The sequence below is a fragment of the Tinamus guttatus genome, unplaced genomic scaffold (assembly GCF_059628265.1).
Source record: "Tinamus guttatus ecotype Peru unplaced genomic scaffold, ASM5962826v1 Tinamus_guttatus_pri_ptg000419l, whole genome shotgun sequence".
Classification (NCBI taxonomy): Eukaryota; Metazoa; Chordata; class Aves; order Tinamiformes; family Tinamidae; genus Tinamus; species Tinamus guttatus.
Genome location: NW_028288953.1, coordinates 527,270 through 599,084, shown reverse-complemented (window position 1 = coordinate 599,084; position 71,815 = coordinate 527,270). Strand labels below are relative to the sequence as shown.

The window sequence follows — 71,815 nt, the reverse complement described above, 5'->3', positions numbered from 1 at the left end:
AAGCTATTGTGCTAGTGTTCATTCCCCTTCTCTAAATTTTTTCTTTTTTTTTTTTTTCTTTTTTCTTTATATTCTCCTCAGCTCCTCTTGACAGGCTTTCCTTATAGGTCTTGTATTTTAGATCTTTTTATTTTGTTGTTATAGCCCGAACTCTCTATTGTTCTCACTTGGCTATGTGTGGAATACAGTACTCAGCTGAGACACCTTGGCATAATCCTTCCACTCTACTAGGCAACCATGTCTGTTCCAAGCAAAACTCCTGTTGAGAAATGTCCTTGTAATGTTGCACCGTTTCAAAAAGAGCAAATGCTGTTGATTTTAAAGTTGGTCTTGACCAATGCATCTGCAGCGATGTTCTGAGGGTCTCATCGGTGAGTTCCTTCAGAGCTTTTACCTCGTTTATGAAATTTCATTCTGTGTTTGGGCAGATGATACTTTTGCCTGAGTGCTTCTACTTGATCTTGGGACTACTATCCTGTTTTTATTATTTTGATTTATTTTTAACAACTTATTTGGCCTCTTTAAGATCTCATAACACTCATTCTGTATCTCAGTGTTCTTCAGTACATGCATTATTGCCCTTTCCTTTCCTATGTGTCATAGAAAATATACTGATCACTTTTTACACTGCAAATACTGAACAAAGATGATCTTTGCTCAAATACACATTTTTTTCTTGTACTAAAAAGTTGATAGCTGCTTCCCACATATGTGTTGCAGCCAATTTTGTGTTTTCCTGAAGGTCTCATCAAGGTCTGATGAGATTCCATATTATGTTGAGAATTTCATGGGAGGCAAGGTCAAGAGCCATCTCTGAAGTTGATATCTAAATTGTTGATTCTGTGTTGTCAGAGCAGCTGTTGCTTTTTTTTTTTTTTTTTGAAAGAAGTCAGCCTGCCTTTGATAAAACAGTCTTTCACTAAAGTGTTTTGATTTTTTTTTCTTTTTTTTTTTCCTTTCCCCTCTGGGTACTGCAAATAGCTTTTATTTCCTTTTTAACAAGTATTCTCAGAATTCAAGTCTCAGATACTTGGCCTAAAGCTGCCTGATTTCTTCCTCTGTAGGATGACAAACTGAAGGGTTTGGAATGTACTCAGTTGTTTTTGTTTTGTTTTGCTTAGCATTTTTTCCCCTCCTCCCCCCTTAGAAATAGCTGCATCTTTCAACAGTTCAACATCTTTCATCTTTTTACTTAACATAGGAAATTAAGTATACTTAAACCAAAACTAAAGATCTCCTACTGTTCTGTTCAATGCTGTGATTCTACCTGTCTTGTACTTGGTGTCTCAGGATAATGATACAGTGTTGACTGTCAGGTAAGAAGATAACTCTGTGCAAGATCAATCAGAGAATAAGCCAGCCCTTGGCCTGGTTCTAAATGTACAAAGGATTTGCAGTAAATGAGTCTGTCCTGCTTATACAGCTTCAAAGACAAAATGTGCAGTTCAGTGCGTGATCGCTACATCTTTCCATGATGGAAACTTATTTACACAGGAAATTTGTGGATTTACACTGGAAAAAAAAATTACTCCTAATCAGGATTTGCGCTGGATAAGTCCTAATCAGGATTTGGTAGAAGAAGACTTGGGTTCTGATCCTGCCAGGGAAGTATTCTGGGGGAAAAACTGTGTTAGTGAAGTATTTAGCCATCTTCATCTATTGCTGCTATGGGGTGAAGGAAAGAAGAAATTTTCTTAAGTATCTGTGACTAATCACTGCAAGGCTTCCTGTAGTTCCTGATAACTGTTTTGGTTCTGTAACAAGAAACAAATGTGATGATGAAATGAGCTGCCCCTGTTTGTTAGGGAAAAGTTTTCTGCTTGTTAGGGAAAAGCTTTCTGCGAGCTCCCTAGAAAGGGAGCCCTGCAGCTGCTGGCCCTATCAAGATAGTGATGGTCAGCACCAGAGCGCACAGAGGTCAGAGTACAAAGAGTAGCCATGTGGTGAGGGGCAAAGGAGGAGAAAGATTTTTTTTTTTTTGTCTTATTCCATGTATCTCTGAAAACAGATACACAGATCTGGTTATACAGCCTTTTCTATAGTTCAAAGATAAACGTCGCAGTCTCTGACATGCCCCTCATATTTCGCTAGATCATGTTAGAATTATTGCACTTTGTGTGGCCAACCTGAGCTTGGACCAGGGTTAATATGTCTGGTTTTGGCAGGTGATAAATCTTGCCTCCTTGCACTCTACTGCATCTAACAGAAGACATAGAAAAAATCTTGTGAAATTCACAAAGGGCATAATAATGATCTAGAAGTTTCCAAATAAGGCTGGCCCTTTCCAAAGGGATGGAAGCTGTACTGAAACATGACTGTCTCATATTGTTATTGTGCAGTCAATAGAGCATTGCAATTGGGATGTTTTAACCAGCTTGGTAATACATATGTATGTATGCGTGATTTTTATAACTGTGGCTGTATTTGGTAGGAGTAGATTCACAAATGAAACACTAGGGTTGAGAATATGCCAGATCAAAAGACAGACTGTCAAGGATTCAGAGTGCTCGAACTTACAGTTTGATACTTACAGTATCGTTTCTTTAGCGACTAGTGTTCTTGTTCATCCAGGCATGTTGCAAGCTAATGGTTTTTACTTTACAACTATAAACCTTTAGAGTTGCTGAAGGGGAGCCAATGGAAGAAGTAGTTCAAGAAATGACCTTAGATGAGTGGAAAAATCTTCAGCAACAGAGTCGACCAAAGCCTGAATTCAACATCCGGAAGCCAGAATCCACTGTTCCTTCCAAAGCAGTGGTGATTCACAAGTCAAAATATAGCGATGATGTAAGCATTGCCTCAGGAATTCTGTAAGCTCTGCTTTATACCCAGGGTTAGGAAACTGTCTCTATTCCTTTTTCTACTAGTTCTAGCATAATCTGAACAGACTAGAAATCCATATTCAAGCTTTGTTACTGTAATCGTATATGTGCCCTCAAAGTTGCCTTAAGCTTATTATCCATTCATTTTTCTTATCTTAAATCATCACCTCTATGTCATATAATGTATCAAATAATACCTATCTCAAAAATTGTTCTACCTTATAGTTCAGGTTTAGTGATACAAAATTTGTGTCCTTGCTGCTGCCACCTATGTAGATGTCTGGTAACATCACTATAGAAACTTAGTTTACTAAACACTTCTTGTATCCTAACTTGGAAACATGTTTAGAATACTTGTCATATATACTTGCATGTATATATTAAATTCTGGTTTTGGCATCTGCTAGCCAAACAGATGCCTGAGTGTCCTGTTTCTCATCTCTGTTGGATTGCAGCTTTCAGTGTGCACTTGGACTATATGAAGATTTTTTTTTTCAGCTTTAGGGTCCTACTGCTTAAAAATAACTCTGAAGAGTGTGTTCTGTATTTATTGTGCTTTTTCCACTCCTCTCCCAAGCGCTTTCCACTATAGTACTCATATTGACTCTTTCAGGGAGGAATTGTACTTTATATGATTGGTAGGTTTTGGGGAAAGGGGGAAGGATCACAGATTTTTCATCTCTGTGTTTGTATACAGTCATGGCCTATCATGATGGAGTTTTGATTCTTGGTTAAGGTCTGTGTGCATGTGTGCAATATACATTTTATCCTTTGTGTAGCTCTAATACTAACATTCCAACTTACAACTTTTTTTTAGAAGCCTTAATCATTTTTGACTATTGAGCACTTCTAGGGACAGCCTCTAATAGTGGAGTTGCTTGTGTCCTTTTTAGCACAGTCATAATTGCCCTCATTCCTACCTTGCTTTTTCCCCACCAAAAAAAAGAAAAAAAAAAGATCAATATTTCTCTCAGGCCCTGTGGGATGTATGCAAGTGTCTGAAGAATGCATGCAAGCTTATTCTTTTTGCCCCTAAACTTTCTTAGCTGGCAGTATCAAGGGACCTGACTGAAATTAACTTAGAACAGGAGGTACAGGAATTGCATAATATGGACAAGTCAAATCACTATTTCAGACATTGTGTAAAACAGTATCTCATCAAATAATACTTCATCAATGCATGGGATGTGTTTACATATATTTTGACGTATTCCCTCCATGCAATGATGAGCAATAGTCTTAGATCCACTGGCACCTGCGGACACACAGATATAAGGCAGGAATAATCTCATAGCTATAGATAAATAGAATAATAGATCAATTAGAAGCTAAATGCAGCTATTGTGATTTTAGTATGGCTTTCTAACCCTTACCTCGAGATAGATAGCAGTAAGAAGCTTAAGCTGTTTTTCTAGTCTTCCTAGAAAACCTGTAGATTGCATTGCTGAAAACTTCTCCATTATTATGGAGCTGATATAGAAGATTTTGTCCTTTGGACTATTTTAGTCAACGAAGTAGCAGCTCAGGCATCTAGGAAACTGTGATTGTCTTGCTTCTGTTCACACCCTGTGCAAGCTGAGATCTGTCTCCTATTTTGGATGTCATCTTGACTAATCTGCTGCTTAGTTTGCAACAAGTTTGTTTGAAACAAGTTTGCATTAGGCACTGGGGAGGGAGAAAGTTTTTCTGTGAAGTTCCAGGCTCTAACCAGATGCTCTTTTTAGTTTCAAAAAGAAGACTTTGAAGAAGATTCTCATGTTTTTCGAAGACCAGTGAATGATATAACGTCTCAGCTGGATATTAATTTTGGGAATCTCCCTCGCCCTGGCCGTGGATCAAGAGGAGCACGAGGTGGTCGTGGTCGTGGCAGGCGAGTTGAGGAGCCAGGACCTCAGCCAGAAGCTGTGGTAATTTTTATTTGTTTGTTTTCTGCTGCTTTTACTTTGTATGACACATTTCATCAGTTACAGCAGAATTATTTCTGATTCCTCCCTCACGATATGTTAGTCTGGTTATTTTGAGTTCCTGACCCCTATCAAGTTACTTAAAATTAAATTCCAGTTCAGCTTAGATAACTAACACACAGCTTTCAAAGGTCATATTACTATTTGCTCTAATGGTAGCTAGAGGAAGGGATGCAATGAAGACTTGTTTTTGAGTTTTGATATAAATGGGAAAGTAATTAAAATGATTAAAGGCTTATACATTGCACAAGAATTGTCAGTTAGTATTTCCAGTAGTATCTGATAGTGCTTATCTGAGAGTGAAAGCAGTGAATCTGGGGCCCAGTAGATGGAGACATGGAAGGTTACAATTATTTACAAAGCAGACTGATGCCATGAAAATAGTTCAACTTCGGCAAACAAACTTCCACTGTCCTTTTCCTCTTGAAAAGGACAAGATCTGAATGCATTTGGCTTTTTAAAAATAACAGTCTTTTTCTACGTAATAATGAAATGTCCCAGTTTATTTTTTTTTCTGAGTAAAATACTTGGCTTTAGTTAAAATTTGGAGGTTGAAGGGTGATATGGAAGTGATTTGATGCAGTTTGCTTCTTCTGAATCATAGGCTCTTTTAAGGTGTCAGAGTACAGATCTTACAACTGCAATCCAGATATGTGCAGCAGCATTAGAATGTCAAAAGCTAGTAATGCCCACTACTGAAAAAAAGGGTTATGAATGAGACTGGAAGACTGACATGCTTTATATTTTCCGCTTCAGTGTTGCAGATAATTTGGTCCTGCCCAGGGGGATTTCCAGCATTATAAACATGTTCACACCATAACAATAATGGTATTCATAAGTGATAAATGTTTAGCAATTCTGTGAAAGTGAGTGCAATATACATCTTTAGTTTGGATGACTAGAAGAATGAAACTTTTTAATGGAAAAAAAAATGCCGAGTGCTTTTGAAATGCATGCATTTTTTATAAACTTCTTTTTTTCTTTACTTTATAGGTGCAAATTGTTGCCCCAAATCCTGACGACCCTGAGGACTTTCCTGCTTTAGCTTGAAGGAACTATCGTGAATGACGGTGTCGCAAGATAGCTTTGGCATAGCTGTGAAGAGACCAATGTTATGTTGCTGTGGAAAAAAGAAAGCCTGAGTCTACATGAAAAACTGATTTGTTGATTTTTTTTTTCCTCTGGTGTGATTGCACCCCTTTGTTATTGGAAGGAGTTTCTGTAGATACCAATGGACTTTAATTCTGTCACAGGTTGTTGCGTCTGCCTGTCTTGATAGAAGCTGTGTGAAGGCATATGATACTTTACTACAAGGCCTGAAGTACAGGCCTGAAGTTCAAGTACGGTGTTCAGAATGTGTGAGGTGATTATACCACGTTTTCCAGGATGGCACAGTGAAGTGTAAGCTGTGCAACACTTACAGTCTGGGACTCTAATGTAGTCTTCCCTTTTCTCTGAGTGAGCTGAACCCCTGCACACCTTATCCAGTGACAGGTCACCGTCCTTTGGAGGCGGGCAAATAAAGGAAAGTGCTCATTGGATTGGGTGCGAGGTGTTATTTTCACAAGTCAGAGTAACAGAGTGAAGCTTCTGCTGTTTGACTATAGTCCAAAAACCACAAACAGCAAATGTTACGCAGAACAGTGATCATCTCTCCGGATAGGAGTGATCCTAAAATTAAGACAGCACAGGCACTTTTAACTGATAGCTGACTATAGAAAGCCTTGTTTCAGTAGCAAACTATAATTGCAACTATTCTGAAGATGATGAAGGTGATATAAAATAGTAATTTAGCTTTAACGATGGATTAGTTAAGGGACGTCTCTTATTTTTAGCAACTACAGGAGCACCTACATGCTAAAATGTCTCTTGCCTTATCAAGAAGTTTGTGGAACATTGAGGATAAAATGGGATGGTCCTTTCCTTGCAGCTTTAACATGACTTCTAATGTGAGGTGGATTCCCTAACCCCTTCTCTGTCAAAGGGAATATTCGGAGCCATTCTCAGGGATCTGAGAGAAATGAGCGGGGACAGAACAGAGAGAACTATGCTGGACAGACTCGAAAGGACAGCTGCAAGGAGGGCTTCAGATTCCTGCTCAACTTGGACTCTGCCAGTGTGCTGGGACAGCAGGAGGATTATAGACTTTTCTGTTTTCCTGTTCTTTGCCTCACTTTGTTTTATACTATTTCTAAGCAATCTCCTTTGAGAGCAAATGGCAGATGACACTTGGGATAGGGGGAAACCTTTTACTTGGCTTTGGACTAAGCTCTAATAAGAGTGATAAACGTGTTTAGAAACTTAAAATAACTCTTATCTCAGTCATAAGGCTTGATGCAACTGGGATATAATCCTAGGGAAACCACTGATTATTTGCCTCTTTTCCTCCTTTTTTAATTTTCTTTAACAGAGTGTTTGCCCAAATGGTGCCGCTTCTCATGATGCTGAATTTTAATTTTAAATTTATTTTTTTAAGTGAGATTTTATTCCAGACAAAACTCATTCTAATGGCATAATAATAATCTGATAAAATTATAGGAGAAAGAGTGTGCAAAAGTTACACAAGTGCAAAGTTACTGGTGTTATGGGAACCAATGCTGCTGTTTCATACATAACTGAGCTGGATGGAATAATGTAAAAGACTGTTCCACCTTGTAGGAGCAAGCTACTATTTGAAAGCTTTGCTATTTAAGATATACCTGTTGTTGCTCTTCTAATAAGTGTCTGGGTGATTTTCTGGAAGAGGGAAATTTTCGTGATTATGAAGTGTAAGTGATCCTCCCTATGGAGCTCTTGGATTTTCTTGCTTGTTTTTTCCTCTCGGTGCCCCCTACTTCCTGAGAGTCAGGGAAAAGAAAACGGACTTTTTTTCCCCTCCTCACTTGAGTGCCTGGAGAGCTTCTTTGGAGGACTCACTTTTATTTTTGATGAAGTTTTCAAGGTGTGTCTTTTCAGCTGCCTCTTGCTAACTTTTATTTTTGCTAAGTAATGAAGTACTTAAAAGCAACATTTTTTTTTTCCCTACTGAAAGTTGATCCAGTTCTGTCCATTCTCTGGGAAGGTGTGAAAGGATCATCTGGATGTTCCAAAGTTGTACCTGCTACTGCAGACCGGCTGTTTACTGCTCAAATGCTGATCTGTGCTTTTTTGTTGTTGTTGTTTTTTTATATATATTGTCATATATTGTCATATAAACAATGACAATTGGGTTCTCTGGAGAATGCTTTAAAGCAACAGTTTGTCGAAGCATATTTGTAAAATAAGCATTTTGGTCAGCATTGTTTAAAAACTCCTGCCAAAGAAAAAAAGGTGGGCTGGTTTTGAGATTTTCTGTTTAACCTGCGAACATGGAAAAAATCTTCTTGGAGTCTTGTTGGGAATGAGGTTTTGGGTAGTTGGTTGCTGCTCATTAAATCCAGTGTGTCTCCGAATAGCCACATGTGGGGTTTTGTTTCCTCTCCCAAGATGGTCCTAACTGAACATGTTCTGAGCTTCCCCAGTTGCAATTCTCTGAACATAGAGGAGAAATTATTAACGGCTACGTGGTAGCAATGCCCTCACCGCTCTGCCTAACACTGAAAAATGAGCACCTTGTTAAACTGCAAGGCCCTGTCCTGTCCAGGGATCCAAAACCAAAGTAACTGTATCTGTTCTGCACACGTCTGCTACCAGCAATGACTCCGGGTTAGCTTTGCCTCTCCTTAGGGGAGAGGTGTGTGTGTAAATGTGTTTTTGCAATGCTGGAGGAATGCAGCATAGCTCTTGAGGAGCGAGCAGCGCTGCCTCAGCCATGCTGCTGTTCACTGCACGCTGCGAGCGGCTCTGCTGTCATGTCCGCGCAGCCATCCCAGGCACGCTGCTGTGCTCCAGGCACTTCTTTCAGCTAATGTGCATTTCCCAAAGCTGTCAGGGACAGGACAGTTCCTGGGGACACTGCAAACACCCTCAGCTACAATGGGCAGGATGCGGAGCCCATGCAAGGTGTGGTGAGGGGACGGGTGCCCCTGAGGCAGGGGAACTGCTGTCTGCATGCACTGCATGTAGGTAAAAAGGCTCGGTGGCAATACGCCCCCCGAGAAAGATACAGAGGATAAATAGGGATATTAAGCTACCAGGGCCAGGTGCCTTTCAGCCACTGCTGTATTCATGTGCAGAAAGTGCCAGGGGTCAAGCATGGTCTTTGGGCTTAAAAGAACAGAATCCATAGGCTTCAAGTGCTTCTGCCACTAAGACGTAGCGTCAAAGCCATTCTGTGCCTTTCCCCTAGCATTTTCATAGAGACAGGGCACACACAGACTCACTTGTATGCATTTACACTATGTAAAGTTTATATATGACCTACTGTCACCAGACCTAAAGCTGAACTTGCTCATCTTTGTAGAAAAAAAAAAAATACCTTTTTGTCACGGTGCATTTCTTTTCCGGTGATGCGTGTGGGGAACATTACTGAGTTGAGCAGAAGAGGAGCTGAGCATTGGAGCGGGGGGTGAAACCTTCAGTGTTTAGAAGAAGCACCAATTATGCACAGACTCTTTTATCTGAAATATAACTTGAGACATGTTAAATCTTGTGCTGGGGCTTCTTTGTTCCTTCCTGAGGATGTGATACAACGAATGCTACAGCTGGCTGAGTGTTGCTGCAGCCGTGCTCCCTGCTTGTACAGGGACCAGTGCAAATACCCATGTTCTCCTTTTCACAGAATCACAGATGGTTGAGGTTGGAAAGGACCTCTAGATATCACCTAGTCCAACCCCCCTGCTCCAGCAGGGACACTCAGAGTACGGGGCACAGGGTGGCATCCAGGCAGGTTTGGAAGATCTCCGGCGAAGGAGACTCCACAACCTCTCTGGGCAGCCTGTTCCAGAGCTCTGTCATCTTCACAGGAAAGAAGTTCTTCCTCACATGGAGATGGAACTGCCTGTGTTTCAGTTTGTACCCATTACCCCTTATCCTGTCGGCCACCACAGAGAAGAGCCTGGCCCCATCCTCCCTACAATCACCCCTCAGGTACTTGTACATGTTGATCAGATCTCCTCTTAATATTCTCTTCTCCAGGCTAAACTGGCCCAGCTCGCTTACTTAGTTTTTCCTCACACAATAGACGCTCCAATTCCTTAATCATCCTTGTAGCCCTGCACTGGACTCTCTCCAGCAGCTCCACATCCCTCTTGTACTGGGGAGCCCAGAACTGCACCCAATACTCCAGGTGTGGCCTCACCAGAGCTGAGGAGAGGGGCAGGATCCCCTCCCTCCACCTGCTGGCAACGCTCCTCCTCATGCAGGCCAGGATCTCATTGGCCTTCTTGGCCACGAGGGCACATTGCTCCCTCATGGTTAACTTGTTGTCAACCAGGACTCCCAAATCCCTCTCCATGGAGCTGCTTTCCAGCAGGTCAGCCCCTAATCTGCACTGGTGCCTGAGGTTATTCCTCCCCAGGGGCAGGACCCTGCACTTGTCCCTGTTGAACCTCATGAGGTTCCTCTCTGCCCAACTCTCCATCCTGCCCAGGTCTCTCTGAACGGCAGCACAGCCCCCAGGGGTGTCGGCCACTCCTCCCAGTTTGGTGTCATCTGCAAACTTGCTCAGGGTGCACTCTGTGCCCTTGTCAAGTCATTGATGAACAAGTTGAACAGCACTGGGCCCAGTACTGACCCTTGGGGGACACCCCTGGCCTCAGGCCTCCAAACAGACTCGACCTCGTTTAGCACCACCCTCTGGGCTCTGCCATCCTGCCAATCTGCAATCCACCTCACTGTCCAGTCCACACTTCCAGAGCTTTCCTTTTATTTTCTGTACAACGTTCTAGCTAGTAAGAGGGAACGAAGGCTGCTGTTGCTGTCTGTTGGCAAAGGCAGCCCCTCAGCCCAGGTGTCTACAGTAGTTACCGCTTTAGCAAAAGATATTAGAGTTTTGCATAATGTGGGGCAGTCTTGCTGGAAGATAAACATAACACAAACTAGGTATAGATTTACTCTGGTCTCTTTTAGTGAGGAAAAGGAATAGAATTTCATGATTTTTGATGTAATCCAGGAATTCTGAACTTGTTAGTACAAGCTTTTTTTCTTTTTAGTGTACACACATATATATATGGATTATATATATATATATATACATTCATATATATACAAATTGAATGCTGTTTTCAGAGATGTTGGTATTTCTGAGTGATGCAGCGTTTCTCCCAGGGCCTGGGGTTTTCCTTGGCTCTTGTTCAGGCTCCGGGACATGGAAAGTCTGGCAGCTCAGCGAGAAGAGGTCAAACTTACTTAGCAGCCTTCTCAGTGAGGCTTCCCCTCACTGGACAAAGAGCCTGGGCTGGAAAATGCCTCATCACTGGGGTAGGGAATTGCTCCAGTAAGGAAAAATAAGTAGCAGCAGTTCATTTGAAAACAAAGAAGCTGCTGTGCAGGCAGAAGGGATGGGCAAAGGGGGTGCCTGCAGGAGCAGCGGTGGCTGCTGCCACCTCGGGCCTGTCCCCATCCACAGCGGGGATGGCGGGTGAAGAGCCACCCCCAAGAGGGGGGAACTGCAGGGGCTCTGCCAGGGCGCCCAGCCACGCATGGCTGGCCAGGCAGAGCCCGTCTGGCGCTGGCTGTGGGGGCCCGGCCATGGTGCGGCTCTGCAGCGGCCCTGGGGTCCCTCCACGGCCCCGTCGTGCTGCACAGGAGCGGCCACGGGTGGCACATCCGCCGCTGGCCTCTGCGCGTGGCGTGAGGAGGGAGGCGGGGAGGGAAGCGGGCGGCGCTGCGCGGCCTTGGGCTCCTCTGCCTGGCTGCAGCCCCTGGCCTGGGCCTGGGCCTCCTGCTGAGGTGGCAGCCGGAGCTGAGCACGGAGGTGCCGCGCACAGGGCGCTGGCCCGCGGTGGTGGGGACCGCTCCGTGACATGGAGCTGGGGCGATGCGGGCAGCACGGCCTTGTCCTCCTCGTGGGTTCTGAACGCCCGTGGGGCCGGGAGGACCTCAGCTTTGCCGCTGTGGTGGGCTCGGGGAGCATGAGGAGGCTGATCCTCGTTTTCACCCTGAGAAAGCTGTTGGAAAAAACACACCTTCTCCATGAACAAACTCTTCACCACTTCGTTTTAGAGAAGATAGTTTCTTCTGATTTAAGTGGTGTCACAGCACTTCTGCTGCGGTACTTGCTCTGCTCCCAGAAACTGTAATACTGAAGAGGCTAAATAAAGCCAAATCACACCATAACCCATTCTGGAAGGAGTGCAGCCAAATCACCATGACAGGGCTGTAACACCCTGGTTTTGACCTGGGCCCCTGTGCAAACATCTTCCCCAGCAGTGACTTTCAGGCTGGGGCTTTGCTTTGCTTTGTTCTGCGTGGTTTTTGTTTTCCTTCCATGGGGCCAGTACTGTTGCCATCGCTAACCACAGCTTAACTGTGTTTTGCTCTAGCTAAGAAATGTGCACTGATATTTTCCCACAGTCTTTCCCTTTCATGGCAAATATCAGAGTATGCAGAATTTAACAACTCCCAAATTTCCAAAGATGACCACTACAAGATGCAAAGGGTAAAAGGCACAAGGACCTTTTGTTTTAGCTGGCCCTATGGTGTGTTTCCCTGGGTTTATTTTACTGATTAATAGTATCCCAGTAATTCATATACAATTACCCTTTTTCTTAAGGCAGTTCCTTGAAGTGTGGAGCAAGAAGTTACTTATTTTTGAAATTAGAAAAAGTGTTATCTGTTAGGGATTTGCATTTCAATTAAAGATTCTCAGGCAGGTAAGTTTTTTTTTTTTTTTTTCCTCTAAGAGAGCATGTTAAGTTAAATTGTCCCAGAAATTACCAATACAAATATTATATCCCAGTGGTTGTGTTTTCTGTTGTTTCATTTTTTTTTCATTGAATGATGGAAATAAAAGTGAGAAAACAAGTTTCTGCTTATTATCTTTAATTTTACATAATTCAGGTTTACAATTTTTACTATTCAATATTTGGTATAAAACCCGATACAATATGCAGTATTTTCAAATGAGAGACAAATGCATATTGAACTACTTAATATTACAAGATAATATGAAGCTTTATCTTAAAAATACCTTCAGCAAAATAAACTCCCATTCTGTCACTCAATCCAAGTTAAAAAAATATGATTAGAAATATACAATTTAAAAATAATCAGGATGAACAGTACTGATTAGTCAGATTTTAGAACTTGATAGTCTGTACATGAGTTTACACAAGACGAACAGTCTGCAAACCATTAATACAAAAACTGCAGCGCAACAATCCTATCACTTTTTTTTTTTTTTCCATTTAATGCATGAGCCTACAAATCTCATTTTTGTTTTTTAACAGCAGCACTTCCTCTATCATCTAACTGGAGCACAAAGACACTGTTTGGGCTTAACTTCAGTGCAAGTTACTAATGCTGTGAAAGAATCCAGCAATTTGACCCAAGATGCTACAGCATTTGAGTACGTCACATATTTTTGTGTAGGAGATCAAGGGAGAATCTCTCTCTCCTACAAAACCGCATAGGAAGAGGAGGAATTAAAAGTTTAACCAAAAACTACTAACTGCTGACAGCAGAAATAACTTCCTTCAGAAATAACTTCCTTCCTTCAGGAACTCCACTCAGTACCTCGAAAGCCGCTGCTGTGCGCACGTTCCCTTTGGCACATGGTATTTTACAACTCAAGAAAGACTCAGAATATAAGGACGTCCTCACCCACACCCACTTTTTATAATTGTACTTAAGACACCTTTGGTGCAGTGTAATAAAAATGCAAGGCAAAAGTATTAAAACTCAAAGTGCAAATTAAGCAATACAACTAGGTGGGACACAATGAGTAATGGATTAGTTCTCCATATAAGGCTGTTTGAAGAATTCAGATGCAAAGTGTCATTTGACGTTCATGTGTTTCTGCTAAGAAACAGTGGTGGAAACACATTCATGCCAAAGACGCAGTTTTAGTTTAGTTACATTTGCTACTGTTGTTAGCATTTCTTGTGCATTTTTTAATGCAAATTTATTTCTGATGTTCTGATTAACCTGCATGTACTAGTGGTTCTGTTGATTACTTAAAATGTGATCTTGGTTTCTCTTTTCCTCCTCCCAATATTCATTTTTGGGCATAGGTGTGTGGAAGGGGTATGGAATAATCTGTATTTTACTTGCAAATAATCAGATACTCAGACCTAGTTTCAGAACAAGAAAAGCATACTTATTGCAGAAATTATTTTTAACTCATTTGACAAATATGACATTTGTTACTTCTGTATCCAATATTTGCAAATATCATACTATTATAAATCCCTTTCAGCAGAATTTCTACATATCAAAGGAGTAGCAGAGAAAGCCAAGACTATAAATATACCTAAATCTTTCTTCATTTGACTCTCATCTTCCAACCTTACTGATTTTACCCTTCTCTTCTGCCTATTGAGATTCGTCAGTAAGTTGACTGACAAACTCCAAGATAAACATTTTTAAACAACAAATTCACAGATTTCCTTTTACACAACATACTTACTGTTTTGGTCACCTACACCAGCTTTTGAGGCAAATGATGCCCTCACTTAAAACAAAAACAAACAAACAAATGAACCAAGACATCAAATCCTGCCCAAGATGCTTTAACCCAATAGCATGGTGCAGTCCGTTCTTGTTTTTTTAGGTGCTTCCTGTCAAGATTAACAGGAAGACAAGAACCATTTTGATCCCAAGCCTCATGGTTCCTTTTGTGTTTTCTTTGCATTCGTATTTGCAAAGTTACAGAAAATCTATATTTAAAGACTTTACCTGTACCACCCCATGCATCCCACACACAGGGTCCTGCCTCTTCAAGGAGATGTGTTACAGCCAGTGGGCACTTCTCATATGGTATTCAAAAACCACCAGCCTCCTAATTTAGCTTTTTTTTTTTAAACTATATATTGAGATTACTTTTTGAACTTGCATACTCACTTACATTCATAGAAAGAAAAATTCCCCCCTTACCAAAGACATTTATGTCTATATCTACCTCTAAAAACTTAAGATAGTAGTCTATTGCTAAAACATTTCAGATCTCTCCTTTCTGCTCCTGTCACCAAATCACTAGTTGGTGCATTCTACGTTAAGACTATGTGGTAACACGTAGCCTAGTCTGAGGGACATGCAGGTATGAAGCCTCAAGTTGGCAGAGAAGATTCCATCATCAAGGAGTAAACCTGCAGCCTTCACAAAGCGAAAAAAGGTAGGGGAAAAATATTGCCTGTGCTTGATAGCCTTGTAAGGGGAGAAAATTTAAGTCTCAGCAGATTGCTCTAAAAACTAGACTGCTTTTTAACAGAAGTAAGCCGTAGCTTTTGAAGGGTTAATCAGATGTTAAGCATTGTTTTTTGGAAATTGTTTGTAGAAAAATGGTATGCCTGCCCCTGAGCTCCACTGCAAATCTCAGTGGTTCTACAATCCTGTTTTCCCTTTTTTGTGAGTTGCACTCACTATGTCTCAAAGGAAGCTAACAATGACCACCAACATTATCAAACATACCAATAAAACTTGGGAAAAATATCTTACCTTTTTGTTACAGTAAAGAGTTTCAGGAAAGGAAAGAGTAATGACATTTCAACATGATAGCACTGCTGTAAGTGGTAAACTGTTTTTTCTCCCCATTACAGTTACACCAGATTTAAAGCAAACAGAACCAGTTAAAACAGCCATCGTTTTTGAATAGCTAAAAACCTTTTACTACTAAAAACAACTTAATTGCTTTCAGTTAGGTTTAAAAAAAGAAAACACACAATCCTTGAAAATAAAGCACTCTTTGGTGGAAGAAAATTACTTATATACTCAACATGACAGCTTCACAGGAAAAAAAAAACATACAGAGTAAGAAAGGACAGCCAATTAACACAGGAGAGGACCACAGTATGGGAATAAAGGCTTTTCAGCTGAGTTTCACTCTCTGCTGGAGACTTCAGCCCAAGCCCAATCTGAATGGACAACACAGCTTTAAATATTTTAAAAGCTCCCACCCTCTTTTCACTTCTGGTGGTCAGCAACTAAGTGATTGCCATCACAGTTATACACATGCATCATATGTACTAGCAAGCCCTCTTTATAATAGAGAGCTTATGTATTTACACTTGAGTCTAAATTTACAGTTAGATTTCATTGATTTTGCTTGAGGAAGTGTTTAGCATACTAGGAAGCTGTCTATTAAGCATGTCGACAGTTCATTTTATTCTACAAATTGGACAACATTTTCTGTTTAATCTTTGCTGAAATATGGAGACAAAGAATCTTCTTTTTTGAATTGCATTAAGTCCTTTCTAGTGATATCCCTTTCACTCCTGAATATTCTCTTCAAGACTGGTTGCTTATTTGAAATTTAACGCAACACTGTTCTAGTCCTTGGGACGGATTGGCTGCTGAAATGATAAAACATATATTTGAAGAAAAAAAAGTTAAATATATTCTCAAAAGCCAGCATCTCAAGCAAACATTTCTGGCAACGTAAAATAAGTCAACAATATTTCAAAGAAAGAAACAGAATACAAACTTCACTGCATTCAAGAACAAAGCAGTATCAGTTGTAAAGAAAACACAGATTGGTCTGATTACAGACAATATGAGAAAAGGTTCCGTTTCATACAGAAAAGCAACAGATTCAAAGTACCATAATTTCATTAAGCGCATTTGCTGTAAAGCATTCCTTTTCCTTCTCTCCCTCTGAGGTATCAGACTGTAGGAAAAGTAGAAAGAATAGTAAAGAAATATTAATTTTTTTAAAGCTGGATTTAGATTACACATAGACAAAGCTCTGAAATGCTGCAGGCAATTTTCAGTTAAACAAGGGAGCAGAAGGTTGCTTTATAATTCCCAGCAATGCAAAAGCATATTAGATTATCAAGGCATATTCCTCCTTGTTAGTTTTTGTGATACACCTTTCTGGCTTCATAGATTTTTTTCTCTTTCTCCCAGAGTAATAATAAATTCTTCTTTTCCCCTCTCCCTCCCTGTAAAAGAACTAACCTTCATTTCACTGAGTTCTACCACCTACCAAAATCCATCACCAAAGTGTCATTCCCCATAAATTACTCGTTACAGACACAATCCTAATTCTGCAGTGTGCAACAGCACAGGAACAACATTTCATTTGAGCTGTATTTTGGCTCAGCTGGTTTGGAGATTTTCTGGGTGTCTGAGGGAGCACAAACACCTTGTTGTGCGGGACACACCGGTTTCCTCTCCCAGCACAGAGCGGGGCTTGCTCTGCATCTGCTGTAAAAGGAGGATGCCACACCAGCCCTCCAAGCGTTTTAGGACAGAGCAGAACAAGAACGCTTGATTATGTTAAGAGTTAAAATTTTGGGATACTACTTCGATCCTACTCACTTCCCAGATGAAAAAGTACATTGATGAATGCACTAAAAGTGCTTAAACATCAAAAACAAGTAGAGGAAAAAAAAAAAAGTAGAGGAAAGCAATACATGTGTTTTTAGAGTGATCTGGTACGTGTATATGGATATAATACAAACTTTTCCTCCTTTGTAAGTTGCGTATTTAAAAGGCACACATCGAACTGGCCAAACAAGCCTTAGGCAAAGGGCATCCACAGGAGAAGACTGTGGAGAATGCTCTGGCAATGTGACTTTCTGCACTTCAATGGTGGTACTGTTCCAGCCACAAAACACTATCTATTATGTCCACACGTGCTATCCTTCTTAGATGGCAGCTGACATCTAAATATATTCTAGAAAGGAAATTCAGTGAACATTATGAATGGGACTGAAACTCCCAAGATCCCTTTGAAAAGCCAGAAGAGAGTATTTTAGCTGTAAACAGCTGTTTGGCTGAGGATAAGAATCGTTCTGGATACACTCTGTCTTGGGGATGAAATGGCAAACGAAAGCCGGATTACATTGCACTAGGAAGAATCAAAGATGTGCTGCAGCTACAGAAAGACACGACTAAAATGAGCTACAGCATCAACAATTCATGATTCATGTAAGAATATTGAAAGATGACTCCACTGGAACACATCAGACAAAAAAAATAAAAGAATGAAGACAGATGGCAATGTCAGAAATTTGGAGAAGGCAATAGGGTCCTGAGGAGAGTGAGAAGTTAGGTTAGGACAGGATCTTAACTTTCTAATATCAAATATAGGTGTTTTCTTCTACCTTGCACTACATTTGAATGGGAATAAATCAGTTTGAGCACTGTAAAACTGTACAGACTGAATACACTTCAGGAATTTTGAATAAATCTCAGGTAATAAGGAGACAAAAAATGGTAGGCTTAAAAATGGAGTGAGGTTTTGTCAAATGCCAGGGAAAATGAAAGAACACAAATAAGATAATAGGAAGGTACTGCTTTTTTATTCGATGAAACTGTATAAGCATATTCAAAATACTCTTAAAAAGCACATGCAACCAACTGGCCCCCTCAGATGAGAAGATACTAAGAACTCCTGGCCTGTGACAAAACTATTTAAGACAACCTTGATGACATGATCCAAACAGAAACTGACTTCAAATATTTTATCTCAAAAGTTGGGGAGAACAAAAACAAACAAAAAGAAAAACAGTGTATGGAGTAAGTATTGGGTAGAAGCTTTAGAAAGTAGATTAAAATATCACATACTTTATGAAGCTTGAGATCATTTAAAACCTGATCCCTATTCCTCAGTCATAAAGGTGGCAATACAACTTAGGAGTTACTTTTAAAATACTTGAAATCTTCCATGAAATTAATTGCAGAGATCTTCCTAAGAATAGATTTCTCATCTCTCACAACAAAAACACCTACTCCAAAGTGTATTTTCCAGGAAGTAATCTTGTCTATGCATATGGAAACCCTAGTTGCAAGGAACTTAAAATCTGGGAGAGGCAAGAAGAGTAGTAAGAACCACGGCAGTTTGTCTGGACTAAAACTGACATGTTAAAAACAAGGCCAATAGGAGACAGATCAAGAAATGCTCATAAATACTCAAGACTCTGGTAAAACATGTGTTTCAGCGAAAAAACAAATAGAGGCAATTTTTACAAATCGTTATGTGAATCAAAAGGCATTCTAATATAGCTGCTATATTAAAATAGACTAGCTGCTACAGCTGCTAGTCAAAATCTTTGACTAGCATATCCCTACAGGCTGCGATTAAACACAGTGTTGCCACTGCCCACTGGAAAGGGCTTCTCATAACTCCTGTTATCTTCAAAAGAGGATGAAGACAGAGGACAGAAAAGCTGTAAGGGAGGGGGAAAAAAATGTTTATTTGCCACCTTTTAATCTTCTCGGTAAGAAAGTTTCTCTTCAGCATCACTTTAAGCACAAAGATGAACTCTTGTCATTTGTAACTGCTGAAAACTGATTAGAAATTGTTTTACGCCATTTCCTTTAAAGTCTTAAATCTGCTTAACTGGTGTTTGCCAGTTTAGTGCAACTTCCCTGTTTTTGTAGCATGCTGATGCCTGAGCACACGAAAGCAGCACAATGCCACGAAGGAAGCGGCAGCGCTCGTGTTCCCCTGACCTGGCACTGGCACTGACCTGGCAAAGAGCACGGCTGGGCGCTGCGGCCCCGAGGACAGCGGGGCTGCAGGGATGTGCGCTGCATGTGCGCTGCATGTGCGCTGCATGTGCGCTGCATGTGCGCTGCATGTGCTCACCCGTCTCAGCACCTGCAGGAGCAGCGCGCGGGCAGCGGGGCCATGCCCTTCCTGACCAAACGGCATCTTCAGCTGTGCATAAATCCATCCCAGGTATGGATTTCTTTAAGCTTTACAGCACAGGTTTAGTTTGGATTTCTAGCTGCTCTTTCATTACCAAATCTCATACCAATATATGCATCTTAAAAATTTCACCTTTCCAGTGTTTGCAGCCAGATTGTTCTTTCTCCTGCATTCTAGTTGTCCATCTAATTCCTCTTGGTTTTGACTTGAAGTACCTCACTCAACGCTGTGAACTACTTTTTTCTCCTCTTATTTCAGGCAGGGATTTGCTAAAGTATAGTTTTGCATTAGGATTTACTGAGGATTTGCATCGCTCATCCTTCAGTAATTCTTACATTAAAAAATATATTATAAAAATCTTGAAGACTTGGCAATATAAACAAACAACATGAGATTTAAAGCTCCAGATACCCTTAGTGCATGACAAAAGTAAGTGTTACTAGCTTCTCCTCACTAGGAGAAGGTGTTAAACTAGGGCAAAAGCCCCTGTCATCAATGGATAAACTCATATTTATCTAGAGAATGGTGTCTTGATCTTTAAAGAGGGTAACTCTCACCTTTTTAAATTGTTTTTTCTTGCAGCAGACCTGGTAGTTCTTTTAGTAATGTCTGTACAGTCAGAAATGCTAGGTTCAGAGGTTTTAGTTTTCTGAACACTGGACTGTAGAATTACTCTGAAAATAGTAGGAAAAGAGAAAGATCATATTACCTGAAAGTTTCTAGAAAAACAGTGAAATGAGGTTGTCACAGTTGCAGCAGAGCTAGCATTCATACGGTTTTCCTGAAATCATTCCAAAAAGCAAACTTTCTCTTTGTAATGCCCTTCCAAGAGTTAAGTTAATGCAAGTTGTTTTCATATTTTTTTTCTCCTTTCAAAAATAGATTAAATAGTTGCAATTTACTATCAGATTTCCGAAGACAACAAACAAAAACCCTGAAAAACAACCAGCCAAACAGAAAACTATAAACTACATAATTTAAGTATATTGTACCAAAAGGGAAAGAAAAGAGCAAATCCTGACCTAAAAAGAAATTTAAGAAATAAAATATAAAAAAGTAATTCAATTCCTGACTATCAGAGTTTAAAAGTCCCACCATCAACCATGATAAATTCTCCTGAAATACAGTAAGCTGGCAAAAACACTGAACACACCAACACTTTGCTCTAACCGAGAATTATCGCACCACGTTTAACACGCAGCTTCACACTCTGGCTGTGCTCAACAGCTTCTCCAGAGCAGCGTGTACTGACTATTTCCTAAACAGGTGGCCAAACTGACCTTGGTGTCAGCATGATTAATAGACCGCTATTTACTGCAACATCCTGTAAGTCTATTTTCTACTCATTCTATCTGTGCAAGCTTCCAACTATAAACACATGCATCGTGTAAGAGATTCATGTAATTTAAAAATTCATTCTTTTTGTCATGCATAATTATTATACCACTCTAATTTTCAGCAACTTCACTGAGTCCATCTGTATCAGCAGATTGTATTAGATGGAAAATCAAAGCCTTCATTAAGTTATATAAACTGTACTGTAGTTGCTTAATATTGTGGGGGAAAAAAAATGCTTTCAAAGAATTCTAGATATGAACACAAAACCTGGAATTTCAGAGCAAGGAAGTGGCTTGGCACATGTACTAAAAGCAAGGGAAAAAAAGCACTAAGCTAATGCTGTTCTACCTGGGTCTGATGCTAAAACTAGTGACAGAAACAATCTGTAAACGTGCCTGACCTAACGATTTAATTCAAAATCCATTTTGCACTGCATTTCTCCATTCTGCAGCAGCAAAGCTGATCAGCAATCTTGCTTACTGCCTTTTTCTAGATTGTTCAGCAAACGGGTGACTACAGAACCACAAAGATGAAGTACTTGAAACTTCTATTGAGAAATCTCTTGATATATCAGACTTGCATATCTTGTAACTTAATCTGTAAGAAGCCCAAACTAAATAAAATAATATTCTCTTCTCTCAAGATAAACAAGACTGGTGTTGCAAGAACTTATACAGCAAGGTGTTACTGTAAACACAATATAGAGAAAATTTCAACCTAATCAGGCACTTGCGAGGCTGAAAACCAAATAACAGATACCTTCAAAATTATAGAGTGATTCAGGAGACAATAGAGGTTCTACTAACAAAAATCTATTTTTCTTTTCTGAAGAATTCTATTTTTTTTCTGAAGTAAAATGGTTCAAAACCTTAAAAGTTTGCTTTATAATGTTCACCGCTGGTATGAAGCAATTCTAACAAGTTTTAATATCAACAATTCTCTTTTCCAAGATCATTGGGCAACATGAATAGACTCTGAGCTGTTACATTTTGAAGCAAGCTTCAGAAATAATGGAAATAACGGTGAAAGCGCCTGGTGTTGTGTTTTACCGTAGCACCAACAACTTCGAGGACTGAATGCAAGGATATACATGCTGCTAACCCTGTCACATTTAGTCACTGAAATATGCATGTAATCAAATCACGACACATTATGTTTTTTTAGTTCTTGTGGAAACAGAAATATGGAGGAAACGTTCCCCCTTAAATTTAAACACTGAATATACACCAAGAAGTCTGAGCAATCTCTTCCTTGTGATTCCCATTCCTCTAACACTGCTTCACTACAAAAAAAGATGTGCTTTTTTTAACAATATCTGAGTCAGTAAGTCAAAGCACAGGAAATCAACTTTGTCACACTTTACAATCCTCCTATTTTACACTCTCTACCTGTAGAAATATAGAGAAAATTAGGCATATATAGCCTGGAAGGCAGCAGCACTTTCAAAAGTAGTCAAAATCAGATTCAAATAAAAATAATGCCTTCATAAAGCCTTGGTTCTTCTTGGCTTTTATGTTTTTCAAGGCTACATTTTTTTAAATAGTCTAAAAAGTGTAAATAAAAATATAAAACATTTATTTGGAAAAATAAATGTATAGATAAAATTATATACTAAATTCGAGACATATATATAAAAAGTATATATGTATACACTCACAACCACACAATGCACATATAAAGAACAAGGCAAATATTGTTGAAGCCTGATCTAATTGTTTCCCTTACAGGTGTGCATTTTTCCCAGACACTAGAAGTTCAGAAAGGACATCAGTTCATAAGGCTTTTTCCCCCAGAACCATCAATATTAACTAAAATGCTACAGTATTATGATATCCTCTTGCAAAAACACTTATATATTCATCTAGTTAACATAAAACAGAGATTCAAGCAAGGATCTCTACTTCCCACAGAATCTTATTTTGTGTTCAGAGCAAATTAAGAAACCAGATTTCTAAATGGGAGGGTGACTAACAGGAACAGTCACCCTATACAATTCCACTGTTCCACTGCTGTGCTTACCCGCAGGGCAGGGAGGGAAGGAGCTGGCTAAGGGCCAGCTTTGAGCATGGTAGGACCTCTCATGTCCCTTGCTCTTTAGCTGCTGTGGTTGTTTTGCTTCTAAGTGACACAAACCATCAGAGAGCTACCCCAAGAGTAAAGACTAACTGAAATCCCTGCTAACAAGACACAGCTGCTCTGCTGGATGGTGCTTAAATCCGACTAAAGCTCCAGCCTGTCGCAGCTCAGTGGGGAGGGCCAGGCTCCCTTTCGCACCAGTGTCCCACGCAGCCGCAGCTACGGCGCCATCAAGGCCTTTTTCGAATGTTATTCCACACGTTTATAAGGTGAATGAAGTGAAGGAGATGGGCCTAATATGCAAAGCTTTCACTTTACAGCAGCAGCTACATTTCGTGATGAACATGAACGGTACTACAGTAGAGCAAATTCTCCTAAAATCTTACTACCTGCAAAAGCTCACAATATTAGAGAAGGATGAGATCCTTAGAACACCTGCCTTACCGCTTTGTAACTCTGCAAGTAAAACAGCACGTCATGCTGTACAACTGAACCACCAGAAATGCCAGTGGAAAAAGAACCTTGCTGTATACTGGATACCCTAACTTAATGATGTGATTAAAACAAACAAAAAAAAATGTAGAAAATCTAGACACATTCCACAAGATACTATCATATGTATACTACTAAAATTTGTGTAATTTGTGTATCCCAAGAATTTTTAATTTCCAGATGATCTGTAATGGAAGGGTCACTTAAGTCATTCTGAAATTAACACATTCTCCAGACACCATCGATTCACACACTGCTTTCTTATTCAGTCTAATATAGTGGTCTTCAAACAAATCAAGACGTGCTTGACTGGAAGAGTTAGGTGCCAAGACCTCCTGACTGATAACCTGGTCTCCTCACACATACAAGAGACCCAAGCTGTGCAGTACTCAACTCATTACCCTACTTGCCCTCCATCAGTTTCCACAATTCTTTATAACAACAAATTTACCAATATCAATCAGTCTTTTTTTTTTTTTTTTCCTCTTTCCTTCTTGCCAGGGAGTTTTCAGATAGAACATAGAAATGTTCAGAGGAAGGCAGACAGTTGAGAGAAATTCATCTCACAGTTCAGAAGAACAAAAGGAGAGATTGTTGCATTTTTTGAAGTAATTTAAATTTGTCTCTTTAATCTGTGTTTAGAAATCTGACACTTGAATTCCATAAAATATTGAGACAAAAGCTACCGTTAAATTCAGTGTGGAATTTGAGAAACAAGCCTCTTGTCTAAATAGTCTTTGACAAAGTTCAGTACCTACGAGAAAAAGAAGCTAACTAATCTTTAAGTCTTCCCCCTCTTGCCCCCCTCAATAAACACATAAAAACAAAAAAAATCAGCAGATTTTCTCAGCTCAAGTTAAAAGGATAGCTAAAATGCCCTTGAGTCCCCCCAGTTCTAATTTTTGGTTATTGCATCATTTGCTTTAGAGGAATAAATTCTTTGCTTTTTAGAGGTGTGAACAATAAAAAATCATAAGATTGAAGAGAAAGAAAGGAATTATTAACTTTGGAGTTCTCGGAGGGAAAAGGCCTTTTCTTTTTATCGCTCTGATGTAAAACACCTTCTGACCACTTTCTTTTTCCCTGAGAACAATGACATCTCAAGCATGCTCCCATAGTACCTACTTTGCTTATTAGACAGCTAGAAGAAAGAAAAAACAAAACAGCACCCTCTGCCCCTCTCCAAAAAAACCTCAAACCCTCCATAGAGGTAGGGCGGCAAAGGTTTTGCCAGTCGGTCTGGCATACTATTGGAATTTTACTTGGCTGAAAGATGAAAAACAACATTTGACAAACACCTAACTTCCTAAGTGGAGGCTAGAACCGACAAATGCAATTGGAATAAAAAGTGAAAATGGTACTCAAATACTATTACGTTTATAATGATTTAATCTAAGCTCCTGTATCTAAGAAACCAAAAGAAGAGATTAAACTAGTCTCACAAAGCCCTGTGAAAAACAATTAAGAACTAAAGAAGATGAAGCCAGATTGGCCAGGTGAAGTATTGTGTGTGCCTTGACCAAACTGCAATGTCTCACTGTCTTAAAGAAACAACAACAACAACAAAAAATCCAGTCTTGCTTTGAAATTAACTAACTTGTAAGTGTGCTTAGTTTCCCAAAGGATGGTTTTGCCCACATGATAAATCAAGAATTAGAACTTCTCAAAAATGTCAGTAGGTCTTTGGTTTTGCTAAGGTATTATTTTTACTATGCCATAAGAGTCAGTAAAACAGGAGAAATGTGTGGTGTGTGGGTTGTTTTTTGTTTTTAACTTTTTCATTTGCACTATGCAAAGGATAAGATCAATTTTAAAACACTATTCTTTCCTTTTTAAAGGCAACGTAAATTATTTGCAAGAGCATACAGAAAAGAAAGGCTTCAAAATTATGAGGTAACTTAAGTATAAATGCTCTGCACCTTTTGTATAGCAAGCCAGCCATAAAAATCACTGTTATTTCAAATCATACACACAAAAAGACAAAAGTGCGAGAAAGTGAAATTTACTCTTGCAACAAAGCCAGCAAGAAACATGATATGAGAGCATGCATTTATGTGATATACTTGACAGCAAGCATGAGCTATTGTAGAGAAATGGAATGGGACACTTACACAGTGGCTCTCTCAGGGGGTCCTGATGGTTACTATGTTCTTAAACCATCTAGACAGAATAGAAGGCTGGGAAGAAGGGAGCCACATACAATCCACCAGATGACAATGCTACACAGTGTAGACACCAGCATAGCTAGGAGCCATCTAAAAAAGGGGTTGGAGGGGAGGAAAAGATGAACAAAAATTCAAAAGCAAAAGCTATTGGTGCATTTTAGCTCGTTTTGTGTTCTTTAAAAGTATACTGCTCTATCTCCACCAAGCATTTTCTCATTTCCTATGGCTGTAACAGGTCCACGCAACCACAACTTGTCCAGTATTCCATCTGTGTATTACTGGAATCAACATAAAGCAACTTTTCTGATGTCCTCACTGAAGTCTTCTATTCCAAAGTCGATACTACTCCTTTGAAGATAAATGCACTCTACAGTGGTATCTCTGACAACTTGTTGCCATCTTTTATTTGTTTGATCAGCCTGCGTTCACAGATTCTATCTTGTGTTTTAATAGTAAAACATTAAATCAGAGCCAGATTGCTTTTTCTAAAAATAAACAAACCATTTATGCAAAATATCCAGATGGTGAGGGTATACTACCTTCCTGTATTCAAAACAGAAAAAAAAACCCAAATCAGTAATCCTTTTGCCAAAGGTGCAGCATATTGCTAATTAGAACATATATGTAGAAAGCATCCATTCTTCAAGACAGAGAATTTATATAGCCAACTTCAGTAAACATTAACAAATGTTTAACACAAATCCCTTGCAGCTTAAACAGAGAAATGCCTCTAGACCTCACCAGCTTTCCATGTTCTTATTTTCTTTGTTTTTCTCTGAAATAAATCTACATTTAGGAGGATATAGAAATCTGTTTCTGTCTTGCAAATAAAACCCATAATTTTCACAGCATGAGTATTTTTTCTTAACAGTCCGATCTAGAAGGAAAAAAAAAAAAAAAAGAGACTGACAGCTATTCGGGTGGAGAAGATACCTAACTCAATTAAGGCAGCTTAATATATCCAGTGGTATTTTGTTTTAGTGATAATAACCCAAAGAGAGTAAGAAGTTGCACATTTTTCACCAAATTATTTCAGTTGCTACAAACTGTGCAAATATTTTGTAAAACAGGAAGAGCACAATTCAAGCTTTCTTTAAAAATACAATTCAGAGAACTTTTCTTCTAGTCACAATGCACACAGTGGAAAAATACTAGAAATACTAGATGCTTTAAAGAAGCGATGCAGAATGTCTCATGAATTTTAACAGCTGATAACTGTATATTAACAGCAGACTTTCTGCATACTAACACAATAGCTATGAATAGACGGTATCTTATGGTGAGTATTCTCCTAGTAAGCACTTTCTTTTCAAAAACTGCATTAAATGACTTAATATTTATGAAAAATAATTATGAAGTAGTAATTAAAACTATAATGTGCAAGTTGGCCACTTTTCAGTGCACTGTTTGAAGGAAGTATATTTCAGTTCTGTGCTGTATTTCAGTTCACCATAGGCTCTGGTCTGAATAGGTTGTTACACAACTGTCTACATAAACAATGAGAAAGAACAGAGAGCACTTTTTTAGAACAAATGCATAATTTGTATGTCTTTAGAAACTTCCACACACTGCTGCATATCCCTTCACCTTCAGTGTATATTTACTACATACTTCTTATTTTTATAGAAGTCAGGCAATGTCATATGTTTTCCATAGAACCTGTCTTTTGCCGCTGGTCTTTTTTTTAATTTTTTTTTCTCCCTATTTTGAGCATAGCTACTGCAATATAATAATATTCAGAACAAAAGCTTTGGTCTAAAAATGAGATAAAATAAAAAGGGCTAGAAGCGAGCAGTAGTTTTAGAGCATTATCCACTACAGAAAGACAGCTTAATGAAACCCAAGTCACCTTCGGTCTGTGATTCTGGAGTTGCGTTCCTTGCTCAAATCTGACAGCAGGAGTCACTCACATCCCAGCAATCAAAGAAAATACAAGGTATATCTTGCAAGTCTTGAATTCCCTTGCAGTGTACGTAAGGCCAGCCAGAAAATTATTCTACCTGCAGTTGCCACAAGCTACCACAGATGTAAAGGTCACTATGAAGTGTCTTTTACAGGTCATGTTGCACTACCCACCCAGCAAATAATGAGAACAACATATAAGTCTCCCTAATAGAACTGCACACATTTTGATTTATTTTTTAGTGAAATACTGCTACTTGCTGCCTTCTCGGTCTGCTAGTCATTCTCCTAGAGCCCACAGGCTTTAGGGAAGATTCTTCTCCAAGGAAGAGGAAATCAAACAGAGCTAAAGATTGTATTTCTATTCCTCTTCTGAAGTAGTTGACTTTACTTCAAAAACAAGTACATACCTTATTGCAGCCGGTCAAACGCTACCATACAAACCAATATTCTTCTATTTTTATACCACCAAAGGAAGTAAAAGGGAATGTTCATAATAAAACTAAATCTACATTATTCAGGAATATACATCATTCAGAAATGCAGTGGCAACTTGTACAGTACAGACCAGAGGAATCAAACAAACAAAAATCCTCCACCAAACCAAGCCAAAACAATAGCAGAAAACCGAGTGATACGATTTTTTAATCAATCTCTCCTACCTCTTCAAACTCTCATACCTACTCTTCACCTCATCAGTGAAACAGTGAATCTGAGGCTGATTTTAAATGAGTGAAAAATGCCTTGCTAGCAAACAGATATGTAGATATTAATAAACTGGTTAGATTACTTCTGGTACTTATACATGCGGAACTTACATCATACATGGAGAAAGTGACTTACGTTAGTGGAGATGTGGCTGCAGCTTTTGTCTGCCTTCTGCTTTTCAGAGCACGAAGTTTATCGCCCTGTGTTACACAGTTTGTTTCATCTTCATCACTGTACTGGATAAAGTTAAAAAACACCCCAAGCCTAAGAATTAAAATACATACTTAACCTTATTTTAAGATTTAAAATCACAATCAACTCTTAAATGTTTACCTCAACAGAGGTAAAGCTTTCAATTTTACCTGCATACATATAATTTTATTTCCTATTAGCTGCTTCGTTTAAAGTTGTAAACTATTAAGTAATGCCATAAATTATATGCACTGGAGTGTTGTCTACCTTTAAAAATAGTGGAGACACGCCCCAAAATTTTGCTTTGTGCTGTGGCACTATTTTCTCAACTACACAATTCCTCTCCTCCATTTGCCTTCTGAAAACGATACTACCAATTCTTTAAAAGCCAGTGCAAAGAAGTACTAGAGAATTTGTAATTACTTAGAAACAAAAAAGAGTGAAAAACTCTCCATTTCTTCCCCAAGAGCACACATGGTAATGTAAAAAACAAGATTCCAAATTCAATCAAACCATTTCCAACTGCAGATCTTGAGTTTCTGTCTGTTCTGAATAACAAGAGTAAAGTATTAACTGAATAACAAGAGTAAAGCATGATAAAGATGCTCTTACTCGTAGCATTTCATCTTTCATACTTGCTGACCATACTTCTTTTTGCCTCCAAATCTCTTGGAACACAATAGGAACATGCAAGGCAAATCCAGTAACACATTGAACCTACAGGGAAGTTCACAACCTAACCCCTCACAACAGCAATTACCAGTTCGGACAATTACCAGTTCAATGTCCTTTCGTCTGGCTCTCCTGTTTTTTGCATCATTAATTGAAATATCATCTACTCCTGACAGGATTTTTGTCACAGCAATATTACGATTTTCCTTCATCTTTGCACGGAAAATATCTCCTTCTGTCCAGAGTTCTGCCTGTTTCCTATCACGATATGGAGAAAATAAAGTAACAAATTAAAATATCAGATGATAAAGATTGCAATAAAAGAAGAAAAAACATTTAGATCCATTTTCAAAATTACTTGTCCTAGCTAATCTACTTACTCCATCAGAAAGCGTTGCTGTGGTCCAATCACAGAACCAGGTCTATTTATTCTGATCCAGGCAATAGCTTCAGCAGCTGTCATACGGTAATGCTTCATAATGTAACAGGCTACAAGTGTGCCAGTTCGCCCAAGACCAGCTGTATAAAAGAAAAGATTCTTTTATATATCAGTTTCTATTTGGAACCTTCTATGACTACAGACATTGTCACTTGGATTTCCTAGCTTATTAAACTTGTTTCTGGTCAAACTGGGTAAGTGTGAAACTTATCTTTTGATTTTCTCCTCCCTCCATCCAAAGCCAGCATATATATACACATGGCCAGCATATATGTATACGCCCACACATATGTATTTTTTTAATGAGAATCTTTTTATGCATTGTATCAAACAGCTGTTTCTTCCCAATATTCTCAAAGCACATTAATTGTAAATTATGCATAAACTGTGCTAAGAGCAGTTGTTCTTCCAATCCCTCTTCTAAACAATCTCTGTTTTTACTTCTTAAGGAAGACTAAATTTTGCAAGAAGGCAGCCTGGGCACTAGCCAAGAGAGGCCAAAGAGTACGTGAAACTGAGAGGCCTTCTTTGAAAAAGCACTATAAACACGTTCATTTATTCCCAAAAAGAAAGGAGGGTAGCTCTAGGCTCAAGTGATCTTCAACCCCAGTGCTAAATCTTCAATAGAGCAATCGTCAAGATGACTGCACAGGACTGTGCATTTCCCATTTTAAAGAGTAGATGGCAGCATTCACTGCTTTCTGAAGAGGCAGCATCAAAAGCAATCTGGACACCTTGATCATGCTAAAGATCAGAGAACATCTTAATCCCAATGAAAACAAAGAATTTGCATCACCGCTACCCAACGTTCAGGCGCTATCAATTAATCAATGTGCCCAACCTTTCCATCTCAGGGGAAGAAAAGAATATTCACTTGCTTTCCAATAGTCAAGTAGCACTTTTAAGCAATTCTTCCACTTCAGACAAGTGGAATGTTGTCCAACATAGAGCCAATAAGTGGCAGATTCGGGGAAAAAAAAACAATAATGACAAAAAAAAAAAAAATCACTCTTCACACGTCCAGAGAAAATGCTTTAGAAAAAGGCTTTTCTCCCTCACTCACACAGAAGGAAGCTCCGCACCCTATTAAGAGAGAGCTCATGGAGAACAAAAGGGGTGTGACACATATACAATGGGAGCTGTATTGGCATTTCACAGGCAACTAGAAACTAAAATGCTTGACATGCTAGCGTTTTTGTTGTTGTTTTTGTTATTTTAATGTTAGGTTTGTTTATATGGATTTAGTCTTTTTAAAAAAAGAAAAAAAAATGGTGGACATTTAAAATGCAATGGCAGAGCTATTCCAGTTCTCCTACTGGACATAAGGGCCTAACTGAGACATTTAGACCTGAAAACTCCTCTGCCAGCTAAACTGAGTCAAGAGTACCTGTGGAGAGTTGTTCTAGAAGGGGAGATTTCATAGCTATGTGCAGAAACTGTTACAATTATGCTTTTAAGGACTTGTTTCTGGCTCTAAAAGAAAGTGCCGATTACTGGTCAGCAGCAGGGGAGCTAAGCTAGACAAACATCTAGCACATTAATTCTGAAATGCAATGAAGCCAAATGAAGGATTCCTGAGTCTTGAAATGGGCACAAACAATTCTCTCATTGATTCAGTGAGAAATGATTTGAGTCAAACTCTGAAATAAAATAGGCATAAATCATAAATTTCTGGTATTGACTAGAAATAAAGGAATTAAACTAGAAATAAAGGAATTAAAAGACTGTTCAGGAATGAGGGTTGTATTCAATGTATGCAACCAAAAATGGTGAGTTTTATTTTGGCTTCCAAGCCCGGTCAAGCAATGAGGATGAAAACACCATTTCTGCTATGATGGAAACCCCATCTGGCAGTCTAACCCTGAACTTTCCATACATGAAACAGATATTCAGAACATGCCCAATACTGCTAGTAAAATGGGCATCTGAGACTAGAGACTTCTGACAACTGCTCTGGAGGAACAATGTACTGTATGAAGATTTTTCTTAAAAAGCTCCACTGATATTTTCAAAAGTTTATAGTTGGGTATATTTGACTGCATATTCTGAAAGACCTACCATAAACCTCGGCAGTTCAAGGCTCAAACTATTAATGCTGGCAAACACATTCCTCCCAACTTCATTCTTGGAAACTGCTGAAAAGATTTTGCTGGATTTTAAAAATAGTTTTTTTAAAAAAATGCAGAGCATCTAAAGCATCTAAAGAATTTGCTTGAACAAGCTGTAGCTCAGAGTTGTTAATAACTTGAAATAAAGGAATTATAGTGCAAAACATCTCAGAAACTGTAACTATAAACATCAACTGTAATATAAACGCCTGTACACTATACCTTTGCAATGAACTGCTATAACACCTTCAGCACTTTCACAAATATTTAGGAATGCTTTAACTATAGTATCACTGGGTGTGCTTCCATCAGCAAAGAAGAGGTCATAATGCTCAAATCCAGCATCTGTAAATCGTTTGGCATCATACAGTTTTTTGTTGAGGCGTATTATAGTGGTGACCTTATGTTTCTTGAAGTATGGGAAATAAGCCTCTGGAGCATGGTGGGGATAACCTACCAGAAAAAGGAGAAAAGAAGAAAAAGTCTCAAACTGCAGAAAGATGTGAAGACTCAAAAATCAATAGATGAAACGCTTTCAAAATAAAACTCATGTACAACATAAAGAAATTGACTAACTGAAAATGGAATTTTAACATAAGCACCTAATTCAGATACAATTAAACCAAGCATTAAAATTTTACTGTTGGGATTTTTATAAAAGAAAAGTAGCCAAGGAAAAAACACACTGTTTGAGGAATAATTTTTAAATCTTGTTCTTACTGGTAACAACCAACTAAAAGCAGTGGGCTTGTGTCCCCCACCTCCTTTTTTAAGCATACCATTTTCAATTTTACTTCTTGAATGAGGTCCACTGAAGGCAATGAATTTGTTTGGTATTATCCAGTTAAAATCTCCATTTTCTGCTCTCTGTCAAGAGAAAATGCTTGGTTTATCATTAACCCTGTATTTTCAGGCTTTTCCTTATTGTTTCAAAATAACATGCTAGATAGAAGTGATGTACAATTTTTGCCAAAGGAAGCATGTTAGTGGCCTGCTTTTTGATTCATCAGAGCCAGATGCTTTCAATCTCATACTTCTTATTGTATTCTTCTCTTTCTAAACTACAGTCCTAAAGTAATGCAACTGATGCCCTTCAGGTGAAGGGCAACTTCAATACTTTGAACTTCTTAGGTTTATAAATGATGGCCTTGGCATTACCTTTGTCCACTAAGTAATTTTTTAGATTCTAAAAACATCAAATTCGCTCCTCAGATAAATGACGGCTTTGCCTTTGTTAGAATATGTATAAGAAAGTATTGTAGCCCTTTACCTTCACATTAGTTTCCCAAGGCCCAAAGTGAATTTTACAGGCTTGAATTTCCCCAGCCCTGTTTTTCTCTTTACCTCAAAGTCGTTCATACCTTTTGTCACCTGTTCACAGACACACACTTCAATTGTTCTCAACAAGCTTGTGTCTTGTTGGCTTCTGTTGTCCTCAGTTTCTTATCAAGATTGTTTGGGAATAAATAATCTCTAAAAGATGCTCAGGGAACAGTTTTCCTCTCCCCTTCACCCTCATCTACATTTAATAAAACATGAAAAAAATCCCTTTTAGGGTCCTCCTAAACCCTTAGATCTCCCTTTTAGGTTCTTCAAGAACCACCTTTCCCCTATTTTTGAGCTTGACTGTGCTTAAATCTGAGTTTTAATCTCTCTGACAACTGATTTTATTAACATTTGAAGCTTAAGGAGACAAGCAGAACACAGAAATAGAACCTTACACTACAAAAGAAACAGTGCAAATGATAAAGCAGTCATCTTTGCATTAATAACTGCAAACAAACCAGACGATTTACATTGTGCATATTGTACCCTTACCTCATAATGCTCATACTCATTTACATCAAACACACTGAAATCCAGGAAACCATACCGCAAAGCCTAAAATCAGAATAGGTGACAGTAAACAAGAGAGCCCACTCTTTTTCTGTTTTCCATTAATCACTTGAAAATCCTAGATTACATAAATTCAGAATTTCTTTCTTACTCCTGTCAGCAGTACAGATTGCCGAAGATAAAAACAGTTGGCAAAAAAATTAGTACTTAAATTAGGAGTATACTCTAAACCTTACCTTCAAGGAATACAAGTATTTTGGGTGCATGCACTCTCTCTCGTTATATTTCTAGATTTTTCATTAATTTTAAATTGGTTGCAGATGGATTCTCTCTACAGTCCTAAGCAAACTTTAGCTCAGTCCCTGACGCTCAGTAATTATCCACAGGCATTATGTTTACATTTTTATGCTGTATTAAATATTTGAGTAACTGTCAGTTTACCCATTTGTTAAATCAGGAAGCACAAGTGTAAATAATCCCATATCCCCAGATATTTTAAATATCACATGCTAATCTTCTCTTTTGCTCTTTTTGTGCAACTTTCTGGGGCCTTCCTTGCTGCTCACTGGTCCTGACAAGAAGAGCAATTCCCCATTCTTAGGGGAAGAGCAGTCAATGCCGGAATATCCAAAAAAACCTGCAAATCACAAATCTGCAGGAGGCTGATTTAATCAGTAAGAACACCAGCATTTTGCAAAGATAGTCATAATAGAAAAGACAGTACTAGAGAGAAAAGCTACAGAATTCCCTATTTTACTGCTTGTACAGACTAAAACGAATGAAGAACGTACAGGAAATTGCCCTGTCCTTAAATTCCACATTACTTCACCACTGCTTTGCAATAAGACACCAGATGATGCCGATTTGTAGTTTTTAAAAAAAAAGTGCCTGCCTACTACCATTTGTTCTATTTGTATTTCTAAAGCCAAACTTGAACCCATTAGCACATTCTGCAAATGCCTAAGAGGCATCACTAAGCCATGCACAACTTCTTTGAAAAGGGAGTATTCAGCCTAAAAATGCAACACCAGATGGCCATTTGATAAAACTGTCAGGCAACACCTAGTGTTTAGAGGTGCAAATGATTGCTCTCAAAAGATTACCTGAACAAAAATCGAAATTCGGTATTTAAAAACTTCGCTTGCTGAATACATATCAGTCAGCTTCTACAAACACCTTACGAAGACTTGTTACAATGCATAATTTATAAGCTGACAATTTATAAGATGACATTTTGCAATAAATTGTTTAACTGACCTTGTTTATTGCATGAAAACAGTCCAGCAAAGTTAGATGAAAACTGCAAGTCCCAAATGATGCATCCCTGTAACACATGTGTTTTCATGACCAAAATTGTTTCCGTGTGAATCCAAGTGAGCAATTAAAGTTACTTCTCTAAAAACGACTTTAAAAGATGATTACTTCAAGATAATTACTGTTACAGCAAAATAATTACACTGAACAATTAATCCCCCTGCCTTGCAGCTGGTAATAATACAACATAATACAGATGATCCAAGACTAAGATTACACTTTTTGGTAAAACTGAGAAGTTCAACCTTTAATGTTAAAGAAACATAGGCATATACTAGAAAAAAAAAAGTTACAAAAACTCCCCATGGCAAAAATTAATGCCCAAATGAATACCACGTCCCGATATCTGCACTTGAAACATTTCTTATTGAAGTACACATGCAATATATCCTTCAAGATGTGATATTCTGCAAGATTCTTTCCTAAGACTCCATTTAAAACAAAAGTTGTGGTGCACATGTTTTTTATATACATCTGCCAAGCTGCACATTTGTGTAACTACACTAAAAGAGGTATATCTTTGAGGTGTATAAAATAGTTTATGTCTAAACATGAGAATTTTGTATGAGAACTATACAGCTCTCACACACAAAGTTATTAACGTGACATAAAGTAAAAAGAATTATATATAGATTTATGCATGTGTGTATTTAAATTTAAACAAACACACCAATGTACTTCTGAACTACATAAATCGCTACTTCTACACGTTCTTCTTCTCCTTAATGAATCAGAATGAAGAGGGAAAAAAAAAAAAAAAAGGAAATCAGCAGGAGAAGCAAATAACAGAATCCTATTCAGGAAACTGATCAAAGAAATTATTTGCATCCTGGTAATAAAGTATTTCCTGTTTATAATGACCAAGAGTAGCAACTACCTGATAATGCTTTTTTCAGAGATGAGTAAGACTTGAAAGAAACAGGGTCAAGAGCAGCATCCCAGTTCACCATTCTTTTAACCAGAATTCTTCTCTTTGCAGTAGATTTAAATGCACTAGCAGATTCCTAGAAACTTGGGTAGGGACTTCATACTGTATTCCTTATCCTATTGGCTGGACATATCTATGCTGTCTGTAGAAGTGAGCTTGCAGTAATTCCTATTACATAAAAAGTCTTTGCCTTCCTTTCAGTATTCCCCCTGAAATGATGATGATCTGAAGTTCCAGGCAGGGTTTCAAAGAAAGCTAAAAGCTACTATTTCCCCTCCCACGCATGCCTCTCTGATCTTTGGAAACAAGATTTACAGGTCTCCTTAAGAAGCATTTTTATTCTTCTGTGAACAAAAAAGTGTAACGAAAAAGCAAGGAAAACGTGATGACGAAAGCATGCACACAAGAGAGGCGCGCTTCTACACGCTGGCACTGCTGGGCGGTGGGGGAAGAAATTCAAAACACCAAATCCCAGCTCTTGGCAAGGCAGATGGAAAACATAAACAACCAAGGGCTGAATTAATCACCCATAACAACATAAACGGACAGTCAACTTGCCTTCTGAAAAGCTTTTTGCCCATTCTTTCCTGCATATTGTGGCAGCCAGTGAAATGCTAGTTTGGTCCAACTTTTAGAAACTCATCTTAAAAAGCTGTTCCTCTGCAGGATGGATCAACCATATTTGGTGCATAAAGCAGCAGCATATTAGATACCATAATGAGAAGTCTGTGGTCTGCAACAGCTATGATTACATTCCCTCAGGGTCAAGCAACCACAAAGTAATGGTTGTACACTCTTCCTTGTTGGTAAAAAGAAATGTTTTAGAGCTGAACTAAATCAAATGAGGTTAGCTAGCACTACTATTTTTTTTTCTTTACTCCTCACGAAATATATTTTACATTGCTTCATGCATTCAGAAAGAAAAAAAAAAAAAAGAGTACCAAAAGTATTATAAGTCATTTGTGATAATTGCTAGATATGTTGATATGTTTAACTACTACCTACTGGCACAAAAACAGGCTGCCAAGCAAAGAAAAATGTGGATTAAAAAGCTCAACAAAAGCATTTTCAAAGTGGTGTAGCTACTTCAGCTCCTCACTGTCCTTCAAGACACTTCAGAATCAGCTGCCAACACCCTTTTCAGGAGCATGTACTCAAAGCTAAGGCAGTGAATGTGTCATGTGCTAAAACTTTAGCAAAAAGAAAAAAAAAAGAAAAAAATCAGGACTGTTAAATGCTAAACTATTCCTAAACAAACAAACAAAACACTCCACAACAATAAGCTACAGAATGTAGCTATTTTCTATCTATTTACCTGAAGGGAAGATATGAAATGTTTCCAGCCAGTAAAAGCCTATACACATCTTCTGGGGATTCTCTCAGGTATATTATCTGTTTTTGAGAGAAAACAAAAAAAAGTACAGTTACTTTATAATTGATATGAATACTTTCAAGTCACCCATTTACTACAGAATAACAGAGTATCAGAAACGGTTTGAAAAAGAATACAGGTGTGCAACAATACAATTAATCAAACCAGTATAAAATAGTATTTGTGCATTTATTTTTACACTAAATCTATAGATTTCCCAAGGCATTGTTCTGGTTTAGGCTACAGCAAAAAAAATGTCTGTCTGTCAATCGGGACTCCTCTGTATTTTTACTGCAGCCTGCCTGGACTAGTTTGGAGAATTTTTTAAATTAAGCTTTTAAGATGTAATTTAAAGTACAAAAGCCCTCAAATATTTCAGCAAAGCTATGAATTAGCCTGTCCATAAAACAGTGTATGTACTCAATAGACAAGGTTAAAACAGTAATTAGTATATGTTTTGATTTTCCTATAGCAAAACAAGATATGCGTTATTCCAAATCCTTTACTTCCTTCCTTGCACTGGTGAGGTAGTGCCCCATAAGTAAATCCAGATGCCATAATGAAAAAAAGAAATCTGTGGCTTAAGAAGCAAAATCCTGAGAACATAATAAAGCAACATACTAGAAACACTAAATACAAGCTTTCTACTGTAAAAACATTCAAGAAATAGTACCAGAATCACACACACACAAAAAGAAACCCAACTCCTGATAAGTATTAAATATCTGCATGGTCTCCCCTGACCACATGACTGACTTGCTAGCACTAAGCTTTTCTTAGGTAGTCTTTTTATGTAGATCGTTTCTAAAAACTCTCTGGTCCATACCATCAAACACCATCACCAGCACAGCCAGAAGAGATCAGCTATTAACTACAAGTTGTCAGCAATACTTTCAGTAATTCAAAGCTCACAAATTGCATTAGCTAAGCATTAAAACAATCCAAGATGTTATTTTTTTAAATAGAGTTCTGTAAAATAATTACCTTTTTTTTTTCTTAAGAGTCCATTTTAAAGAAGCCTAATGAATTTTCAATAATCACCCTCCAAAAATCTGTGTGTGCCAACTTTTAAAAGAAAAGAAAATCAAAATCAACAAAAACAAAAGTTGGCACTACCTTCTAGATTTCTTTTACCCTGCTGCAAACTTAGCTTTAACAAATGGTTTAACATTCCTTTACATCCTCTCTCTATACACACATATACACATTCTTGTGGGGTGGGAATGGGAGGTAACACAGAGACAAATAGCCAGGAAAAGCTTGGAACATATGCCCAACAGAGGGCTAAACACATATTGAAATGACTGGCTCTTTTTTGTTTGTCCTTTAATTTGTTTATTGTATTGAGTATTTTTTTAGTATTCTTCCTGTGCAATTAGCAAAATCCAAGAAAAATCCATCTGTTTTAAGTAGTTTAGTTAGGTAATGAAAATTGCTTGCTTTCTGAATCTATTTTCACCAGGGTGGGGCTAGTGGATTTTGCATTCATTGTCACAAACATAAACCTATTAAAAAAAAAAGTTAAAAAAAGACAAAATACCATTCAAGAATTATTCTTCAGGTCCCTTAGGTCACCTTCGAATTAGATTTTGCAGTCTTATACCACTACAAATCATTGCATGAACTGGACTTAAAGGTTATATTCCAAGAAACTGCAGGTTGTGTGCTTTGATACACTGATACTTTGCATCATGCAGCACAACGAATACAGACTGCCAAAAGGTGTAAAAACACATAATCTTTTCCCTATCCGAGTGTGGAGGAAGTCCTGCCTCCAGGAAAAAGCCTTACAAAACAGATGTAAAATAGCACTAGCAAAAGGAAGAGACTGTAGTTAACCATCAGAAATAGAGTTTCTATACAGAAAAGTTTGAGATTTCTTGGTGCAAGGTTTGGTAGCACAGGCATCACTCACACTACAGGCAAACAGAAATGCAGGTAACAGTGGCTAACCCTGTACACATGTGTCCCAGAAGGGCTAAGGTCTCCTTCCACACTGTTGAGTTCTCACCAGATTCTTGTGCAAAAAAAGCTCCCACAGCAAAAATGTTTGTCTCCAACAGTAACAGTAGCAAGAGCAGTTTTTGCCCTTAGTGTTGTATCGAGAGGTTTAAGAAACATCACACCATACTGAAACATGTTCATTCTTAAGCATAGATCCAACTTAAGAAATAAGTGATGAAGATGCTAGACACACTACACATGAATGAGCATAGATTTACTTAACACAGCTATATTACCTCATCATCTAGTATGTTCAGAAAACACACTTCAAGGCCATGGCATTTTCCAGTGTGCAAGCTCAAAGGAACTGGTACCAAGCAAAAATGGAAAGTACTTTCAGTACACTTGAAGCAACATAGTACATTCACTGAAGAAGGAAGCTCTTCAACGCAGTTTGATTTCTCAGAACTTCTTGGAACAAGAGAGATCCTGCTGTACTTCAGGCTTGACACTATTACACACCTAAGATACAACATGTGAACAGCTGCAGAGGCAGGTGTAGATGAAATGGTCATATGGTGTTCCCATTGAAGAGCATCTTGAAAAACCTGGCTAGCTTTGAGGTTATTTGAACAGCTGAAATGATGGTCTGGAGTCCTTCAAAAGGGTAGAGCAGCACTCAGTTTTTACACAAAATGGGAAAGACCATAAACTAATACTTAGTTCAGTATCCTGGCAGAAACACAGCACAGGCAGCTGCAACAGCCCAAGCGAGAACATCAGCTCTGGCACTGTTTCAGACCACAGGAGAACACTTTCGGATGGCTGTGAGGCTGGCCTGAACCTGAACCTGGGTGAGCAGTTCCAGGTGACTCCAAACAGGTGACCCTGAAGCAGTAACAGAAAGAGCAGCAAAGCCCAAGGAGCAACAGAAGTGAAGCCAGCAGACTTCACAGAGATCATATCTACACTGGAAAATAACAGGCACCAACAGAAAGAGCTCTGTAGACCTAGAGCCGGTGCTGATGATTCGACAGCTCACCATGCGCTTTCACGGATTTTAGCTGCAGGGTAGTTCCAGTCATTCTGGCTGAACAAATGTACTCTAGCTACTGGAGGGCTCCCACCCTGCCCTGTGAGGTGACCTGGAGTCTGCTTAGTAGGGAGAAGGGAGAAGCTCCACTTAGAAAAGAAGAAAAAAAAATCCTAACCGAACTTAAGCCATACTGTAGATACACTAAGAAACACCTAACAGTAAAAGGTCAGCTAATATTCCCACCAGAAAGAGCTCACTCAAGCCTTCAAGGAGAACAATATTACTGGAGTGATGTGGGTGATGAAAGCAGCAGATTAAAGGAGGCCAGTGAATGGGATCTAGAAAGTTAGAGTTTAGAGAGACCTATTGTAGATGGAGAAAATAAGGACTTTCTAAGGATGTAAACAGAACCAACGTTTCAGGACAGAATGGAAATACTGAGTTGATGAACAGCAAAACCAAGACATTTCATGATATACTTCTGAATTCATGAGATAGAGGTGTGTGTGTATGTGGGAACCTACACAAATTAAAATATACAAGAGTAGAAGTCACTTCGGTGAAATACATACACACAACACATGCATACGGAGAGAGACTCTTGAAATCCTTTACAAGTTCTTTACTTAGGGATCTTCCAGAAAAATCTGTTATACGATGGAATTGACATATTTAAGCAACACTGTTTTGTCACCCTGTATAATCATGTACGTACCAACGTTGCTTTCTTTATGCACGTAGAAAAAATCCAGCTGAGCTCAAAATACAGACATAAATTTGCAGTTAGCACTGAACCATTAACATTGCTCTAATCATGCTTTTCATTTAGGACATCTGTTTCTAATTAAGACATTGCATGCAGCTCTGTGGATGGTCAAGAACCATCCAAGCATTGAGCACTGTGAAAGGTGCACTCGAGCACTGTTCCTGCCAACACAGCCTATTAGTCCAGCAGTCATTACAGCAGTCACTGAATTAAACAGAAGGGCTTGCAAAACTAGGCTACCCAGTCCTTATTTCTGAGCGTTTAAAATTAACCACAGAATGAGAGTTCTGTTGGCAAGCATAATACCTGCGATTACCAAGTGAAATATCAATACTGCAGGCAAGACAGAGTACGTTTGATAAGCCTCTTTGATAATTTGCTGCTTTTTTAGAAAAATTAAACAAACCTGATATTTAAATATATTAAATTGTTGAAAACGATTATCAGTGCAAGCCTGTAAATAACAAATTGAATTCACATTTATAAAGTGCTTTGTGTAATCAAGTTTGTTTTCCTGTCCATCCTAACTGCGAAATCTAATAAGGAAGCTAACGAAATAATGCATTTTACCAACCATATTGACTTTAAATCAATACTAGCATATTTCATGCAAGATAACTGTTTAAAAGCATCACCCAAAATAATCTCAACAGCTGTAAACTACAAACAAACACAAACCAATTCTGAAGCAATAAAGCAAGTCCTATACAACACTGAGTGGGCTGAAATACAAGTTCGGGCACATGCATAATTTTACTGTAAAAATTCAATATTGCACATTTTATTTCATTAAAGCCTCCCCTGAACACGCTACAGTCAGTTAACAAATCACTAATAAAACTTACCAGACAAGGTTAAAAATAGCAAAATTAAACTAGAAATATATTAAAGTAAAACAAACAAACAAACAACTCCTTCATAAATTTGTATGGTGACCTAAATGCACAAGTGGTCAAATATACCTACATCAATGAAAGTAGTCATAAGGGGGTGAAAATGGCAGAGAGGGAACAACTGCCTGTCTCTGACAACTCTCTTTATTCACCATAAGCAGAAGGAAGAAACCTCCAATTACTTTCCAAGTGGCAGAGGGAAAGGAGGCATAAAAATTCCTATCAGCTGAGCAAAACCAGGCTGGGCACACTGGCAGTACTGTGTGACAGCTAAGAAAGGAAGCCGCTACTACAGCAAGGGACCCTGGAGAGCATCCCTTCTGCTCTGGAGACAAGGAGTCTGGTAAGAAAATGTGAGGAAGAACCTGGTAGAAACAGCAGGAAAAAACTGCCATCATGAAGGCTAATCATGATTTTGAAAACACAATTCAGAGGAGGTAGCTCTTTTATAGAACACTTAACACGGAGAAAGACGAAAGACTTAGGGTAACTTTTCTTAGATGAAAAGTGGGTCCTTCTTTCTCCATCTCCTCTCTGGCATTCACTTTTCAAACACTTTTCCAAACGCTTTGCCAAAATGCAGCTGAGGGTAAACACAGTTTACCCACTTCTAATTTGAGCACCATAGCATTTGCCCAATTGCTCTTACTTTGCTTGGATCATGAAATAGGCAGGTTTACCTACTTTCCCACTGCTTACCAGAGGTAATTCTGCAAAAGCCACTGTAAGAGCAGCGCAGTTCAGTATTACACAAATTGGCACTACTTGCTTCTACTGCTTCCAATTTTCACCCAATGGCAGGCCACACCTAGGAAGGACACCAGCAAACTGAAAAGGCAAAAACAGTACTATGGATCAGAACAGATGAAGGAAACGCTGCTTACCCTGAAGAAAGAAGATGAGAAAATAGACAAAGTACAGAGATGAGTCCTGGAGAACGTGACCTGAATTACAGCAGTTCATGGGGCAGTACCCACGGAGGGTCACCCTCCAAGTACATAATTAGTGCCAGGCCTGAGAAAAGAAACACTGTTACTAAGTTAATGCAGTGAAGGGGAGAGGGGGAGCTTGGGAATTGGGTGTACAGGGCACAGAGGAGCAATGGTGGAAGAAGCAGACTTTCCTCACCCACAGCCAAGTCCTGGCAGGAATCAAGAGAAGCCACTGTGAAGATCAACTCAGAAGATCACTGCTGCTTTGGTAGGGTGGCAAGGCCTGAACAGCACAGATCGCTTCCAAGGAAAAGCAATTATTTTTTTAAAAGGTGAAGAACAAAGGTTTTCTTTCTCCTCCTTTCTTTTCCCGCCACCTCCCAAGGCACCTGTAGACATTCACCCCCCAACACTGAATTTAGCCACCCTCTGTGTGGCTGAACATGCGACATGTGTCCTACTCTACATAGGAGAGTATTATTCCCATTATGCATTATGTTGTTATCTATAAAAATTAAACAAAATACAGTAATAAACTAGATGGAAGATGAATGATAAAGCAGTTAGGGTCTAAACTGTTAAGATTCACTCTAAAATTCATAATGTGGCATGAAACTACACATAGTGCATTTAAAACTTTGTTCTTCATCCTTAAGGCCATTTAATATTGAAGAAGTCTGTAGCTTTAATTGTGCTGTGCTGGCACATCAAAGGACACCTGGAAAGAAGCAGTGGTTGCGAGAGAGGGAAGAAAGGAGTGTGTAGCTTGGACAGCCCCTTCAGAAGTATCTCCACTAAAGAGGAAGGAAAGGCAAGTTAGATGAAGCAGTCAGGGACAACTTTAAAACACTAACTGCGAAGAAAAGACTGGGAATAGACTTTGCTTGTAAACTGGAACACTAACAGTTGCTCTTTTACTTCGCCACAGTTAAATGAAGACTTTTGTAATTGCTTCGGTAGTCAAAATTAGCATAATCCCACAATATATCCATATGTATATGTAGTGTATATGTACACACATATAAATGAGAGGGGTCAAATAATAATCTTGCCAAATATTCCAATTTGTTTCAGCTGAAGTTAAACAACATCTGTTTAAGACTGCACAGAATGCAACTTAGGATCCACTAGCCTTTAAAACGACAGACTTGCAAGTTGCCAGCTTAACAACATGGAGCTTTTGCTCTCAGACACACAGGATCCACAGAAGAGCCTGCTATATTTGCTTCATTATACACTCACATAGCTATGTGTATGTTTGCATTTAAAGCAAACAAAGAAAATAAATAAATAAACAGAAGCTGCATGCACATACTTATTGTGCTTACACCATTCCTGAAAGCTGGCAGTCTTATTCCTAAACAACTAACACCCTGCAGTGATCGTATCATACCTTGTCTCCTCCAAAATGAGGCTGAAGGCATTGAAGGCCTTACAATGCACACACACACAGACAAGCACTATATTACGGATAACTCTGTGAACGCTACTTCCCACTTCTATTTTCTTATTCTTCCCACCTAATTTCTTCTTTTCCAGCCTGGTGGATTGTCACATGCTTCCTCAACCTAATGTCACCTGTTGAAGTGGGAGTCCACCACGAAGCTTAAAAAATAATAATAATAAAAAAAATTCAACCCCTAGTATACAAAATACATTGACAATCAATCACTTAAACAGCAAGAGATCAGAAATTAGAAATTCAATCACCCTCCTCAGTTCAAATGGCAAATAGTACTATCATCAGATCTATGCTATGATAAACTAAAATTACAGAAAAGCTTTATAAAGTTTTGACCAATAGCTGAACAGATCTTTTTTCATCAGAAAGCAAAGTTTTTATCACTGTGACTGAAGCAGTAATTGGATGCTTAAATCTAAATATATTTAAAGTAGTAGAAGCCTCAATACATTTCTCTTTAGTAAGGAAATATGACTATAGACATACATTTATAGTACATCCTAAAGAGATCTTAAGCCATTTCTCACCATGTGGAGAACAACTAACATCTCCCTACAAAAAGTGGAAACACTGGATGTGTGTCTAAACACTTTAAAAGTGACTGCAGTAATTAAGCGCAACTCTTCATGAAAGATCATCAAAGAGCGTAAGGAAAAGAAGTAGGCCTCGGGGGTAAGTCTTTTTTTCTGTGATCTTCTCTCACTGGAATCCTTCCCACATCAATCTGTGAAGAGATGATTTCCCATTTCCCATGTCTTTTCCCATTCCCTCTGGCTTCTGTGTTAGCATTCTCTCTGTACTCTGCATCATCTGTCTCCTTCAGTGCAGTTCTCTAAAGCAAAAACTGTTTATTGATCTGTCCAAAGGTCTCTTTTTAACTGGTCTGTTTTGCATCATCACCACAAGCCATATTAGCCTAAGACCTTAGGCATTTGCGCAAGTCCATTCAAGGATTCCCTCCACATGCTTGTTGCAGCATAGCAGGGCAACTGAATGATCACAAATAAGAGTTAGGTTTTTTGTTCAGGATAGCCAACCACAATATTTTCAAATCTGTTTGCTTGCCATTAGTTAGTAAGTTCATCATATTCGATGATTCAAATAGTGGGCACTATGCTCCACAGCAGTATTACCCAATGAAAGTTTTGGGCAAGAACAAAAGAAAAGATCCCGCCAAATATGATTTGATAACTAAAATCAATCCACACTTATTTTCAGGATGTATAATACAATCAAATCACTTCAAAAAAATCAGTCTTCCTAACAGCTACAGCTTTTACAGCTACAGTTTAGTTAAACAAAAGCCTCAAAAAAGCTACAGCTGTTTGGTTAACCTAAAGCCTCAATTACAAACAAGTTTAGTAACCAAGAATGTAAGGATCAACAGTGGCATTCCTGAAGCTTTTGTGTGTTTTGAACACGAGCAGTGACACATTTTAAAGTCAAGCTCTTTATTTATGAGTGCTCTGCAAAATGGACAACAGACAAAACACTGTGGAGCAGGAAACATTAACTCCTGTCATAGTGTAAAATCCACCAAATGATGACCAGGTCACAGTGAGCACATCACATAGCCTTGCAGCTCACCAAGAGAGTCGACCTAAGGCCACACAAATTCTGACCTCCCAAATGTCCCACGTGAGAAAAGCATAGGCTCTCTTCACTTTCTTAGTGAATGAACACGAGAAGGATATGGTCACAAGGAAGGTATAGTACAAGTCAAAGCAAAATATTAATATCGACCATCACATTTTTCCTTCTTAAGCGCTAAGCATTTTATTCTGACACTAAATGTCAGAATAACATAAATATGTGGCATCAAACAACAATTCTTTTAGAGGTGGTTTTGACACAAAGCAAGTAATTTTTCCCCTCCACAATCAGGGCCCTGATGCAGTAAATTTTCAGATGCCTTGAACATCTCCTGCCTCTATATTGTTTCTGTGCCTGCTGTACATGATCTTGCTCCTCCTCCTAGGTTACCTGAAGAGATCACTTCACTTTAGAGAAGAAAATATGTATTTTAAAGTGCACAGAGTCAGAAATGATAAGCCATATTTTGTGCAGGATAATATTTTTCTCTTTTGAAAAAGAAAAACAGAGAATGGGGAGAAGAGGAAAATTATCAAGAAGTAATCATTTTTTTTTTCTAAATGAAAAATATTTTTTTCCCCAGCAGTACTCCCATTTCTCCAGAGGAAGACTATGTGACTGAGAAGCATAGACTGCAAGGGGGGATCAAATAAAGAAGCAAACAAACAAAAAAAACCACACAAACCAAAGGCCCATCTCCACACTTCTGCTGGAGTTTAAAAATCGTCTTTGAATGTGATACCTTATTATAAAATATACTTGTAGGAAGATAAGTAAAGGGGAGAAGTTACTTCTTTATTGAAATTTTAACAATGAGTGTGAAAGAATGAAAACATTTAGCATTCTGATGTAGAGGTAAGAATAAAAATACTTACTGCGTAACAGCCTATGAGAAATGCAGCATTTGCTTGTTTTTTCTGATCAAAGCCAGTATAATGAATTATTTTCTTCCTTATCAATGAAAATGACTGTATTGAGAAATGAACAACAGTATTATAATTCTGCGGTTTAGACTTTTTATGCCTTCTTTCGTAAAATCAGGTAAATGGTTAGACACAATTCGCCCTACCCTCCACCATACGTACACAGAGCACCAAGTATATTGTATGCTAATCCCTCAATAGCTTCAGAAGAATATATTGGATCCCTATTTAGATTGTTTCCATTTTATTGCCATCCAGCCTGAATCCTGTTTGATATAAATTATACTGATTTTGTTTTTCTCCTTCAGATGCTTTCAATGTTTTACTTCTAGTCCTATGCAACAGTCCTATGCATTTGTGAGAAGAAAATACTACATGGTGTTCTTAAAAACATCACAGGTGATTTTAAAATTTCAACACAGGTCTCGCCACACAGTTTCTCCAGCTTAGGGAGCGGAAAGGCATTGTTAATAGAAGGATAATGGTGGCAAAACGTCTGCACTAACTTGTCCTTACGGCAAATTTCAACGTGCTTGAAGCTGTAGTTGTCAGCTGATCAGCTGCAATTTGATCATAAAAGATTATTATTTAAATAGCTGTGCTACTTGTTCAGTTATTCAAGGCAAATAAGCCTCAGATAACTAACAGTAGTAGAGTCTCATCCATCTTAACACATCTCTCTAGTTTTACAACCCAGCATGTTCAAAAGGATTATAATACGGTCTTGCTGCAGAGTACCTTGTTAATATAAATCAAACAATTTTGTCTCAGGCAAATCCATCCATAATGCCACTGGCACAAAATGAATCTGAGTCATGCAAATTAGAAACACTGATATACAACAAGAAATAGAGAAGGAGGAGGAAAAAAATAAAAAGGGAAAAAAAAAAAAAAAGGATTTCCCTATTAAGCTATAATGCTCTGGTCACTTCACAATTTCAATAGTTCAATGGCAGTTTCAAGTTCTAAGCACTCTGGAGGCAAACAGTGATTGACATTAATGCTAATGAGCTTTTTATCTGCCTAACAGGTTTTGCACTACACCTTCTGTTAGAGGTCAACTAACTTGCAGCGGATCATTTTAATTAATGCAGGAACTCTCTATTTTAAAGACGCTATTGCTCTACCCAGAGTCCTATCCTGGAGATTACAGAGCACCCCTCAGAGATGATAACCTTCAATTCCTGCAGTGTATGGGAGTGTAACAGTCAGTTTCAGGATACCAAAAATGCTATCATTTGAAGATCAAATGTTCCTTCTTAGAAACGTGATGTCAAGACCAGAAGGGGAACTCATCAAACACAAGCCATCTCGAATAAAAATATGTTTCATTTCTCACTCCATATTGGCAGATTGCCAAGGAGACTAAATTCAAGAGTAGGGAAGCTTTACATTCAACATTACTGTTTTCCAAGAGCTTAATATTTGTTACTCCATGATGGTGCAGTGTACATCTTCAAAGTAAGCATTTTGCTTTCATGACCCTCCTTCTCTGCAAATGCATCTTGATGAAGATTAACATGCACATTCAAAAATGAACTTGATGAGGAACTCAGGGAAATACTTGAACAAAACCTTTGGGCCCGTTTGTTTCTCTTCTTTAGAAAGGCAAGAGTGTTGAATAATAACAATAACAAATTAATACCTTTAATTTCTTATTTAGCTTGCAGCAGTATCTGTAGATCATTGCCAGATTGAGTGGTCCAAAATCCGCATAGAAGCTTGTAGGAAAAAGGGGGAAAATGTTTGTAAATGCTTTCTCTTTTTAAAGTGAATACACTAAGCGAGGAACAGTAATATATACGTAGTAAACACATTCTATACATTCTAAACACAAGATTGCCTTCTTGCATTCACACTGTTTTACTGGAGGTAACATCTTCGTCACCTTTCAATATGGACTGAAACAGAGAGCTGTTTCTTTGTTTTCTGTACAAAAGTACCCCCCAAAAATCTAGAATACTCAAGGCTTGAGAAGTTCTCACCAAAATATCCCTCTGTAGTCCTAGTTTACATACTGTTTTAAGAATCTGAAAGCCTGACTTCAAGAAGTAATTAGTAGGACCTCAAAAAATAAATAAATTTGTACAGATACATGTAGTTTCCTAGTATATTCTGTGGAAAAATACATTTCCATGAAGTTAACATTCAATACACAGTACTGCTGGAGGAAAGTGAATAGAGACAGCAAAGATACATTCATGAGTGAATTTCATTGTTTCTCAACTCTGAAACATATTTAAAAAGTAGTATTTTGTTGGTTAATAATGTTTCAAGTATCAGCAGCATGTCAGATTACATACAAAGGAGTATGTTCGTCACTACGGGGGACATATATCCATCCTTGGCTTATAAAGTTTTGTGTCAAGCTTGCAATTTGTTTCTCTGTTTCTAGGAAGCTCAGACACTCCACCTAACACTTGAACATTGTAAAGACATCCCCTTTAGCTCAATACTCCAACAAGCATTTCTGCGCAGATATTGTTACAACATGTCCCAGTGTCTCACAACAAGAGCTATTGTAATGAGAGCTCCTGTTTTGAAAAGATTTTTAAGAAATTCTAAAGGGATGCCAGGAAACCATTCTAAGGGGTATAAAGCATTATGGCAGATAAGTTTGAGAGGACAGAACTTGTATAATTAGTTTTATAATGGGAATGATGTGTTTCCCTCAGCTACATTAAAAACAGATTGTCAATTAGAATGGCTCCTCTTTACTCTTGTTCTGACTAATAAAATAACTGTACTTACTTCTCATATACAAGTTCATCATCTATGCAGAAATAATGGGCATTTGCAGCTCCACTCTTTGGTTTTTGGCAGAGAATTGCAAAATGAAGGCGATCTGAAATACAAGAGGTTTAAAGCTTTTATAAACACCGTTATTTTTTTTCTGCAGAAAGCCTGAAGGATTGCTCTCAATGGAACAACTTTATATGGTTTTAAATGAACCACATCTTCCTTAAAGTATTACTGAGCTAGAATTATTATTTCTCGGGTGCTAGGTAACAAGGCACACAAAGATTGGGGCTTTTATTATATATTTTTTTAGGAGTGGATCCTGTAACCCATGGCGCTCTAATACTTCTTGCCAAACAAGGCATTCCCAGGAAAGCCGGCGCTCCAAGGCTCGCAGAGGCAGCAGGAGGCCAGCCCGCTCGCTCGCTCACACGCACGCGGAGGGCACCCGCCTGCCCTCGGCGGTGCCTCGCACAGCGGTGCGCGTACGCGCCATCCCCAGCGATGAACTACACCAAGCCGCACGCACGGCCAACTACGGGCGCGCCCCGTCTTGCAGCGAAATGACCGTTTTGACGACAGCAGCGTGAGACCGCAGCGCTCAGGGCCGCAGGGCTGAGGAGGGCAAGGGGGCTCCCCACGGCTGCCCGGCATGAGCCGGCCCCGGCAGCCTCTCTGAGCACCTGCACCCTGGGTTTGCCCCAGCTTGTTCTGCTGGGCTGAAAGCCGAGGAGAGAAGAAAAAGAAGAAAAAAAGAGATCTGGTACCCACCTAGATATAAATTATTTTTATGGCTGCGAGAGCTGTAGCCTCAGTGAACTTTAAACATTAACAGTGCTGTGCTGTAAATTGCAGTGCTTGTGGTAATTGGTCAATAAAAACTGAGGCCTTGCAGCACACAGCAGCACTTCTTTTCCTTCTGATGAAGGAAAAATAGCATTACGAAGTACATAGGATAAAGTTCAAATCTAAAAGATTTTTGCAGAATTAGTTGCCTAGAAGAGATACACGTACATAAACACGGAAACAGATCACCTGCATGAAAAAGTAGAAATAAACTTTTTAATAAAAGAGAACTAACTCCTTTCTCTGAGAGGAGGGAAAAAAAAAAAAAAAGTTGTGTCTTAAGACAAATTCCTCCATGAGTTCACTAATTGTTAGAAATTGTTCCTTCAAAATAGATGGTAAAATAAAATATCAAAATATACACCAAATTAGGCCCCATTTTCTACAACACTCACAACTTTGGGTGGAGATGGGGAGCATTTACAGCTGACGGCGACACCAGGCAGTGCATGTTCAGTAAATGTGCATGTTTGCAGAGCACCATGCGACACAAAAGTTAACCTCTGCACGTACCAGCCAGATGCAACCAGTGGGACGTGCACTAATTCCCCAGCCAGTTACACACCCAGTTACCTCTCAGCCTCAGCAGGAGCAAGGCACTAAACTTAGTTATTCAACAACTAAGAGTCCCATCACACAGGCACAGCAACTGCCCTGCCTGCTGAGTAGCCTGGTTTCAGCTTTTACCAAAGCTGAAACCAGGCTGAAGGGGTCAGACTGACAGAGCAGCGGTGACTCTGCCAGCACCTGAGCTGCTCTGCGGAGGGCAGCGAGCGCAGCGGCGCGAGCGCGCGGATCCAGGCCGGGCAGCACGGGCTGCGGCGGGCACCGTTACATGGGCAGGCAGCTCAGAAACATGCTTTGGCCCAGCCCAGAGCCATGGCCTCCCTGCCTTTGATCCCGCACTACTCCCAGGACACCTCTGCGAGAGCCCAGAGCAGGTGACCTCGCACATTTTAAAAAATAATAAATATAACTCATCACTTGCTGTGTCCCCCTCTTCCCCGGATGAGGGTTAACATGTGCAGGAGGTAGGACAGGAGGCAGAGGAGGAAGTAAAAATAAGAACTGCAAGGATATGATATTCAGGGATTGTGTTTAAACGGGCATTGCCGGCTTAAGCACATTACAGCAGCCCTAAACTGTAATTTCACACGACTTCTAAACTTGATTTTAATGGCTGGCTGCCATCAGGTTCCCAATATGGAAAAGCTGTCTTCCGGATGTGCTCCACGTGGACCGGCAGCAGGAATACTCCGCACAAGGACAACCAAACTCAATAAGACCCTCATGCTGCCCTCCTTCACGCAAGCCTTACATCACTATTGATAATAATAAAAGCTCTGTAGAAAGAGTAATCTAAAATGTCAGACACAAGAGCAGGGAAAAAAAGACCACACACACACACACAAAAACCCTCTACAAAGAAATATATTTGCGTAGGTCAAAGGACTAAAAGACTTAAGTGCTTTGCTCCAAAATATAGTATTGATTTTGGAGTAACAGAATTGCCTACTTACTTGGGGCTCCTCTGCAAAATAAGAATTAATGTTCTGATTGAGCAGCACACATCACTGGCCTTTGTTAGTATTATACTCTGCACTGGTATCTTTGAATCACTTCAGTTGTTGCTGTTCTGAGGACATCAGAAAGAATTTAGGTTAGAAGCTCAAGTTTAATGAATTTACATAGCTACCTCACAATAGCAGAGGCTTGTGTCAAATGCCATTACCCAGCCAAGCCGTCCATTTCAGAGCACTGTGAACAACTGCTCCCCATTTAGAAAACAGCAAGCACCATCATTTTCAGGTGTTTCCTACTGGGAGATTTGAAAAATGAACTACACAAAGAGAAGTCTTTTCCCATAAACTTATTTACCTTTCTACTGACTGAGTAGTCTGATATCAGACATAATGATAAATTACTTGTTATGTCTGTTTTCACCCAGTTTTTGCAAGCACGTTCCCAGTTCTGTTTACAGTCGCCACGCATGGGAGCGTTAATCTTTGAACAGGTGCAATATACACTGTGAAAGGAGCACTCCTGCCTTAAGAGCCTGATTGCAGGATCAAGGCTTATTACCTATAATACACCGGAGCACTGATGAAGTGATTTCAACAGGACTCCAGAAGGGTTTCAACAAGCCTTCCATTTTAATATATTTTTATGTTTCCTTGGTTTATTTTAGCTTTTTGCGTAGTGCATTTAGATTCAATGCATTTCATTTAATGTATTTAAATACTTACAAAAATCTTTCAAATTTCTGATAAATGGTCATCCTCACGCTATCATAAGCTAATAGGATTTTTCTAATCCTCCATCAAGAGGATGAGATGCAGTTTACAGGCAGCTTCTGCACTACAATTAGAAGATATGATTGCAGCACTTTAGATGCATTTCAATTACATTTGTTGGCCTCAAATAACAAAATAGTTAAAAATACAGGAACAAGGACTTCACTGCAGGATATTAACTTCAGTGGGCACCCCAGGTACAGAGGAGGCCTGTAAAACCCCTAGCTGAAGGCTACGCTCCCACAGCCTGGCTGCTGCTGGTACGTGCACTAGGGAAATTAGAGCTAGCACAGGCATGTCTACACAAGCTATAATCATGCATTCGACTGCAGCGTGTGCACAGGAAGAAAAGCCCTTTGCTTGTTTTTCACATCAACAGCATTTTGTGGAAATATCTGAGTAGAATACAGAGAGCTGCCACCTCGTAATCAGGTTTATGTAATTCTGGAGACGACATAAAATAATCTCCTCTCCTTCACTCTCAGTAAGCCTGATGTTTCTAGGGATCTGTGGTAAAGGCCTTTGAGAAAGAATTCAATCATTCAAGAACCATCTAAATACTGAGCAGGTGCTTACTGCGGACAACAGGTCTGTATTCAAACAGCAAAGATTATTTCATAAAAAAAGAAATTCTATATTTGATTGTTAAACAGATGCCTTGCATAAAAAACACAGAGGAGACTGACAGTGCAACTGAAAACAGCCTAAGTCTGTTTTGAATTATCAGGAACGTAACCAGAGGGATTTTTCTTACTATTGCAGCAAAAACACAGCATATTTCTAAGTTCAGAATTAGCACGCAATATTTTGTTAAACGCTAGATTTAAAAGGCTCTAAAGTATGAGTATGACATAAAAAACATAAATGCTCTTGCAACGTCAAAATGTAAGTAAAAAGGCAAGATTTTTTTTTAATGATTCTATCCTTGAAAGGAGTCATGTCACTCACTCACCACTTCAATATATTTCAAATTTAAGTTTCAGTATTACTGGTAATTATAGCAAGAGCCTGGCCTTCTGAGAAAGAAAATGAAAATATACTAAAGCATTAAAGAAAAACTTTCTATTTGAGAAACAATTGGGAAAAGTTATTTCAGGATCATGTCTGGTCAGCAAGGTGTTATTTTACTTATCACAAAGTCCTTGTGCTTCTGCTCCTGTTTAAGACTACATCACATATATCACACTTTCACGGATGGGTTAGAAAGTAAAATCCTTAAATTCACTTTTAAAATCTTCAGTCCAAGACTCACAAATAAGTGAGACCATTTTGATAAATGAGTTAATAGAACTTTTGTGCTGAAGCAGCTGTATAGTGAAAACAGAAAATACTGGTAGTCAAATTTCTAACAAGCTTAGTGACAAGCTTAGTAAAAGTGTTCTTATCATTCCCAGAAAACTTTTCCTCCATAACGCACAAGCTTTTTAGCAGCAAAAAAGCTTTTTTTTTTTTTTTCTGTTGAAACTGAGGAATTCATCAATAAACATGCTAAACCAAATTCTATTTCACAGAAACCCCAAATGGCTGTGCAAGTAAAATGATTCTCAACCAATGAAAAACAAAAAAAGGCATATATGGTACAGCTTATAGCATGTTTTTCATTAGTTCCTCACTGTAAGCAAAGTAGATATCCATTTAGCAGGAGGAAAGGCAATTTTCAACAAATGCCTCACTATGTTTTATCACTTGAGATAAATTAATTCTGGATATTGTTAAATTCTTTCTGGAATTAACTACAGCTATGAGGGAGAAATACACACTTTTTGGCGAAACTTATGTGCACATAAGTCTACATTTTCTTTAAATGCTACTTACACAATTAGAGCTAAGAAACAGCCACAGAAAGTAAATCAATGGCTTTTGATAATCTCCAAATTGCTAAGTTTTAAATTATATAAATTACTGCTTTGAGAGATCACAATATGGGAATGTGCTTCTAATAAACTGCAGAAACACATTCAGACCCAGCAAATTGAATTCATACCAGCAAGTACATGAATTGGTAGACAAAGACAAAATAGTACAACTTGCCATGCAGCTTAACAGACCATATAAAGAACTTGTAAAGTAGTTTTGCCTGAACTACTCTTAATAGCAAAGTAAAAAATATATCGAAGGCTTTTTAAGGATGATTCTGACACATATTTCATAGACAAAGCTCACCAGGAAATGCATCGAGAAGTGAAATACATGTTGTATGTATTCTGAATATGAAATCTTTGCATAAAGCGGATTACAAGATCTATTATGAATGGATGTAACTGTAGTCAAGAAAATGTCTTACTTTCAGGGTTCTTTAAAGGTATTTGGGTTTGTTTACTACTGCTATCATTAGCAAACATGAAAATGAGGGTAGCATGCAGTGTTCTTGATGAGTTTCGCACTATTTCTGTTAGCAGACAGACTAGTGCAGATTTCTTCGCATATACAGAGTCTAAAATATTTACCAGCATGCATATTCACAAGAGCAGGGCCTTATGTTTCTACCTTCTGGAATACAGAAGCATTAACTCATTTCCAGAATTGCACTCTGAAGAGAAGCAGAACTGCAAGTTCAAGACTTTCTTTTTCAAACTGCCAGGTTTTAAAACAGCTGAATGAAAAGGTACCGTTTCACGGTTACTCTGTTAAAACATAAGTACATCACACCGGTGAAATAAAATTAGACTAGAATTGTTCTGTTATTAACACGTGTAAACAGTACCCAATACACATAGTTTAAAAAGGAGAACCTTAAGACTGTGAAATCTAAGAATCTACCGCATTTTAATCGCGCCTGCTGCGTACGAGGACACCCCAGACGGGAGCACGCCGGAGCCCGGCCGCTCCACGGCACCGTTTGGCCGCGCAGACGTTTCTCGGGACGGGAACCCGCGGCGCGGGCTCGTGGGAGGCCCCCGGCCCGCGCCGCCAGCCCCGCGGGCGCTGCCTCGGCGGCACCGGCGCCGGGACCCTCCTTTCGGCGCCGGGAGCAGCTCCACACGGCGCCGCCACAGCCTCGCGCAGGAGCCGGCGCAGCGAGACGCGCACGGAGCCGCGCGCCGGTGTCACCGCGTCCCCCCCGGCGCATCAGCCGCAAAACGCCGCTTTCCCAGGCTACGGATTTAGGGGCCCAGTGCCCCGGGGACACCGAACTTTAGGCGCAGGGGGCTCAGGCCGCCCTTCAGCGGCCTTAAAAAAAAAATAAAAAAAAAGTAATTGTAAGCCGCCGCACACTCAGAAGTTGTCAGAGTCGATTTAAAACCCCTATGTATGTGCACATATACATAAACATAAATAAATAGCAGAGAGGCGCCCTGGCCGCCTGCGCGGCTCGCGGCTGCTCGCCTCGCAGCCGGGGCTCCCCCGGCCCCGCTCCGCGGCCCCGCCCGCCGGCACCGCGCCCCCCTGCCCGTCCCGTCCCGTCCCGTCCCGCCGGCAACGGCCAAGTTGCAGGGAGCGAAGGAGGGGGACGCGGCCGCCGCGCGCTCACCGGCGAGCTGCACGCAGGTCTCCGGGGCGGCGGGGGGCGGCTGCGGCCGCTCCGCTTGGCCCCCCGCCGCCGCCGCCGCCGCCCTGGCCGCCGCGCTGCGAGTTCTCTTGAGGGCAGGCGGCGCCGGGGCGGCGCGGCGCCGCGCCTCGGCCCAGCTCTTCCGCTTCATGGCGGAGGCGGCCGCGCCGCTACGGCGGGTGCGAGGCGGCGCGGCTCATGCCCGCCGCGCCGCTCCGCGCCGCTCCCCGCGGGGCCCGCGCTGCCGGCGGGAGCAGGGGGCGGGGCGGGGCGGGGCGGGACGGGCAGAGGAGGGAGCCGCGGCGGCGCCTGGCGCGTCCCAGCGGTCGCCGCCCCCTCCCGCCGCCCCCTGCACCCCCCGCCCGCACCGACGGCGGCGCCGCCTCTCCCCCAGCCCCGGCGCCGCCGCCGCCGCCGATTGGGCCGGCCCGGCGTGGCGTCACCAGCGCGGGGCGGTGACGTCATAGTGACTGGCCGTAACAGGTGGGCTTGGGCGCGCGCGGCCGTTGCGGGAGCGCTGTGTTCGCCCCCCGCCCACCCGCGTGGCGACCCCGCTGGCGGCCGTCCCGCAGCAGCGCGGCCCCATGTCCCGTATCCTGTGTCCCGTGGGCACAGCCAGCCCGCAGCGCTGGGAGCGTGCCAAGGGCGAGCCCCTCGCCGGGCATGTGGCCGTTATTAACGGTTGCCTCCTGTGTGGTGCCTCTTGGGGCCGGAGTTACGCGGCTGAAATGGGGCTTTTTGAGGGGAGTAAACGCCCTGGGGTAAAATCGTGTCTTCGTATTTAAAACGGCATTCTTGATGCGCATCGCTCTCTGGATACCTATTAAAATACACAGAAAGTGCGGGTTGTGCGGAGATATTCTGTCTTGGTGAACTGACTGGTGTGGTTGGAAGGGGAGCAGTCCCATTCACACGTATTTCTTCTGGCCTGAAAATCTAAGCAATTTATTTGAAAAGTTCCACTAGTTATTTTTGTATCTGCTTGTCAAGCACACAGCACTTTAAAATGCACTAGTGTTTTGAGTAGGTGTTCAAATAAGCCAAAAGCGTAGTAAAATCAACTTCTAAAAACTGTAGCCTCTCATCTCTGTGTAATTGGCCATGCCGAAAACCCTCACTACTTTCTGCCCTTGGCTGAATATTGGGCCAGCGATGAGGTCCTGTTTTCCGCTTTTCACTGCATCCCATTTTAAGACACTTTTTCTAAATAGCACTAGAAGGTCATTTCTCTGCAGAGGAGCAGGGTGATCATTCCTGGGATTTATTAAGCATGCGGGGGGATCGCTGTCCCAGTTGGAAGCTGTGGGCAGGTGCCGTGGTACCTGCATGCAGCAGGTGCAGGGGTTACCTCTTAACTGGGGTTGCTGCTGCTGCTGCATCCTGCTCCATGTCCACTTCTCTCTTTCTGTTTGTTTTGCTTTCTGAAGATAAGTGTTTCTGCTGGGGTAATATGGCCTGGGTTATTGTCAGTAGTGAAAGAAGTGAGGACGGAGGACTTAAGTCTACGGAGATGTCAACTACAACCTCACGCCTTCCAATCCCTTCCAAAGGTACATATGCCTAGAGTTAATTTTAAATAAATAATTTAAATAAAATCTAACAGTAGAAATATTCCTTTATTTTTTTAATTCTACTGACAAAGGGAGCAGAAAAACAACGAGCCAAATAATTCCTTTAAAACCAAAACACTGCTGCATCAAGAACACGAAAATGAAATAGCTGCAAAACAAAAGTGGAACTAAATTCATTGTCCTTGACAGTGATAATCAGATTAATGAATTAGAGTGGAAACACTACAAAGAAACAGATCATTTATCATTCTTTCACTTTGTACACTTTTAAAATTTTCTGCGTATCTCGTGAGATTTGTGTTTAACTAGTATTCTAGCTTGCTTTTTGCTGTGTTTTCGGTAACATACAGGCAGTTGGAATCGAGAGTTTCTGGCTTAGAAATGCTGTTAAGGTGCAGGAACCCTGGAAAGAGGGGAGGACAGTTCTTTATTTATGAATGTAGAGACAGTGGTTCATTAAAAGCAGACCTTATCTTGTGAATCACAGCTGCCAGAAAGGCTCTTGAGCTGCTCACAGTCTATTATGCTAAATACTGAGAAAGGCTGCGGCCAACTCTGACATCATGAGAGTTCAAAGTCTGCACACGATCACTTTTCGAGTGCTGCTTCGAGTGCTGTTTAATCAAAGTAGAGAATCAGATACAATATTTTCACAGTAATAATATCCTTCTCTCAAACATCTGAATCATCTGTAAAACATGTATATAATTAATAAATTGCTGTGGGATAGTACCTTCTGCTAGGATTGCATTACTTAATATCATTTCTTTTTAAGCATGAGTTTTATTTTGGTCAAAGAAGCTGCATTTAATTTCAGGTATCTTAATGATGCTGAGCTATTAGGGGTTACCCTGGGCCTGACAATGACCCTAAAGGATGCAAGGACAAACTTCTTCATAGAAAACCATTTTACAATTATTGTTAAGGTCTAAGGTTGGAGAGATTTTGCAGTTGAGGTGTGTATGAGTAGTTGAGGTTTACAGTGAAGGCCAAAAATCATGAGCTGCAGAGGAGGATTGCTCCTCCATAAATCTCAAACAATCTCATTTTCAAATGGCTAAAATGCAGCTCCTGGATATCAGAGAGGAATTTCTAGTCTAATGAAAGCAATAGATTCAAAACATAAATATTGCCAAAAAAAAAAAAAAAAAAAAAGGTAATGAAAAATCAGATAGCCACAAACCAAATGTGATTGTCCTTAGATCTGCTGTCTATTATAGAAATAACTAAAGATATATATTTTTTAAATCTCTCTCTGAGAGAGCAAGGGAAAATTTACTTTTTTTTTTTTTTTTTTTGCCTGTATTTATAGAAAGACAGTTAACCAACTATGGCCTACTTTAAAAACAACTATCTGATCAGGAACATGTCTAAGACATACCTCTCCCTATATTATAAGGCTACCACTTTGTGTGGGCCAAAAAGAGTTGCAGACACAGATAATCTATTTAAAATATTTGTTTAAAATTATAAAAAGTGTTTTATAATGTCTGTCAGTGCCAGATACAAGCGTATGCACAAGTTGATACATGAGTATGCATAAGCTTAAGTCTCAGTGTTTGCAACTGCGATTTTTCAAGGCACATTTCAATACAACTTTGTCAAACACTTTGCTAGAACCTTTGAAAAGTCTTGAACTGAAGAGCTAATATGATCTACCCAAACCCCAAGTTCTTTCTGAGCAAAGCTAGGTTCAGAGGTTTCCCCACCACAGGCTAGTGTATCCTGAACAGAGATTTTTGAAATATATTAACAAGATTCCTTGATTAGAAAAAAATAAGCAAAAGTATTTTTTGCAGTAAGACTCAGTTATATTTTCTTTTACACAGTAAAAATAGCACTTTTGTGTCCATCTTCAGTACAAGGTAGATTATTCTGTGCTCTGATATTCTAGATGTGGTTGCAAATGACCTGTAAAGACATAACACTGCTGATGCTGGTGGGAACTCTCTCTGGAGTATTGTCCATGTAGATTACAAATAAAAAAGTGATATATTGTTTCAGTATCATATGTCAATGATCTGAGATTTGTTTGCGAAATCTACTGTTTTAACTCCTGCCAGCTGCAAAACTGTGTTAATGGGAGCATGATCCAGCCTGTGTTTGTCAAGGTGCAAAAAATGAACTTCATTACCTGGAATGGAATGAGAAAAAAATGTAAAAAGTTGAATAAAATATTTGTTTATTTAAGACAAAAGTGAATCAAAGTAGTATTCCAATTTTCTATTATTTTGTGTAAAACTGGGCACTGGGCAGTAGCTTTGTCAATTTTGCAATATACTCTGTATTAAACTGTGTCATGGATTTTTTTTTTTCGTTAATATTTTTTAAGTTATAGAAAGAAAGGGCATTGAGGGAAAAAAAATGAATTAAATTTGCTCTAGCAGGATGCTTCCCAACAATTCAAGGAGATTTTGTCGCGTTATTATTTCCCTTTGTGCTTTATTCCTTTACTAAAACACACATCAAATGCCCAAGATCAAATGCAGAAGCAGAGTTTAAGCAAACATGGAACTGCCAAAACAAAAAACAAACAGAAGAAACACAAAAATACTCCAGACTTCAAGCCACTTGCTCCCCTATGCTGAAGGCAGCGCTGCTATCGATCAGGACAGCAATCAGCTTAGTGCCCTCTCTGTGGGAGGAGGGACAACACGATGCTCTTCTGCAGGGTTCTTGTGGGTACCAGACCACAGAGCCAGCACACAACTCCCTGTGCCCCTGGGGAGGCCCCAGGATATCAGCCAAGAGGGATGCAGGTAAGATGAGCAGCTGGAGGTGGGGTGACTTTCAGAGAGGGCAAGCAGGCTCACCTGGGCCCAAAATCAAAGTTCCTCCCTGCTGAGCTGGGTCTCCTTGGAAGTCAAAAACTGGGCTGGTCATCGCCCTCCACATACTCCTAATGCTTCCCAAAAGCATGTTCGATTTCACATGAGGGCTCTGCACTAAGCAAAACAGCAAAGTACTTGTTACCTGGAAATGCAAAACTGCATAAGGCAAAACCAAAATTTAGTTGGTGCTATGAATAGCCTACAATTTCCTGATTACTGAAGAAACACAAGTTTCTCAAAGTTTAGGCAAAGGAAAATACAGCCTTCAAGAGATGGCCTGATGGGCAGCTCCATTCCTATTTCCATCAAGACCATATTATTTTATCAGAGCATTCTTGATTTATTCTGTTGTGTTCTGTGTAAGACAAATCAAGGTGAGAAAAATACTCTTACCTGATGTGCCTGGTGTGTTGTTACCTTCACCTCTTTTCATGCCAAGTATTTTATAGATTTCCCTTTGTGGATCTACATACATTTCATGTATATACCCAGTTAAATTGCAAAAGGGCTGCAAAATAATGTACACACACACACACAACAAAGTTTAAGATTAAAGTAGTAATTAATTACAATTTATTGACAGTGGAAAAATACTCTGAAAAATTCCTGATTTTAAGACCTCTGAATCTATCATAAATCCAAAAGTTTGTAGCCCTGAAACTTCACAGTTCCCAGCTTCCAGTAAAATCAAGATCTTCCAATTATTAGTGGATATTAAAACAAAGGCTTATTTATTTGTTTTATTCATATACTGCTATTAGGTTTACTTCATGGAAAATAATAGGAGCTCATTTTTGTTTGGCGATTGTAAGTGTTCATCTTTTCCCTCAGAACAAAATTCTTCAGTGTAAATTGTTAAAAACACAATAGATTACATTCTCTACTTAATTGCATTACATAGTGACTATTTTACCTTGATGTGATGATAAGATGACTGTCCGATAACTATAAGTCTCACATTTGCATCCTGAAACAGAACACAGGTACTGAAACTATGAAAGAGGAACTCCCTTTCTGCATGGCTGCAAAACATCTGCAGTCAGTCATTGGGGTATACTGAGTTAAAATTGTTTGAAATTAAAGTCACGCTTGGAGCACTTTTGTCTGTCACCTACAGAAAGTGGCTGTGCTAATTTATTAAGGAATAAACACTTTTTTTAAAGGTAGTTTTAAAGTTACATACATGTATGTAAATTTTATGTTCTCTGTAACATACGTAGAGTCATATTTTCCACCGACTGCAAGTTGTTTTGTGATTTTGGAAATGTAAATTTCTATCTGCATGTAGAAAAGCAATGTGCAAATATTGATGCATGTACAAGAACCTCTATGATTTACATATACTACTGCCCATTAACATCTACATAGCTCCATCCACATGTGTTGATACCTTTTGCAGGTGTAACATTAGGGCTGAGCCTAAAATACAGGCCAAAAATGTAAGTTATTTAGACACAGGTAGTACAGTTAACAGATTTAAAGATTATTTGAGTATTATGATTTGATTCTTGCACCTCCCAATAGGATCACTTTGCTCTTTTGCAAAAGAAATCCTCCTAAAATAAAATACTCTTTAAAAAAAAAGCAAGGAAGATTTTGATTCTCTCTATGTATTTGTTTGATCAGTCAAATTAAAAATTAATGTCATACTGAGAAATATTGACAATGGCTTAGAGATATCTTGCTCTGAGAAGAGGAGCTGAAGCTTCTCTCCTCAGAAGAAATCCTGAAGAAGTTGCTCCTCTCCATCCTCAAGTTTCTACTACAGGTAAGGCCTGCTGGGTTTCTCATCAGCTGTGCTGCTGTTGGGAATTAAACATGACAAAATTTCAGCAAGCTGACTAGATGATCTTCCTCATTTAGCAGAGGATCATTGACTTTCCCAAGTATCTCCAATCACTCAACAAATATCAGTTGGTAGCAACCCCTGCCTACTCTATTTCTACTTTCTGTCACTGTGTCTCTTCTGTTCGTGCAGCTGCCTGGTGAACAGATTACCAAACTGTTGCAGTTCACCAATAACCTCTAGAAAAGACTGTTTTTAATCCAAGTCAACTTCCTGGTCTTGTGTCACACACCAACATGAGTCGGCTGTACCAGCGTAACCAGTAGCAGTAGAGAACAGACTGCTACCCGGAGTGGTACTAATTTAGAGAAATGCCCATCAAACCTTTTCTGTCTGTTCAGAATACAGTAAAAACAAAAACAAAAAAAAGCATTAGCATCAAGCTAATGGTGCAGGGAGAAATAATGCTGCTGCAAATGAACATGCAGTGCAATAGATTGTTCACGTTGTCTCCTAAGCAGAAATGGGATGGTAATTGTAGCAAACAATGAAAGTACTAAGTTTTTTTGAGCGACTGTTTTATTCCTAGAAGACTTAAACATCATGCAAATCTGCAGCAGGATGTGAGAGAGCTGTGTGCCTGCAGAAACCCCGTGTGCAAATACATGTTAAGGGAATGGTACTTACTTCTAAAAAACTCTTGGGAACTTTTGCCAAGTCTTCCACATACTCCTTACAGGTGTAACATAAAAAATTCTGCAACAAAGCCAGTTGGACATGTCGGAAAGACATAACTATATTAGTGAAGCATCAGGGAACAACTCCAGGCACAAACCATTTTGGAGGTGACCAGAAACTGAGAATAGGAGAGTCTAAATTTAATTGCAGCAGCCAAATTCAGATTATAAGAATCTTTTTTTATCTTTTTTTTTTTTTTTTTCCTCCTGGGATTAAACTGGGACATTGGGTTTGAGACCTTGCTATTTTTTATCACTAGGAAAGCAACAGCTGACTTATCAGTCAGGAAAATCAGGGAACACAGTAGTTGTTTTCCTAAACACATGATAACAGAGCTCTTTCCCTTCAGATAAAAGTTCTGTCTTTTTACCCAAGGAAGGGGAGTTTCTTAAAAACAACTGATATGTGTTAACTTGTTTAAAGCGCTCTCCACTTACAGCCCAGCTAGAGCTCTCTGCCTGTGACTTGTTTTGTAGTTTGCTCAAGTGCCTCTAAACTCCAACCACGCAAGTGCACCCCGCCCGGTCACTTCTCTCTCCTCACCCGCACAAACACCACGATCGCTTTCCGCTCGCTGTACAGGGCTCTGAAGGGGATCTTTTTCCCATCCGCGTCTACCACCGGGCACTGGGCGGCCGCTCGCAGTTCCTCCGGCTCCGGCTGCTGCGAGACGTGCGCGCTGCAGATCTGCTGCGTGATGGGGGCTGACGGAGGACAGGCCATGGCCGAGTGGCCTTGCTCCAGCTCTCACCGTCTTTGCCTGGCTTTCCTGGCCTGGAAAATCGGAGGAAAAGAAAGGCGGAGCCAGGCTAAAATATCAGCGAGGGGGGGATGTGACTGTGATGAAGTACGGAGGCTTGGTGGGAGGGTATCATCTCCATTCCTGGAACGGATCCACCTCCAATAGCAGCAGGGTCAGCAGCTGAGCGCTCCACGTCTGCAGATGCTTTGTTCACTTAAGGAGGAGTTGATGAGTTTAGGGCCTCAGAGTATATAAGGAGAGAAATCAGCTGTCAAAATCATTGCATGTCATGGGGAGCCAGAATGCAGTTTGATCCTGTAAGATATGACAAAAGCAAACCAAACCTACTAGAAATAATGTGTAATCAGAGCACTGATGGTATTACAAAGTCTCGGGATTGGAGTTCGCTTTGTGGGATGCCACAGTTCATTTGTGAACTGGAATTTGTGAGCAAACGGGAAACTTCTGTCGCCCAGGAATGTCAAACTGCTGCAAGAGAAAGGGCAGAGCCTGTTTTCCTGTTTGAAGTAAAAGCAAAGCTTTATTTGACTCTGGCAGGTGAACAGAGATATAGAGGATTCTGAGCAGTGCTGGTGCTGGTACAGAAACAACACATAGCATCAAACAGACCTTAAAATAAGAAAAACATCAGACAGATGAAGAATATCTCTATTTGTAAGAGCGTACTTTGTTAGCTGAAAGTTTGTGAGGAGGACAGCATCTTTTTTTTGACAGAGAGAGAAAAAGTAGCATTGGAGGGAATGGGACTGGTTAGATCTCTAGAAGTTATTCTGCTTTTTGATGCTCTTTCATGGTGTTAATTTTGAAGTGCTCCTGGGTATCTATACTGTTAATGTTTCTCAAACACAAATCCCCTGAACTTTGGATTAATCGCATCGCTTCTTACACTGGTCAATCCCTTTGCTGCATCAAGTTTCATTGTTGGGTAGGCTATTGTGAGTGTTGTAGATAGAAGAGGTTGCCTTCGTCTTCTGTTTCATAGACTAAACAACTATTTACTGTTTATTTATTTATTCAATTATTTCTTCTCATAGGTAAGTTTTTCTAGAAGTTCTAGAATACATTTCTTTGTATTTTCCTCTGGACTTTACAGATGGTTTCCATTATTCATGAAGTTCAGAGCTAGACACATTATTTCAGCTAAGTGGCAGTTTTACTTCATGCATCTCAGGGACTGTACATCCATTTAAACATTCTGGCACTGTGGTTGTCTTTTTTTTTTGCAACTGCACAACATTATTGGCTCAATTCAGCCTGAGGTCCACTATAACCCCCAGCTGCTTTTCAACAGGACTTCGCTCACAGGGAGTGCATTACTACTGTTCCTCTGATAATACTCAGTGAAGAAAAACTCTCTAACTTCAGAATGTCTGAAAGGTCAAATTAGCTCTATTTGAGACATTTACATGTGATGATACGATATAATTGAACACCACGGTTGAGGTAGTCCCTAATTGTTTTAAAATTCTTGCCAAAAAGGTCGTCGGGGCACTTAAATGGCTTTATGTTAGAATAACAATGAGGAAAACATTTAGAATTGCAGTATATGAGGGGAAAGCACAACAGGAGGGGAAGCGATCCCTGGCGAATATAGCTCTGTACAGATTTCTAGCACATATATGCGGACAAAACTACCCTGCCACTGTTTTAACCCTCTGGTTTCAGTCACGGACATTAACTTCATGATATAGATCTAGCCTGTATCTTCACCATGGGTAATTGTGACCATAATAAGACTTTTCTGATATAGTAAATTATACTTTGATTATTAGTAAATTGCTTTTTTTGTATATTTGTCTATGTTGGCACTTCAAGGACTAATTTGTGGAACAGTATGTCCTCAGAATCATTTTGGTTTAAAAGGCAATGAGCTGAAATTGGTAAAGGATTTCTGAATGTTATGAAAGTTATGTCCTGTTAGGTAAGAATTTGCTAATATTCCTGCCAGTTACAGTACCTGCCTAAGGAAATGGTCTGCTAAAGCCGTAGAGTAGACTTGTGATGGGTAGGTTTAGGGTAGGTAGAGTTAGGGTAGGATTAGGTTTGGTAGGGTTTAATTCAGAGTAAATATCAAGATGTCAAAGGACAGACATGTCACTACAGAATATTCCAGTTCACAGAATCGCACAGAATCAAAGCATGGTTGAGGTTGGAAGGGACCTCTAGAGATCATCTAGTTGATACAATATGTTTTGTATGTTTTAGCAAGGAGACAACACAAACGGCGTGAAGAGAACCTTCCTGTTCCCTCTTGCATCCTTGTCTTTCCATCCTGCAATGGATACACCCTCCTACTCTGTTTTGTTATTGTTGTTGTCATTTGTTGTTTTTCTTGACAAAGAAGCGGGTTACTTCTTTTTGGCATTTAGGGATTACTATAGGAATCTAGAATTCAAAAATCTTAGAACAAAGCTATCTGCATGTAGCCAATTCAAATTAATAGTTAATATTACAAAATAGAATGTCAGCAAAGAAGTAGATAAATAGGAGACAAATAAAATCAGCACTACAGAGAGAAGAGAAGAACGCGAGGGTCTACAGTGATCCTATAATGTACTTTATGGAGTTCTAAAACATTAATATGTTGTCATTAGACATTTCAGTTTAAATAATATATATGGAGTGCGGTTGCCGTTTTCTTTCCCTGCTTAGTAGAGAAGAATTTGTCACAGTGGCTCACAGAGGTGCACAAAACACTTAAAAACATTAGTGACCAGACACCCTAAATAGCTCTCATATGAGGAGGAGAGCACAGAGATGATATTTAAGCTTTTCAGAACCTGAAAAAAAGGAACCAGTTTGGGACTGAAACTAGAGCCAAGACAGGTGTGTAAAACAAATACTAACTTACATGGATGATGTTAAGTGTAAGCAGTTCAAATAACAGTTGTATTGAGCTTACTCTTGAAGGGTTAAAAGTGACTGGCTGCTCCATTCTACATACAACTTAGAAACTAACTATGGGATGGTATTGGGTATTGTTATATTTATTTTTTTGATAATAGATATGGTAATGGGTGTGGTGATAGGTATGTTAACGGGTGTGGCATGTTGAGGTGGTCATGGCATGGGTAGGGTAGAGGATAGGCTAGGACAGAGGGTAGAATAAAGTGGAGGGTTGGATAGAATAGCATGTAGCATAGGGGAATGTGGAGTAGAGGGTAGTGAAAAACAGAGGGTGGAGAGTAGAGGGTTGGGTGTAGGGTAGGCGGTAGAGTAGACAAGAGGGGAGAGTGCAGATGGGGTAGAGTAGGATTAGTGTAGGTTAGGGTTAGTGCAAGGTAGGGTTACGTTAGGGGAGGGTTAGGGCAGGTTAGTTCAGGTTAGGGATGGAATTATGAAAGGCAGAGTTAGGGTGGATAAGGTTAAGGTATGTCGGCTAAGGGCAGGGTAAGTTGCCCCAAGTCCTTTGAAAGAGTGGAAGGCATCTGGCACATTTGGAAGGTGAATATTACAGTCCCACGACTATAAGGGAGAGAATTTTCCTTCATGCATTTTTTGGCAACTTTTTTCAAGCAGTTGTTCGTCATCATATGGTTCGTTATCATATGCTGTGTGGATGGTAACCTAGATATCCTAGATATTAACATGGTTCTAGATGTTGTTAGTGTTGCTGCTGGTAGTGGATCAGTTGCCCAGGTGATTTTTTTTTTGTACATTTCCTAAATTGAAACCATTATTTTTGTGGCTTATTGGAACATCTCAGAACCATGGTGGAAATGTTTGTCTACTCTTAGCCTTTGCAGATCACCAGAAAGCTAAGCTGGCTTTCACTTGTAGGAATTTTAGTTACATGAACCTTTGTCTTCTGTCCCCCACTCTTTTCACTCATGGTCATCTCTCTCTCTGTCCTGCCTGATTGTACCTCTTTCTCTTAAGTTCCAAGGGAAGTTTCTTCTATTCTTGCGGAATGTGACCACAGTTCCTTGCTCTGTGCTCTGTGCAGGCTGTTGCTGCTATAAGGTCACATCGCACAAGTCCTGTGTTCTTTGTTTCAGGTCTATAGGTTGCCTATGATGCGCTGTGCTCAAAGCATTTACAAGAAGAGGTAAATTACGTCTGGCCTACTGCAGAGGTGGCAGTGTTGGGCGCAAAGGTAAACCCAGGCTAATTCTCACATTGGTGTGCAGCCACCGCCAGTATCTCTATAGGAGCAGGGAGACAGACACAGAGACAGAATATGTGGAGAATGTTTGCAGACCCCTTTCCTGAAGGCATGAGAGGCATTGTCTGGCACATTGTGTTCATTTTTGGAATATGCCGTTGCACATTGGTATATTTGTAACCACTAAGTGTACTTCTTGTTAGTGGATAGGATATTTAGGTGAGATACTCACCAGGGAGAGCTTGACATTTTACCATAACCAGTGATGCTCCAGTGCAGTGATGCTCCAAAGGACTCTTTGGAGTGAGTATTTCCACAGTTTTTATAGGGGTTTTATTTCTAGTTTTAAAATGTAATTATGCTCCTAAAAGCAGTCCTGGCGACTTTGTAATCCACTTGCTACACATTTTCAGTTATGATCACTTGTTGTCTTAGTTGTTTCTGCACTGCATCATTTGAGTCCTGTTAGAGTGCTGCAGAGCTGGGAAGACTTAGTCAAGCTGTTTTCCACCACAGTAGTTTTCTTCAGTATTTCTTCCAGTTTTGCAGTAGGCTGTTATTGCTGTTTGAGCCAGACTGGAAGAGACTCCTACAAACTCAAGGTTAAAGGTTCAGAATTGTTGGCTAGAAGAGAAAGACTTTAAATCAAACTAATAGACTGGGGAAGACAGTATGGCTCAAACTTTGCATTAGCAGGTGCGGTAATCAGTGAATAAAATTCCTTTAAATTTCTTCACTTGTTAACTTCTGCATTTTTTAAAAAAGCCCCTACTTAAAAACAATTTAAACAGTGATAGTTCTTCTTGATATTTGAAATGCTTTGCTCAAGCTAGCTTTTAACTTGTGAACTGTATTTGGAGTACTTTTTGGTACTCATAACATAGATTCGACAGAGAGGCAAACTCTTTATATGTGTTTACTTTCTCTACAGTGTTTGTTGATGGTATCCAACCTTCAACCATGCACATCTTCCATGACCTAGGTGTGTTGGCTAGTAAGGTGCAGTCCAGATCCAGGCATAAACATGCTAATAACCCACTCTGCAAGTGAGAAGCAACTTGGCCATGCTGAAGGATTTGGCAGTATTCTGAATACTCTCTGTTTAATCAGCATTTCTACTTTTTCATTTTGATTTTGCTAATGGTTATCAATAAATCGTAGCATTCCTACCTTGTGGAATCTGGGGTCATATCAATTCATCTTTATAAATAATACAAGTGGCAATGACTGCAGCAGTGGAGCTGTTACTAGGTACTCAAGTTCCAGAGAAACATTGATGATTTTGTTCTTTTAGCCTGGGAGGTGGCTGAGACATTTGTGAGCTAATATCTAGCCCTACACCCTCTTTTGGAGTCTAGCTCCACTTCCTGCACCACAGGACCACAGTCTCAACATGAGAAAAATGTTGTGCTTGGATTTTGGTTCACTGGGGTCTGAGCTTTGCAGATCTCAGACTAACTGTTCTGCTCTTCTGCTAGACTCTTCTGAGTTTCAACTTTTATATGATGATTGAAGCAGCTCTGGCTGTTTCGTATATAAGTATTCCTGCTGCAGCCACCGGAGGCGTAGAGAAGATGGAGCCAGATTTCTCCGAAAAGACAAGAGGCAGTGTGCCCAATTTGGAAAAAAAGTCCAATCTGATGTGATGTCCAAATTCATCTCCCTGACCATGGTGAACCCAAGGAACTTGGAAGTTAGCCCTCCTTGGCGGGGGGCGGGTTGGAATAGAGACCATCACGTAAGTTGTTCTATGATTCTTTGACAGACTTGCAAGGAAGAGGTACGGATATTACCGCTGATCAGCCCTGGCCTCTGTGCTCACTGTGCACATTACAATCTGCAGTATAGCCGCAGCCTTAGAAGCCAATGAGCCGTGGCTACCATCACGTTTACAACTACTGCAGTTACCAAACAAGTGAAGTCCTGCTATGACCTGTCTGTTTTGAGTAGCTCAGTAATCAATGGTACTATGTTAAAAGACAGAGAACTACCATACCTGAGTACCACAACTGCTTTATTACAATCTGAGTAGTAGAGGGACACTTTCTCTTCTTTCCCTTTTTCATCTTTCTTTACAGATCTTTAAATACAGAAACATTTATATCATGAAAATATGGTACTCATCCAAGTGATGTCTTTTTTAATGCCTTAAGAACAGTTAAATGGTAGATTGTTGTTATTAATCATGATGTTGATGCAGCATTCAAGATTCATGACACTTTCTTCACAGCAATGTAATTTAAAATTTTAAAAAGAAACCTAGATAAATACTTAACAGTTGAGTTGCTTTGTGCTGTGAATAAGAAATTAAGTTTCCTACCACCTCAGGAGGAAGAAAATAATTGCACACAAATGTAAAATAGTTTGTTTGTTCTACATTGGCTAATGAAACAAAATATCGTCTGTAATTACATAACTCAAATCCTTTTATTTACAACAACAGAACAAAATATCTGACGAGTCACTTGGCCTATATAAATAGCATATCACCCTGCCTAGGGCATGTAGTGTTTATTTTTAAAAAGTATATTATTATCTACTATTACAAGATGCACTATGTATTTAGTTCTTGTATATTTGTGATATATATGATTTTTTGTGGGTTGGGGGATAAATATTACTTAGATATACAACTGGTTATTATTATAATGGTAATTTATGATCACTTAAAAGTTTTTTTTTCTCTAGAATTCTAAATACAAGTTTATTGTGCTGTATGTTAGCTAAAATAAAATCGTTTTAAAATGATAGTTTTAAAGAGAATTGCTTACAGCCTTGAAAGAGTCAAGTTGCAGTTGCTGCTTTCATCTCTATTTTCATTTTGTTTTGTTTTGTTTTTGTAGTAAGTGCTCATAACTCCTGTTGGGGTTTCTTTTACTTTATTTTCTGTTTTTGGTTGTTTGTTTTCATCTCTTTCTTACTGAGGAAGGAGAGCTTACCATTTCAAAAACTTCTATGTGGCTACTTTGATTTTCAGTCCTCTCATTTTTGAACGTTTTTTACAGGACTAACGTCTTTTTGAGTATTTTTACAGTGTTGGTGTGCATTGTATGCTGATGAGCCATTGTTTCATGATACAAAAATAACATAAAAATAACAAAAAATATAGTTTTATAGCTTAGTGGTCATGTTTGCACATTGAGAACACTCCTCCTCATTCCCCAGCCACCCCTGCAATATGTTGAACATACTTAGTTTTGCTGTACAAACCTCACAGGGGTAGTAGTACTATGGAATTCACCACAAAACAAAGTGTAATGATACTAAATGAAATGCACCATCACCTGGATCTTGAAGTAGCCTGAAGGCATGAACAGAGCCTTTAACACATTTAGTCAGAGCTCTTTGTATCTCTTCCACTTCTGTTTTGCAGCTACCTACCTTTCTGCAGGTACTTTGTGTGCTGTAAATGAAAAATTAGGATGACCAGCTATTTAGTTAAGAGCGGTAAATAGAGGTGGAGACACTGTGCTTTTCCTCTCTGTAAGTGCTGCTGATTTAAATCTTTCTTTGAAGAGCTAAGACAAAGAAAGTTTCTTACCTGAAGAAATGACCTATTTAAATAGATAAAGTGGAGGCAAAAAAAACAAATACAAGATATGCTGTAATCTAAACTGATCAAGCAGTTTGTCATACATCTCGTTAACAGTAAGCCTCTTAGAAAGTAAGCTTATTATCTTTAGTGTTTAAATTATAGTTTAAACTAGATCAGAGGATTATGAGATGAAGAATGAGAATAGAAGTGGGGGTTATTACATGCAATGTTCATGCCCAAATAAGCTGCCTTGTATAAGACTCTTCCAGTATCTCACTAGTAAACACTTTCTTGAAAATCTTAGATACTATACATTTTATTTACAAACACAACTTATTTGTAGTGGAGCAATCTAAGGCTTTCTTTTCTAGTGTTCTACTTTTTTGCCTATGCTCAGAAAAACATACTGTAGGAAGATTTTTTTTTCCAGTTGCTGTTTCTGTTTTTTGTGTACATAGAGAGCTGTTTGTGTACTTAAAAATGGATATGGTCCAACAGGCTCTATTACATATGGCAACGTTGACATTTAGCTATGGCTAGGAACTCCCTTCTTGAGACTAATGAAT

At 39.5% G+C, this 71,815-nt stretch overlaps 3 protein-coding genes across 9 annotated transcripts in view; 1 reads left to right on the top strand and 2 right to left on the bottom strand.

The window, feature by feature from the left end:
* HABP4 (hyaluronan binding protein 4) overlaps positions 1-5,953 on the top strand; it is a 22,435-nt gene extending 16,482 nt beyond the window's left edge. Inside the window, exons 6-8 of the mRNA XM_088531461.1 lie at positions 2,619-2,787; positions 4,547-4,729; positions 5,780-5,953. Coding sequence (XP_088387587.1) covers positions 2,619-2,787; positions 4,547-4,729; positions 5,780-5,836 — 409 coding nt within the window. The 3' untranslated portion in view covers positions 5,837-5,953. The remainder of the gene's footprint in view (positions 1-2,618; positions 2,788-4,546; positions 4,730-5,779) is intronic.
* Positions 5,954-15,331: 9,378 nt separating this feature from the next.
* On the bottom strand, positions 15,332-56,104 carry CDC14B (cell division cycle 14B). 7 transcript variants are annotated; one of them, XM_088531454.1, is made up of 15 exons: positions 55,903-56,071; positions 49,303-49,396; positions 48,197-48,272; positions 46,504-46,596; positions 36,946-37,022; positions 34,646-34,712; positions 33,371-33,433; positions 32,332-32,419; positions 31,775-32,005; positions 29,386-29,524; positions 29,110-29,263; positions 28,277-28,377; positions 20,018-20,134; positions 16,404-16,469; positions 15,332-16,155 (listed from the first exon to the last, which is right to left on the bottom strand). In XM_088531454.1, the coding sequence occupies exons 1-15, from the start codon at positions 56,069-56,071 to the stop codon at positions 16,116-16,118; spliced, it is 1,575 nt and encodes a 524-aa protein (XP_088387580.1). In that variant the 3' UTR covers positions 15,332-16,115. The 7 variants fall into 7 exon arrangements, with proteins under 7 accessions (XP_088387580.1, XP_088387586.1, XP_088387582.1 ...); XM_088531460.1 differs by lacking the exon at positions 16,404-16,469 and having other exon boundaries at positions 55,903-56,104; XM_088531456.1 differs by lacking the exons at positions 16,404-16,469; positions 20,018-20,134 and adding an exon at positions 25,478-25,621.
* Positions 56,105-59,390: 3,286 nt separating this feature from the next.
* On the bottom strand, positions 59,391-63,604 carry PRXL2C (peroxiredoxin like 2C). The gene is made up of 6 exons (XM_088531451.1): positions 63,390-63,604; positions 62,796-62,864; positions 61,236-61,289; positions 60,716-60,830; positions 60,305-60,436; positions 59,391-59,625 (listed from the first exon to the last, which is right to left on the bottom strand). The coding sequence occupies exons 1-6, from the start codon at positions 63,567-63,569 to the stop codon at positions 59,498-59,500; spliced, it is 678 nt and encodes a 225-aa protein (XP_088387577.1). The 5' UTR covers positions 63,570-63,604; the 3' UTR covers positions 59,391-59,497.
* Between the last annotated feature and the right edge of the window lie 8,211 nt (positions 63,605-71,815).

What these genes read in the sequence shown, in the direction of transcription:
- CDC14B (XM_088531452.1), bottom strand. Translation starts at nt 56,071, where the DNA reads ATGAAGCGGAAGAGCTGGGCCGAGGCGCGGCGCCGCGCCGCCCCGGCG. An exon ending in GACCTGCGTGCAGCTCGCCG is followed by an intron (nt 49,397 to 55,902) that starts GTGAGCGCGCGG and finishes CTTGTATTTCAG; the next exon opens with ATCGCCTTCATTTTGCAATT. An exon ending in CAGCAACGCTTTCTGATGGA is followed by an intron (nt 29,264 to 29,385) that starts GTAAGTAGATTA and finishes ATATCGTGATAG; the next exon opens with GAAACAGGCAGAACTCTGGA.
- PRXL2C (XM_088531451.1), bottom strand. Translation starts at nt 63,569, where the DNA reads ATGGCCTGTCCTCCGTCAGCCCCCATCACGCAGCAGATCTGCAGCGCG. An exon ending in TTCCCAAGAGTTTTTTAGAA is followed by an intron (nt 61,290 to 62,795) that starts GTAAGTACCATT and finishes GTTCTGTTTCAG; the next exon opens with GATGCAAATGTGAGACTTAT. An exon ending in AACTTTGATTTTGGGCCCAG is followed by an intron (nt 59,626 to 60,304) that starts GTGAGCCTGCTT and finishes ATTCCATTCCAG; the next exon opens with GTAATGAAGTTCATTTTTTG.